The 72089-nt window shown below is 43.9% G+C and overlaps 4 protein-coding genes and 1 long non-coding RNA gene across 5 annotated transcripts; 2 read left to right on the top strand and 3 right to left on the bottom strand.

Annotated features, from left to right (window-relative positions):
- Window positions 1-12158: 12158 nt before the first annotated feature.
- Window positions 12159-14030, bottom strand: LOC127307020 (anthocyanidin 5,3-O-glucosyltransferase). The gene has a single exon (XM_051337716.2). It carries the CDS (start codon window positions 13856-13858, stop codon window positions 12404-12406), a length of 1455 nt encoding a protein of 484 aa, XP_051193676.1. The 5' UTR covers window positions 13859-14030; the 3' UTR covers window positions 12159-12403.
- Window positions 14031-23831: 9801 nt separating this feature from the next.
- Window positions 23832-25916, bottom strand: LOC127310255 (protein FAR1-RELATED SEQUENCE 5-like). Its single transcript, XM_051340939.1, has one exon. The coding sequence runs from the start codon at window positions 25914-25916 to the stop codon at window positions 23832-23834; it is 2085 nt and encodes a 694-aa protein (XP_051196899.1).
- Window positions 25917-28651: 2735 nt separating this feature from the next.
- LOC127307021 (uncharacterized) lies at window positions 28652-37860 on the bottom strand. Its single transcript, XR_011747414.1, has 2 exons — window positions 37530-37860; window positions 28652-29200 (listed from the first exon to the last, which is right to left on the bottom strand). It is a non-coding gene; the product is annotated as an uncharacterized lncRNA (long non-coding RNA).
- A 10299-nt stretch (window positions 37861-48159) lies between these two features.
- Window positions 48160-49146, top strand: LOC127307022 (uncharacterized). Its single transcript, XM_051337718.2, has one exon. It carries the CDS (start codon window positions 48347-48349, stop codon window positions 48857-48859), a length of 513 nt encoding a protein of 170 aa, XP_051193678.1. The 5' UTR covers window positions 48160-48346; the 3' UTR covers window positions 48860-49146.
- Window positions 49147-68898: 19752 nt separating this feature from the next.
- Window positions 68899-69457, top strand: LOC127307023 (ubiquitin-like protein 5). Its single transcript, XM_051337719.2, has one exon. The coding sequence runs from the start codon at window positions 69033-69035 to the stop codon at window positions 69252-69254; it is 222 nt and encodes a 73-aa protein (XP_051193679.1). The 5' UTR covers window positions 68899-69032; the 3' UTR covers window positions 69255-69457.
- The last annotated feature ends 2632 nt before the right edge of the window (window positions 69458-72089 follow it).

Here is a 72089-nt window from a genome sequence, read left to right as displayed (position 1 = left end):
ACATGCTCAGTATCCAATTGTTTAAAATTCATTATGCTACTTCTCAAAGATTTAATTTTAGCAGGGGGATAATATCTACCAATAAAAGCATCCTTGCATTTAGTCCATGAATCAATACTATTCTTAGGCAGAGATAGCAACCAATCTTTAGCTCTTCCTCTTAATGAGAAAGGAAACAACTTTAATTTTATAATGTCACCATCTACATCCTTATACTTTTGCATTTCACATAATTCAACAAAATTATTAAGATGGGCAGCAGCATCATCAGAACTAACACCAGAAAATTGCTCTCGCATAACAAGATTTAGTAAAGCAGGTTTAATTTCAAAGAATTCTGCTGTAGTAGCAGGTGGAGCAATAGGTGTGCGTAAGAAATCATTATTATAAGTGGTTGTGAAGTCACACAACTTAGTATTTTGAGGAGTACCCATTTTAGCAACAGTAAATAAAGCAAACTAGATAAAGTAAATGCAAGTAACTAATTTTTTTTGTTTTTAATATAGCGAACAAGATAGCAAGTAAAGTAAAACTAGCAACTAATTTTTTGTATTTTGATTTAGTGCAGCAAACAAAGTAGTAATTAAAATAAAGCAAGACAAAAACAAAGTAAAGAGATTGGAGGTGGAGACTCCCCTTGCAGCGTGTCTTGATCTCCCCGGCAACGGCGCCCGAAATTTACTTGCTGGCGCAAAGTTGACGTGGGAGTTAGAGATCTTTGTGGTGTAACTTTTCTTCAGGTCCCCGGCAATGGTGCCAGAAATTTAGCCTTACACGCGTACATCACGCGACCGTTGGGAACCCCAAGTGGAAGGTGTGATGCGTACAGCAGTAAGTTTCCCTCAGTTAGAAACCAAGGTTTATCGAACCAGTAGGAGTCAAGAAGCACGTTGAAGATTGATGGCAGCGAGATGTAGTGCGGCGCAACACCAGGGATTCCGACGCCAACGTGGAACCTGCACAACACAACCAAATTACTTTGCCCCAACGTGACAGTGAGGTTGTCAATCTCACCGGCTTGCTGTAACAAAGGATTAGATGTATAGTGTGGATGATGATTGTTTGCAGAAAACAGTAGAACAAGTATTGCAGTAGATTGTATTCGATGTAAAAGAATGGACCGGGATCCACAGTTCACTAGAGGTGTCTCTCCCATAAGATAAATAGCATGTTGGGTGAACAAATTACAGTTGGGCAATTGACAAATAAAGAGGGCATGACCATGCACATACATGATATGATGAGTATTGTGAGATTTAATTGGGCATTACGACAAAGTACATAGACCGCTATCCAGCATGCATCTATGCCTAAAAAGTCCACCTTCAGGTTATCATCCGAACCCCTTCCAGTATTAAGTTGCAAACAACAGACAATTGCATTAAGTATGGTGCGTAATGTAATCAACAACTACATCCTTGGACATAGCATCGATGTTTTATCCCTAGTGGCAACAAGACATCCACAACCTTAGAACTTTCTGTCACTGTCCCAGATTTAATGGAGGCATGAACCCACTATCGAGCATAAATACTCCCTCTTGGAGTTACTAGCAAAAACTTGGCCAGCGCCTCTACTAATAACGGAGAGCATGCAAGATCATAAACAACACATAGGTAATAGATTGATAATCAACATAGCATAGTATTCTCTATCCATCGGATCCCAACAAACACAACATATAGCATTACAGATAGATGATCTTGATCATGTTAGGCAGCTCACAAGACCCGACAATGAAGCACAATTAGGAGAAGACGACCATCTAGCTACTGCTATGGACCCATAGTCCAGGGGTGAACTACTCACTCATCACTCCGGAGGCGACCATGGCGGTGAAGAGTCCTCCGAGAGATGATTCCCCTCTCCGGCAGGGTGCCGGAGGCGATCTCCTGAATCCCCCGAGATGGGATTGGCGGCGGCGGCGTCTCTGGAAGGTTTTCCGTATCGTGGCTCTCGGTACTGGGGGTTTCGCGACGAAGGCTTTAAGTAGGCGGAGGAGATAGGTCAGGGGCCACACGAGGGCTCCACACGACAGGCCGGCGCGGCCATGGCTTGGGCCGCGCCGCCCTGGTGTCTGGCCACCTCGTGGCCCCACTTCGTGACTCCTTCGGTCTTCTGGAAGCTTCGTGGAAAAATAGGCCCCTGGGCGTTGATTTCGTCCAATTCCGACAATATTTCCTTACTAGGATTTCTGAAACCAAAAACAGCAGAAAACAGCAACTGGCTCTTCGGCATCTCATTAATAGGTTAGTGCCGGAAAATGCATAAATATGACATAAAGTATGCATAAAACATGTAGATATCATCAATAATGTGGCATGGAACATAAGAAATTATCGATACGTCGGAGACGTATCAACCGCCACCATGGTCAGATCCACCAAAGCGACCATTACCACGATCCCCCATGATACCCGCGGGTTGAACACGAGGAAGGGAAGAAGAAACCACTTGATCAAAGGATCTAGGATCTCCCATCACTTTCCCTTTTTGCCACGAGCTCTCAGGGATTTGATCTGTATCATTTTGGCTAACCCTAACTTTGTACCAGAGGTGAGAGAAGAGGGGGGGGGGGGCAAATGCGCCTGAACAGGACCGAAAGCGGTATTTAATCGAGTGACCCCCCTAGCCGGAAGGGACCCCTATGTAATGACGGGAATACCCCTCACTCCCGTGTTTGGTCGCCTAGCAACAGCTGAACCAGCAACAACGACATGATGCATCATCCTGTCATTAGGAAACAGAGACGCCGGCGAGAGAGGGGTCACCGAAATTCTTGCTGAAAAGTTAGGGAATTCGAATGGTGCTCCAACTTGAATCATCTCCCCCTCGCGCAGGAAACGTGAATCTATCACCAATTCTAACTCATTCAACAACAAAATCCTCCTCCAATCATGTCTAATAACCAGGATCCCATCATGAAAATAGTTTGAATTTCCTCTATACTTCTGAGCAAAGGTGATTCACCAACTAGTGATTCTAGATTAAGATTGAATTGAAGGAATCGATCCACAAATGAAACCAACATGAGCATCCTTGTTACCTTCCACCCCGGGAGCTTCACGCGATGAGGAGGATTTGAAGTACATCCCCTCCCATAAGCTCCCGCAAGGATCATGTCGACCGCGTGGAGCGAGAAACCTCGCCCTAGGAGGGGGGGGGCAGCATTGTTGCTGCATGCCTTAGCTGATATCTTCTCTCCGGACTTTGCAGCCGCAACACCTCCTCCTGGATGCAAGCGCTCTGAGTTGGGGCCCATTCCGATATCCGTCGTGAACACCGCAGTCATCTGCTCGCCAATCATTTCCCTTTCCTCCGGCGAGGCCAAGCGTGCGCGAAGGATGAGAACCCGGCGGCACCACTTGTTGAGGAGCTGGATCTCCTCTTGCAGAGAATTGATTCTCCGAGATCCCGCATGTCCCTGCGTCGCATGGTGCTCCGCCCGTTGATGACGTTGGGACTCCAAGTGCAGAGTGTTGCGTCACCAAAGTATTTTCTCACAAGGTTGACTCGAGGGTTTATATCGAACTCTCGGGTAACTGGATGGAAGATTATTCTCTTATATCTTCTTCTAACAATCATGAAGGTAAAGATGTCGGTCAAGGGATGATGTGTTAACATATTGCCACATATTGCCACATATTACTTAACCGACAACTTTACTCTCAAGGCGGTGAAGGCTAAAATGAGAGACGATGCTCTGATACTAATTGAAAAGACACAGATGCAGCGTAGGGGGGGTGAATAGGCGGTTAAGAACTTTTTCTAAATGGGCTTAACAAATGCGGAATAAAACTAGTTTTTACTTTGTCAAGCCCAAAACCTATATACTACGGTTCACCTATTTGCACCAACAACTTATGCTAAGCCAAATAAGAAACTAGTGTTTCTCATAGTCTATAGAGTATCTATCATACCGGAGAGTATGTACATGTAGTATGGAGTATATAAGACTATTTTAGTAGTATATATAATACTTTTTAGGCAGTATGTACATTGTTTACGTAGACTTATTTTTTACGTATACATATGCATGTATTTCAGATATATAGTGCAAACAACATGCTCATTTGCATTTTTTTCACCAAACTTGGTTTAGAATATCTTAAATATAGTGTATGAACATACTCAAACCGATAAAGTATCGTACATACTTCTATATGGTAGTATATTACATATGGGTGTAACTACACCCATGGGTAGGAAGTATATATATATATATATATATATATATATATATATATATATATATATATATATATATATATATATATATAACTTCAAGCACGAAGGCTATCACAAAGTAAAGTGCATAAGTAAAGATCTCGGGTATAGAGATAACCGAGGAATGCGGGAGACGATGATTTATCCCGAAGTTCACACTCTTGCGAGTGCTAATCTCCGTTGGAGAGGTGCGGTGGTTTAGTGCTCCCGAACGCCACAAGAGGCCTCACCTTGAGGTGTGGTTGCTCGATGCACACCAACGTCACGAAGGCCTCACCCTAAGATGCGGTAGTCACACCACACACCGAGCGCCACAAAGGCCTCACCTTATTCTCAGTAACCCTCGCCACAAAGGTCTAGGTCACGGTTCCACTAAGGGATTTCCTTCGAGGCGGAAACCGGGCTTTACACAATGCTTGGAGCAGATATCCACAACTTAATTAGAAGCTCCCAAGAAATCACCACAAAGGCCTAATAGCCGTCTGGGATTTCAAGAACCACAGAGTAATAACTTTCTTGCTTTAATTTCTACAAATCACCGTGGAGAACTCAAACCGATGCACCAAATGCAATGGCAAGAACACCACTAAGATGCTCAAGTATTTCTCTCTCAAATTATAAAAAAGCTACAAAAGATATTGGGGGAATAAAAGAGGAAGAATAAATAGGAGAACACAAAGAACTCGAAGATCTAGACCTAGTATGTTCCCCTCACTTAGAGAGGATATTGATTGGTGGAAATGTAGATCTAGATCTCCTCTCTCTTTTTCCTCAAATGCGGGCAACAATCATAGAGGGATTGAGGGATAGAACAATCTTCTCAAGGTCAACAATGGAGAAGAGAGAGAGTAAGAGAAGCAACCATATTTTAAGGAAGAAGGAGCCTATTTATAGCTCCCCACGAAATATGGCCTTTGGGGCTTCCCAGACCGGATTATCCGGCCCCAAGATGAAATATCAGGTCAAATATCCGGGGGTATACTAGGAGCATTTCACGGAAGTCCTTAGGAATTTCCAAATAATCAAAATGAGATAAACTAGATAGATAATGCATGCCGTCATCATCTTATTCAGAAGAAGAACCGCATATTGTAGCTCGTCATAATGAAAAACTAGAAGCAACTTCTTCTTGCTAAGCGGATTGCATCAACTCTTACTCATTATGATATTGATTCTTATTCTTCTTCAACATGTACGCGTCGTGTGAGGAGGAGTGGGAACTGTCGACGTGCTTCCGTGGTTTTCAATGGTTTGAATGACTACAATTAGAAATGGGCATTTCGGCAACTTGTGGGTTAAAAGATCCAAAATGGCTAGTGGGCTGCTTAATTTTCCTGTAAAAAATAGCGCCGCTACAGCGATATGAAAAATAGTGCCGCTATAACGCTACAAAAAATAGTGCGCACCGTGTGATTACTGCCATAGCGAGCCAAATATGCATAGCATGGGTTCACTCTCTAAATACGCTATAACGCCGCTATAACGTTAAAATAGCACGCTATTTTTTTTTATTGATCTAGACACATCATAGCATATCAGTTCACACGTAGTGCGCTTCAACCCAACTCGAATTTTTCAACATTTACATGCATGGGGAGGAAAATAGAACACTTTCACTTACTCAGTTACACATGACTTCATCGATGGATTGCCTACATTATAGTTTTGGTTGATAAACTCACAAAGTATGCCCATTTATACTTCAGGCACACCCGTTTATGAGAGCAGGACGACACCGTCTATGTGAACAATTTATTCTAGCTGCATCGCCTTCCCAAAGTGATGGTTTTGGAACGGGATCCCATATTCACCAGCAAGTTAGAGCATCTCCGCCGGTACTCCCTAAAAAGCGCCGGTATGTATGTCGGCATGCAATTAGCATTGGGGGACCGCGTCCCACACCAATTAGCCTAATAGAAGCGCCGACACCATGCATGCACATGCAAATGAGGACATAAAAAGTAGGAGAGATGAGAATCTTTAGAGTGTTGTGTCACATGCAAGTGGCTCCCAATAGGCTCCCTTCGCGAAGGGATTGCTACGGGCGTGCCGGTTTTTATTGGGGTCTCAAAATGGCCAGCGCTTTATTGGGACCGCCGGTGTGAACACTTTCTCTCTCTAGAACCCCTAAAATGCTATTGGGAGGAGGATCGCTGGAGATGCTCTTAGTGGGAACTGAATTGGCAATGAGTTCATCGCGCCACCCGCAGACCGACGGACAAACTGGAGCGGGTAAACCAATGCCTTGAGACCTATTTGCACTGTTTTGCGCACTCACAGCAATGGAGACATTGGCTTGGTTTGGCGTAATTTTGGTATACCATTCTATGCCATTCAGCCATAAAAACCTCGCCGTCTGAAGCTTTGTATGGGCACGCGCCACGGCATTTCGGCATCATCGACACCAAAGTTTGTTTGTCTTCAGATCTGGCAACATGGCTTGAGAAACATGCACTGATTCAAGGGCTTCTCAAGCAACATCTGCAGCGAGCTCGCCAAATCATGAAAATGCAGGCTGTTACACGTCGAAGCGGCCGCCAGTTATGTGTCGGGGACGGGTCTCCTTAAAGTGCAGCCTTACATTCATAATTCAGCTTGGTCTGCAGCTGTGCTCAGTGAAAGATTCTGCTGAAAGAAGAGGAAAAAGAAGGGCTGATGTCTATGTTGAGCAAGGTGGAGAAAGTGGCCAGGTTGCCACCACTGCTATTGTGGCCGGAACCTGGGTATTCCACAGAAAAAGGCAAGAGCGACACTGGAGGTCTGCGACATGAACAGCTCGAGAGGTTTTGGCCTAATGCTGATCACAACAGAAGACTTGGCAAGGACCCTGGAGGCGAATGATTTGGTCCTGGTGGGTGATGGAGCGTGTTTCCAGGTCCTGGATCGTCAGTAGCCTGGAGAGGGGTTTGGGTCTGAGGGCTCAAAATGCTAGCCTGCTTCTTCTGATGTTGTTTTGAGGTTGTGTGTTTCTCTCTGGTGCCTTGGTATGTTGTGTAAGTTTGACTCTGTAAGATGTGCTGGCTGGTTGTGCCTTGAGAGAGTTTTGGGTGCTATAATGATAAAACTTCTGGATGATGTAGACTGGTTATCTAGTTTCAATATATTGGAACCGGGGGTATGCCCCTATTTCTCTAAAAAAACATTCAGAATTCAGCCACAAGTTGAGATTCCGTTTCTTTGGCCCCTTTCATGTTGAGGCGTGCCTTGGCGGGGTGTCTTACATGTTGATTCGCCAAGCTTACCCACCGGAGAACGAAGCTGAGTTGCGGCTTCCTCTGATAGCCCCTGACGATGACCTGGAAACTCCAGTCGACCAGCCATTGCAAGTTCCCCAGCGGCGATACTACCTGCGTGTATCCTCCGTGCGATCTCAGTGATCGACCTTGTCTGCTTCCTTGGCCACATGTGAAGACGAAGCTCAGCTCCGATCTTCAACTGCTAGCTCAGCTCCGTGCGATCTCAGTGATCGACATGTGCTTCCTTGGGGTCAAGCCAGCGCTGAAGAGGGAGGCAATGTCACTCATGCCCCTAACTGCTTGCAGGCGGACCGGTTGTTCAACCACGACCGAGTCGGTGGTTCCTGAAACTGAACCTGAAGCATCAGCGACTGAACCTGAACAAGACATAGAGCCAGCACTTGGTCGACCGACGCGTCTCCTTTGCCCAAGCCCCAGGCGCTGAATCCAATAATATGGGACCTTAAGTACTCGTAGTTCCAATCCAGGAGATTAGCTTGTCGATGATGATATTTCTGAACTCATTCCCTCTCTTTCTCTGAACCTCAACTGTATCCTCTACTTTTCCCTTCTCTCCCGTATGCTGCCAAATTCGGAACGGAGAAGAGGAAATTTTAAGAGAGATAGAGAAGTAGGTAAGCCTTACACTCTTTTAGTACTGCACCGTGTATCTGGTCTTCAGGTCTTGCACAGTTGCACCTATGGCCTTCACGCGACCTGCCTTGCGCGCTTTCTGCAACACACGCGGAGGCCACACATTTTTTTTGAGGGTTTAAAACGGCTTTATTCATCGAAAGAAATAGTATGAGGTACATGATCAGGGGGGTTCAAAAGCCACAGCGGCGCCCCACAACATCAGAAACAGCATTGCGAGCAAGCATGTGCGCCTCTGTATTATTCTTTCTACCTTCGTGATAAATTTGTACCTCATCGAAAGCCGCTTTCCTTGCCTTGATCTCCTTTATAATTATACCGTACTTTCCCATAGATGAAGCCATCACACTCTGCACCACTTCTAGACAGTCTGAAGCTAGACAAATACGCTGCAGTTGTAGATCATGAGCCAGTGATAAACCTTCAGCACACGCCATCGCCTCCATGATCGTAGGGTCAAAAACCCCGTCAATCACCCTAGTTGAAGCACCAACAAAAACACCCTGCTCGCTTCTACACAAAGCACTCACTGATCCCCTTGTTCCAGTACGCAAGATAGCAGCATCAACATTAATCTTCATAAAGGATGGAGGTGGTCGTATCATTTTGGTTGATGAAGTGCTTCTACTTGCCTCCACCTTACTTTCCACCTTTGCTGGTATCAGCTGAAGATCTTTGAGATAAGACTGAATGAAACCAAAGGTAGTCATAGGACTTTGAAACAATTCTTCATGGAGAGCCTTTCTTCTAGCTGTCCAGATCGCCCACAGGCTCACAACAACAGTTGTGAAATCCTCATGACTCATGGATTCATTCAACATGAAGAGCCATTGCTTTGCATCAGGTATTTCGTTTACTGAGATATGCTCCACAAGACCCTCATCCATGAGTGCCCATACACTTCTAGCCAAAGTGCAACTCAATAAGGAATGACACCAAGAATCAGTGGTTGCATGACAGAGCTGACAACCAACTGTGGTGGACATGTTGCGCTTATGTAGAACATCAACCGTTGGAATAGAGTGGCGTGCCAACCTCCATAGGAAAACTTTAATTTTTGATGGCACTTTCAACTGCCACTGTTTAGTCCATGCCCCTTCTTCTCTCTGAATATTGGAGATACCCGCTTGATGATCCAACCACATCTCTCTCCCCCTTTTTTATCGAGTTGATCATACGATAGGCCGATCTAACAGTAAAACTCCCACTCTTCTCAAAAAACCATGCCCATTCATCATCAAAAGGTATCAAACTCAAAGGAATCGCCTGAACATACTGAATATCCATCGGCAGGAAATGGGCTTGTAACTTTGCTTGATCCCACGAAGCCGAGGTATGATCAATGAGCTCCGAAACTTTTATAGGAGAGTTTGTCTTTCTTACGGAGTAAGGTCTGAGCCATTCCTCACGTGGTATCCAATTATGCTCCCAGATTTTTGTCAGTTGTCCATCACCAATACGCACCAACGCCCTCATGCACAACCCTCCAAACCTGCGATGGGGAGCCTCCAAGAGAAGCTGACAGAAGATCACCTTCAGGAAAGTAGATCGCTTTTAGAACCATTGCACTGAGACTCCCTGGTGTAGTCAGAATTCTCCACGCTTGATGAGCAAGGAGCGAAAGATTAAACAGTTCTATATCCTTAAAACCCATACCTCCACAATTTTTTGGTTGTGTCATAACGTCCCATGAAACCCATGCGGGTTTTCGGGCCCCATCTTTGCTTCCCCACCAAAACTTTCTGATGATAGCATTGATGTGTTCACATAGGCCTCTGGGCAATTTGAAACAAGACATCGAAAAGGTTGGTATTGATTGAACGACAGACTTAATAAGTACCTCCTTCCCTCCGACCGATAGGCCACACATGTGCACGGGAAACCCTACGCGTGCGGGAATGGGCATCCCGCCCGCGCGGCCCTCGCTGGGCCGGCCCAATAGCGCGAGCTAGATCCGATTTTCCAGACGGGTTTGTTTTTAGCTACGTTTGAACGGTTTCTGTGGGTATTTCATGTTTTTTCTTTGTTTGTTTTTTCTCAGTTCTTTCCGGTTTTCAAAATCTGAAGAATTTTAAAACTAAATTTTTTCAATTTAAACGTTTTTCGATCTGAAAAAATTTCAAATCTGAACAAGTTTCAAATTTAAGCAATTTTAAAATTTGAATAATTTTTAGGTGGGAACATTTACTAAATCTATTTGTAAAAAATCTAAAAAAAATTCAAATTTAAACGTTTATTAAAAAATTTCATTTTTAAACAATCCAACTGAATTGCCAGAATCGTTGACTCACTTAAATGGGTCTGGCCCAAATCCATGGACATGCAAGCGGAGTGGAATCCCACACTCTAGGAGGTGCTACATGCATGCCGACCTGTGCTGTCAGGAACCCGCCCCGCACACCCCAGCCGAGTGTGTTGGGCTGCCCCGCACTGCCTTTTCTTTTCTTTTTATTTTCTCTTTCTTAATTTTTTTCTTTTTTTCTTTTTACCATTTCTTATAATCATAAATTTATAAAAATTGGTACAATTTTAATATATTAACACAATTTAAATTTTAGTATTTTTGGTTTTTGATATTTTTAAAATTATAACTTTTAAAAACAAAAAAATTAAATGTGAACATGTTGACATTTGAATTTTTTCTAATCTGAACATTTTTTAATTTAGTTTTTTCGTGAACATTTTTTAAATCTAAATATTTGTTGAACATGAACGTTTTTTGAATCTAAACTTTTTAAAAATTTGCACAATTTTAAATTAAAACATTTTTTAAGAAAAAACAAACAACAAAGAAAAACTGAACACGGGATGATAGAAAGAAAACAACCCGAGAAACCCGAAATAAGAAAACTGAACAAAAAATCGAAAAAGCCTACAGAGAAAAAGACAAAAAGCAAGATAATTGGGTAAAGAAAAGGAGGTGTGCAGGTACCGAGTATGTGGCGACTTGGAAGGCACGTATGAATCGACCGCACTCTTAGAGAGATGAATAGGAGCTCCGCCTGAGCACCGGCCTCTATAGCCTTGGAGAATTTCCACTCGCCCCCTATACGACTTCCGACTATGACGTTTTGCACGTCGTATAGGGGGTTGCAGCGCTTTTTTAGTTACGGGGATGATGGTTTCGAGCCGTACCACTATAGAAACTACGAATTTGATCGATTTGTTTAAAAAATGCAAGAATGTAAACATAGATAACGGAATTCGATCAAACTTCGGTAGTTTTACAAATTTAAACACAACATAAAAAAAACTATAAGGTACTCCCTCCGTTTCTTGATATAAATCATATAGTTTTTGATACCGAAATGGAAGAATACACATTGCGGAAAAATTACACCAAGTTTTAGTGGGATTAGCATTGAAAAGTTGACGTGAGAAAATAGAAGACTTGGCATAAGATAAGGAAACTTAAAAGTAATCTCTAAAAGGATCTTCTAGACAAGTGGTGTAACGCAATACACCCCATATTCTAGAACTTTTCTAAAAAAATATACTCCCTCCCGTGTCTAGTTTTTTGAGGAAAGTCTTCAAAATATAAGGTATATTGCGTTCGACAACCTGCGTGTACATTTTTTTTATAGATTTTCTTGTGTTTCCTTATCATTTGAGAACTCCTCTATTTTATCATGTCAATTGTTCAAGATCAATCCAATCCCACCAAAGCCTTGTGTAGTTTTCTCTCCACGTGTGTTTCCTTAATTTATGTGCAAAAAACTATAGACCTTATATCTAGGAATGGAGGAATTATTAGTATATGACTCACAATCTAGTTATTATTTTCTTGTACAATACATATATTTTTGTGTACATACAAATTTTCTATTGTTTTGGTCAATCTATTCCTTCTTTTATTGTTCTGTTTCATCTAATCACTTTATATGTCTAACTTCATTAGAAACAAAGCAAAACATAGTTGAAGAATGTGCATCTTTGGACGTAGATCGATGCCGGAGAGTTCTCCGTTCCATTATCTACTAGACGCCAGTCATAAGTTCAACTAAATACCATGCTAAGCATGATTACCATGGAAAGCCGTCGTTGTACAATGACCAAAGGAAACCAGTTATTATCACATTGTATAAGTGTAGCCTTGCCACCGATGGATCATCACTATATGATCACCGGCGCAGTGAAACGCACTAATCCCTCTGCTGCTCATGAATCATGATTATTCAAGCAGAGTGTAAGGTAGAAGAGACTGAATTATAGAGCTGAAGCTGAAATATCACTCCAACACCCGCACAATGCCCAGGCCTTGCCCAAACACCCCTCACATAACCATGTCAAGCGAGCATCCAGCCCTCCACGAGGCGTGCCAATGCCACATCCGACTCCCCGCCCTCGCGCAGCGCCTCCTTGGCCTGCCGCATGGCCGCCAGCGTCCGCTCCCGGAGTAGTCTCCCACCGTCGGAGTCCATGATCAACCTCACCTTGGACGCTACTTCGTCGGCTTCGACCACCAGATCATCCTTGTCGTAGCCTTCCACAGCCACGGCGAGACCCATCTCCTCCTCCAGGAACACCCTGTTCATCCGCTGCTCCGCGTATAGCGGCCAGGCAACCATGGGCACGCCTGCCATGACCGACTCTAAAACGGAGTTCCAGCCGCAGTGCGTCACGAACCCACCCACGGCGTCGTGCGCCAGCACGTCGCGCTGCGGCGCCCACGACTTGACGATGAGACCCGTGCCCTTGGTCCGGTCGAGGAAGCCCGGTGGGAGGAGGGCGTCGAGGTCTGGCTCCGGCGTCTTCTCGAACTTCATGGCCGGGTCGTCGCTGGGGGGACTCCGCACAACCCACAAAAACCTCTGGCCACTCGCCTCCAGCCCCATGGCTATCTCCCTGATCTGCCTGGCGCTGAACAGGCCGAGGCTGCCGAAGCAGAGGAACACGACGCTGCCCTTGGGCTGCGAGTCCAGCCAGGCGAGGCATTCTCCGCCGCGCTTCACGCCCACCTCCTCCTGCTTTACCAGCGGCCCGATGCAGTAGACCGGGGGCGTCGGGAGGCCGGGAGGCGTGCAGAGGCCGGCGCCGACCGCGTCGAGGGCGCGCGGCTCGAGCGAGCGGCAGGTGTTGACGATGATGCCCTGGGAGCGGCACAGGTAAAGCGACGCGCTCAGGAACCCTTGGTACGCCGCGTCGTCGCGGTCCATGACCGGCTTGGGTGTGTGGGACGCCGGAAGCGAGGTGATCCCTGGCACGTGGAGGAGCTCCTCGCCCAGGTCTCGGAAGCTGTTCGTGGTCTGAGCGTGCAGGACCGGGAGATGCAGGAAGAAAGCAAGAACCTCGGCGCCAGATGTGTAGAAGAAGTAGGCGGGGATGCGAAGCTCCGCGGCGACATCGAGGGCGACGCCGCAGAACGTGTCCACGACGAGGACGGCAGGGGAGGGAGTGGCGGAGGTGAGGAAGTCACGGAGGTGGGGGTTGGAGGCGCGGGCGACCTCCAAGGTTATCCCCTCTGGGTAGTTGGAGTGAACGGGCGCGAGGTCGACCTGCGGGAAGCAGTGGAATGAGATGGAGGGGTTGGCGGCGGTCACGCCAGCCAGGAAAGGCCCCCTCGCGCCGGTGTCCTCGAACGGCAGCCTCGCGATGACCATGGTGACGGCGAGGCCGCGGGCGGCGAAGAGCTTGCCGAGCTCGATCATGGATACAAGGTGGCCCATGCCGGGCGAAGGGTACAGAACCACATGCTTCTGCTTGGGTGCCGTCCTGGTGGTGGTGGTTGCGTCGCCGTCCATCGCGGCTTCCGGAGCGGCGCCGCTGTGTGCTTGGCAGCGTGGTGGGAACGATCGAGTGGTGGAGATGACGAACGAAACCCAGCAGTTGTAGAGGACTAGAGGTGCGAGCACAACGCAGTGGTATGTGTTGCCACTTTCAGTTTTTGCCAGCCAAGAAAACAGTAATGCCCGGCCCCGGTGTGATGCATGACAATTTTTCGCTCTCAACAGAGTTTGGCACCTTCGTCTTTCCACATCAACGAGGGTCCATGGCATATTCGAGAGGGAGGACGCTTCACGCATGTGCAGTCCTACTGTTATGTTGGCGTGCTGAATTGAATGAGACGAGACATGCTGGTACGTTTGGTTTGTTGCGCAGTATCATGTCTGTCACCAAGACCCTTGATGATATCCTACATGACGTTTGAGATTCGAAAACCCCCTTTTAAAGGCAACTTCACCTACATGAGTGAAGTCAGCAGTGATGTCACCCATGTGGTGACCAATTCTTTCACAAAATTATGAAATAAATCTAAAACATAACTGAAACACGAATATTTTTGTGAAACAAACCAAAGTGACGTCAGCAGTGAGCCAGTGACATCATCAGTTTCACTTTTTGTCACAATGTTTTTCATGTATCACTTTAGTTTCATAAAAGTTTCACTTGTGTTTCAATTATTAGTTTTATAGTATTAGACAAATATCAAAAGGCTCACCAATCTCAAAGCAGGGAGTGGACGGTAGATGTGGCACCGGTAGGTACCATTGCCGGTAAAATCGCTGTGTTCGTTTAAGATCTCTTCTGGATCCATTTGTCTTTTTTAGATCAAAGGGATTTCACCGCTAGATCTTAAATTAATAAAGCTAACAAAATACTTACAAACACATAGCATACTGTTTGTGATACCAACTAAGAGTTATAAATCACCCCAGGTCTTGCGAAAAAACTAACAAGGTTCTGGATCACATCACAACGACTTCCTCTGCTCACAAATATAAGACATTTTAGATATTTCAAAGTGAGCTAGATACACATCATAATGAGTGAATCTACACACACCAAGAATAGACTAGATACATACCAAACTAGACGAATTCACTAAAAAGTAAAACATCTTATATTAGTGAAACAGAGGGAGTAATACATAAACTGGTAAGTAGTAGATACATCAGCAGGAGCAGGGTTGGTGATGATGGTGTAGTCTTGGTAGAGTTTGCGCACCAGCTCCAAGGTCATCTTTGCGATGCCGGCGTCCTTACTTCTGAACAGAGGTCGTCATTGCTGCATAAAAATGATTGATTTGAAAACAATCTTAATAGAAAATTAGTTCCGAATATGCTAGAGCGCCCAGCTCTGAGCAGCAAACATGACCCGAATAAGCGTCAAGCTTTTGGCGAGAACGACGAAATTGTGTTAAGAAATGAGCAAAAGAGCCTGGGTTCCAATTCACACCTTGTATGTCACGGACTCACGGAGCCCACTCCACATGAATTTAGGGACGGCATGTCACACCCCGAGACCGGGCCTGGACGAGACAGCCGCCGCGCGCTTATAAACCGAGAGGGGCTTATACTCGCGCAAGGCTAAAAATGCAGGCAAAAATCAGCACAGTGGATCTCGAGAAGCTCACGAGTACACCATTTTATAGATTTTCTTTACAATTACATAGGAATACAACTAGATTCTCTAATCGCTTCCCACTCGCTGGTCCAGCCTAATCTTCGATCGACGAGGTCTTCCACTAACGATCTCTGCGTCTAACAAAATATAGGGGAGCTGATGAGTACGACAAGTCATACTCAACAAATCGATTATACACAATCATATAAATTATAAATAGAAATGCTTTTCGAAAAACAACAACATGTGGTTAAGGTATTAGGCAATTTAAAACGCATGGTGCCACACATGAAAGTAAGTTTTCCTACCCGGAAATCACAGGGGTGAAATTCACACTTTTACACTCTGCAGAGGGGTACTCCGACATCGACAGCCTCAACTAGCACCGCACAAGCGCTAGAAGAGCAGAGCCCTTTAGCCCACTAGAACCCGGACACCTGAACCTACTGATGTCGATCGCTCCTACGGATCCATCATCGACACGTTCCACAACAGGACCGTCTCCAGCGAAGAACTCAGTCAGTCCCATACCTGAACTGTGACCGGTACAATATGTTTACCTTCGTAACACCAAGTTTTCTCTTATAAAACAATGTATATTCATTGTGATCACTTTCTCTCAATACTCTGCTAATGCCCGATTCATATCGGTGGCTCCAGCGGATCCATCACCATATACCGACATCGGCACATTAGTCCCCAAGTATTTCAATCAAATAATCCCATATCTCTACTAAATAAAATATCATGTATTTTAACAGCAAAATACACTTTACAATAATACATGAGAGGTATAAAACAGCTTGCCTGAACCATCACATCCGAAGATATATATTCTCGAACGGAAACATGGAAACATAATCGGACGGCATACTGTCTACGCACCGACTCTCTCCTCTACGATGGATCGGCTCTACTCTAGACTTTCCCAATTTCTGTTCCGTGCCGGGGCACTGTATTGTCTTCCGGAGTGCTCCCTCTTCGGAGTCGTCGGATCGAAATCGGGCGGTGTTCCCTCTATTCCACTAGTGTCCAAAACGTGGCCCGCATTGATTTCGTCTCCGCCCTGTCTGCACCGTATTCATCTCAATCCCCCACCCCGCACTGAACTCGTGCTTGTCCGCCGCGATTCCTCCGGCGATTCCGTTTCCTTCATCGCGCCCGTCGATCAGAGCCTCGCCGAATGCTGCCGCCGGCGACGAGAGGTACTACCGAAACTTCTCTGTGGTGTGTGTTCGTATTATTCTCGAACTGTGCGGCGTTCGTTGTTTCCCGGAGGCGTGTCGCCGTGTTTTTGGTGAGGCAGAGTTGATTTCTGTGTCGATCTCGCTCGAAATCCGCTCGTCTTAGTCCGGCGACGGTGTGTAGTTGTTGTTGAATATCGTCGGTAGGGTGAGGCGCGTCGAATCGTGGTGTTTTCTCGTTGCTGGAGTTGGTTTGCCGTCGGTGAGTAGCGTGCCGATTTCACGCGATTCGCCTCGTCCTAGTCCGGCAACTGTCTAGAGTAGTCGTTGAAGTTCGTCGGGAAGGTCATGCGCGGCGAATCGCGGCGAATTGGTGGGGATTGGAGGTGGGTCGCCGTTGTTCTCGCCGATTTCACGCGATTCGCCTCATCCTAGTCCGGCGACTGTCTGGAGTAGTCGTTGAAGTTCGTCGGGAAGGTCATGCGCGGCGAATCGCGGCGAATTGATGGGGATTGGAGGTTGGTCGCCGTTGTTCTCGGTGCCTATTCCGCACGATTTGGCTCGTCCTATACCGGCGACTATCTGGAGTAGCCTAGGAGTAGTCGTTTTGGTGTTCAGGCGCTGCGAATCGTGGTAGTTCATCCCTCATTCGAGGATGTGTGTTCTGCTCATAGCATTTTTCTGTGCTGGTTTTTGAGGATATGAATCTGCACGTAGTTTCCCTTTAATGTTACATGTGCTAGATCACATAATCATCATATGCAATGTCTTTTTTCTGATCATAGTTTGTTCCCTTTTGCTCATCCTGTACATAGTGTGTTCTATTTTTGTAGTTTATGTGGTTTTTCTACATCTCAAATATGATGAATCTGTGGGGTTTTTACATCTCAAATACAGACCTGTAGGTTTTTTACATGTGTGATATGTATACCTGTGAGTTTTTTACATATATCATATGAAGACCTGAGGGTTTTTTTACATGTGTGATATGTATACCTGTGAGTTTTTTACATGTACTATATGAAGACCTGTGGGTTTTTTACATGTATCATATGCAGACCTGAGGGTTTTTTTACATGTATCATATGCAGACCTGTGAGTTTTTCACATATATCATAAGCAGACCTGTGGGTTTTTTACATTTATCATATGCAGACATGTGAGTTTTTAACATGTATCATAAGCAGACCTGTGGGTTTTTTACATTTATCATATGCAGACCTGATGGTGCCTCCCACTGTAGTTCTTCCTTTTTGATCATCCTGTACATAGTGTGTTCCTTTTTGATCATCATGTACATAGTGTGTTCTATTTTTTGTAGTTTATGTGGTTTTTCTACATCTCAAATATGCAGACCTGTGGTGTTTTTTACATCTCAAATACAGACCTGTGGGTTTTTTACATGTGTGATATGTATACCTGTGAGTTTTTTACATTTGTGATTTGCAGCGCCTTGTGGATAGGTCGTGAGCTCGTCGATTTCCTTTTTCCTCCCTCATCGAGCCAACTGTGGCTTGGCGTGAGTGGAGCCAAAGGAGGGCAACGGTGCATGCCAGCATTCTATCGTGGAGGGCTGTGGCATAGGGCAAGTATAGACGCACTTGCTTGTTCTCAATTATGCGTGATTTAGGTACCTAGGTCTCATATAGGCAGCACACTTTAGCTAACAGAGGACTTTAGGTAACCATCACGCTAGCTGACTGTCACTAGAGTAATTGCGGACGGCGACTTCTCGCTAACGGCACTAGCAGCAGTACACCTAGCTTAATTACGCCCACATTCAGATTGATTGGTCTCTTACCTCATATCATGCTCTCATATCCTGTCCCAGAAAGGCAACGGGGTGTGTTGCCCAGTTTGCTGGGCCGAAACAAGGACTTGCAACCAAGTTGCAACGCGAAAACACTTGCACTTACCTAGCCACAATTCTGCTACATGCCTCTGTTAGTTGGTTGGACCTGTGGGTTTTTTACATTTGTGATATGTATACCTGTGAGTTTTTAACATATATCATATGAAGACCTGTGGGTTTTTACATGTGTGATATGCATACCTGATGGTGCCTCCCACTGTAGTTCTTCCTTAAATACATCATGTGCAGTTTTTTTACACTTCTAATATGTAGTATTCCCAGTACTTACACCTGCAACACTGCTCACTATATATATAATTCTTTTTTCGCAGGTACTTTTTCTGGGTATCATTGATGTCATATCTGAATTTTTTTTCAAAATGATCCCACCATCATCTTTGGTAAGAACATTTTTCTGAGTGTGATATGATCGCACTATCATATCTGAATTTTAAAAGTTGTAACATCGTGTGTAATGTAATTTTCTTTTTGAGCCCTAATACCTTTTTGTTTTCTTCTTTGTTTTGCAGAGTAAGTCAAAGACTCCGAAGATCAAAAAGAAGAACAGCTATTCAAAATTCAGGAAGTTAAAAGAGAGGCTACAGTTGAAATCAGTTCCTACAGAGGAAGAAGTTTTAAATGAGAAACCATTGCATAGTGTGCCTCCACTGGAAGGTGTGGTGCCACTTGCAACTGTGGCACCACCAAAAGAGGACGGAGATGAAGGTGACACTGCACGGTGTGCCTCTGCTGGAGATGTAAATAATGATGCTGAGAAGAAATCAAAGAAGGAGTTTGCTGAGAAGAAACCCAAGAAGATTTATGCTGAGAAGAAACCCATGAAGCAGTGTGCTGAGAAGAAACCCAAGAAGATGTATGCTGAGAAGAAACCCGAGGAGTGTGCTGAGAAGAAAGAGAAGGTATTATTGATTTCACACATTTTTTTGGTTTGTGTTTTGGTAAACATGATTACAGACATGTTTTAAATTGTTCTTTTTGTTACTGCAGGCCAACTTATTCAACCGGTCTTCACCTATGAAAGTTGTCCGGGTTTGCAAGGCGATGACTAATGATCAGCGGTCTTTGATCACTCGAGCTGATTTTGGCAGTGTCTTAGGCATGAAGTGCTCGAAGCTAATTCCAGAGCTATGCAGATTCTTAATGGAATGTTTTGATCAAGATGAATGTGTGCTTGATTTTGGTGAAAGGGGGAAAATACCCATCACTCTTGATTCAGTTGTCAGAATCATGGATGTGCCAATGGGTAGTCATCCTGTACCGTATCAGGGAAACATTCAAGCAACAAATTTAGTTTTCCAGATGTTGGGTATTCATGATGGCAAGCAACCAACTATAACTTATCTGGAGAAGCAATTAGGTAAAGAATATCCAGCAGACGATGATTACCTTCGGAAGTTCATTATCTATTTGATGTCCTCTGTGTTTGCTCCAACAACTGGAATACTAGTCAGTCCAAAGTGTTATCCTGCTGTTCTCAACACGGAAGCTATTGCAAGTTTGAACTGGGCTGGTTTCATCATTGATACTCTCATCCAGACAGCAAATGCAAAAGGAAGTAAGAATTGGTTCAAAGCTTGCATGCCATACCTCATGGTGGGTTTTTTGAACAACTATGTTTTTTGTAGCATGTACTTTCTAAATTGGAATGCACTCATGCTTTTTGCAGTTATGTCCATCTGTAAATTATGCAAGGAAGCTTTTACTATATAGCATTTAACTTGTCTATTTTTCTGCTATGTAGGTTCTGTATGTAGATTCGCTAGAAACGGATGCATTAGACGTATCAGAAGAAGGACCTCATATATGTATCTGGACAAACAAGATGATCAGGCTTGTTGTTGATCTTGATACAAAGGCGGATGGATCTTTCGGCAATTTACCGGTATAATGAACTATCTCGTAGAACACAAAATATAGTTTACACATCTATTCACTTGGCTATATTTTATTCTTCTGTAATCATAGCTAATGTCTTTTTTCTTTTCTTTTCTTGTTGCACCAGCTCAAGCCTTGTTTCAGGAACAAGCCATCTATATTATGTTATCAACCTTCTGTGGTTGACATGTTCATCAAGCACCATCTACCAGTGAATGTTGATGATAAGGCAAGATTTATTAATTTGAAGTACTTATCATTTAGGATGTAGACTGTCTCAATAATTACATGTAGTGGATACAGAAATAGTTGTGTACACATTTTTTTAACAGTACGGAAGAACTTACATCTCTCCTTTCACTTGTCTTATTTTTTCAGACGTTGGGTCAGTACAGAACTGCTGTTACAAAAATGTGTACTTCTTTCGAAGATGGTGTAGCTGAGTTCATCACATCTCTACCAAGCAGCAAGGGGCAAAACTATTCGGCCGTGCACAACGAAGAAGTAAAATACAGCAGGAAGAAGGAAAATAAGCGCAAGCGCAGGAAAGTACCTAATGTTAAGCAGCCAACTGAAGAAGTGGGGGACCAGGAAGATGATAATTCTGAGGAGTTGAAAGGGAAAAATCCAGATGAAGTAAATGTGGATGCTGGTTGCAAGTTGCCAAAATCCAACAAGAGGAAAACTATGGATGATTACTTGGTTGGAGTGGTAGCTACCAACAAAAAATCGAAGGTTACTTCAACCTTTGATGGAGTGGTAGCTTCAAATAAAACTAGTCTCCAAGATGATCAACCAGATGCTAATTCCAAGGATCAGGATGTAGAAGATGAGAAGGGAACTCAACAAGTTGGTTCCGATGATACCTTGTTGGAAGAAGTCAGTGATGTTAACCACCAAAAACATGAAGTTCCTTTCAAAGCAGAAGTCAGTCATGATTGCGCCCCAAACATGATGTCTCCAGGGAAACTCCATGCTTTGAACCACCTGCAGCTCTATGGTTCAGGTTCCCAATCAAGCACTGATACCCCTCCTGCACATAATGTGGAAGTTAATGATGGAATCACAATTTCAGCTCAGATTCCAAGCAACAACAAGAAGTCAGTATCGTTTTCAGTGGAGGTTAAAGATAATAGCAAAACATCATACTCAGTTCCAATTTCAGAGCAGCAAGTGTCAAGAAAAGTGAACCAAGGTAGCCCATTGGTAAGGAGACCTGTGACAAGGTCAATGTCACCAATGAAAGCAACTACGGCTACATCTGCTACCCCTAGTCCAAGGAGGCTAACAAGGCTTGCGGCTGCAGCAATTAAGGCAAACCAGAACAAGGATGACGATGTTTTAGATCGCGCAACTCCTAATGAAAGAATTGAAGTAACTCCATCTGAACTAATTGACTCTACCATGAACAGAAAGTTGGAGCTTGACTTTACAGCCGCAGACCCTGTTCCTGAAACCGAGATGCAAAGGAAGATTCGTGAGCTCCGGGATGACTGCCCTTCTTTTGATCTTGGTCTTGACAACCCGGGCTCTCAGCAAATTGAAACTGAAGGCCAAGTTCAGCAACCAGATGCTACAATGGAAGAACCTATAATCATTTCCAGCAACGAAGACAGCGGAGACTCACTTGATAAGATTTTTGCAACCATTGAAATGCCCAATACAACACCAGCAACTGTGAAATGCAAGGTGGTACACGAGGTTCATGAATCGCCAAGCAACCCAAGTAGCTGCACACCAGTGCCACAACCAAGAAGAATTGTCAAACCTGGACCTACGCTGCAATCACCTTACGGAAATCTTGTTAACAAGCCTACTGTCCCAAAGTCTGATGCTGAATTATACAACAAGGTATGTTCGTATGGCGGCAGAACCAAGCATCCTCTCAATGAAGAGAGGATAATTGACTACGGAGATTACTACATCCTGTTGCGTGACTTGGCAAACTCTGTCAAACCAGAGGGGTTGATAAGCAATACCACATGTGAGATTGCTTTGCGAGTTCTTGCTTCTGAAATGGTGAATCAGAAGAAATATGTCATGCCACTTTGCATTGCTGTAAGTAAAATAACATGTCCTTCGTCCTTTTATACTGGAATGTTTATTCTTGGAGATGTCTTAACAGTATTTGTCAGCAACTTACTTCTTTTTTCTTTTATGGCATTTTTTGAAATGCAGACAAAACTCAGGAGTGCCACATGTAACTTGGACAGAACTGTCAGGAAAGCATTTCAATGCACGCCATCACATCGCCTAGACCACAAGGACTTTGTAAGTCCACAATCTATCACTAAAAGGCTTTTTTTTTTGTTTTTCATCAATCTAGTTGTCACATGTTTCTCCTTGCAGGTTTACCTAATTCTTATCTTACATTCCTTCATTTTTTGCGCGAATGCAGATAATGTTCTCCGTCCTACAAGATCTGACACCTGAAATTAAAGATGTGATGACTGCGCATTATTATCTAATTGTGCTCAACCTCAAGTCAGGGAGGTTCGAGGTCATGGATTCTATAAGGAATGAAGGGAACAAGGGTCTTATGGCAGATGCTCGCAATATCATAGGAAGCATCAAACATTTTTGGCAGGTCAACTACAGTGAGTCAAAGATTGACATCTCCACATATAAGACTGTCTTCATTCAAACCACAAAACAAGATACAACGTAAATTTTCTGTCTGTCAACCCTATTTTCTTCATCACATTTTTTCTTACATCTCTTTTTTATAAATGTTTTCTCAGCATTTGTTTTTGTTTCTTTTTGCTAGGTACGACTGTGGTTACTTTGTGCTAAAGTTCATTGAATCATGGGATGGAAAAAGGATGCTACCAATCAAAGCATCTGACATGCCAGCATATAGGAAGCTGTTTCTGAAAAAATGGATGGACCGTCAGGAGAACTTGATCAACTGGGAAGAACTACTGTTCAACAGTTGATAGCCAAGGTCTTACCCCTGGTATGGCAATGGATAGCTTTGCCGATTTTACTTCCACAATGTGAAAATTTACTGTGGATGATGCTACTTTTATTTTTTCAATGCCTATATGCAAATCATATCTTTCGTCCTTTGACGACTATTGTGCATTACATACCCACACAATAAGATGTTCTCCTTCTGTAATGATTTTCTACGTATTATACATAAATCTACTTACCAACAAGAACAACAGTTTGGCATAAAATTGATATTGCACTGTCATCATTATGTAGCAACAACCTAAATTGCAGATCAAAGTACATTCAAATCGTAATGTTTCAACACAATGACTGTTTGCATTATAGATTAATGCACCAACTACCAAAACATAAAACATTTTATACATCTAGACCATGTTACGGAAGAAGTCTATTTCTGTTTGCTCCGGTACTGGGGTTATCTTGTTTTTGCATGAAGCTGCAGTGTGCTGATTAGACCCGCAGAGACTGCACTTCACAGGTTTAGAAGCCTTCAAATGCAACCCCGATTGTTTCCTTTTTTTCTGCTGGTCGACCTTGTTTTGAAACATACTCTGGATCTTCAACATGATCAAATTTTGTAGAGCTACCTTGCCCAGAATGACCAACATTGCCTACATCTGGTGCCTCATCTTGAGTTGCATTACCTTTCTTTTTATTTTTCCGCTTTGCAGACTCTGCAGCTTTCATTGCTAACAAGTCTTTCTCCAAAGCTAGCATGTATTTGTCTGCTACTGCCTTCCCTTTATCAGAAGTTGATGCTATTTTAGCGACTCTAGTGTACTCATTACACAGAGTACCATAACGTATAAGCTGCCTCTCTTTGTTAGTTGGCTTCCTTTCTGATGGGACTTTTGGCAATTCCATCTTCTCCTCAACTATTGTATCTTCAAGCATTCTCCACCTTCGCAGTATGTATTTTTCTGGAATATACTCAGTAGCACCCAACTGTATCATAACTCTAAAAATATGGCAACATAGCAAACCATCTCTGTTAAACTTGCAACACTCGCAGTTGTAAGTTTCAGTCTCCATGTTAGCCTCAACCCTATATCTGTTCTTACCATATCCGTAAACATAAGTTTTAATTGGCATAACATCATAATTTTGGCCATCAACATGCTGGACATTGTAGGACGTAACTTTCCGCAGTTCTGCTCGGAAACGCAGGTAGATGGGGTGCGTATACACATCCAAAGCTTGTTGTTCTAATGGATAATCACCCCATAGCCTGAAAATCTTGTCTTCATCCTTAAATTCAACTGAATCCTCTGCAACATCAATTTTCTCTTGCAACTTCAAGTACTGTTCGAAAAAATTGTGTAGGCTGTTGTGTGGGCTAATATATCTTTTCAACACTGCATTGAACCCCTCACTCCTAGCAGTAGTTTGTAGGAAAGGGAAGAAGCGTTCCTTGAAATATGCTGGGACAAATGTGGCTCTAAGATGATATAGATCACTCAGATGAGTGTTGTCAGATACATTGTGTTTCATAATCATCTCTGCCCACCTCATTTCAAACTCTTCAATTGACATGCTGTAGTCTATTACTTCATTCAGTTCCTGCCTTAGGTCCTCATGTTTAGACAAGAAATTACCCAACACAGCCTGTGCATTTTGCATGATGTGCCACCTACAGTTTCTGTGTGTGCAATCTGGAAAACATTGAAGAATTGCAGTTCTCATAGCAGCATCTTGGTCGGTTATGAAATTATCTGGTTGTAGTCCACCCATAGCTTCAAGAAATTCCTCAAACAACCAAACAAAACTTTCCACGTTTTCATTCTTTAGAAAACCACAGCCTAGCTGTATAGTTTGGCCGTACCGGTTGATACCTATGAAAGGAGCAAACGGCATGTTGTACTCATTTGTCATGTAGGTACTGTCAAATGAGAGGCAGTCACTGTAGTTTTTGTAAGCCGCTATTGCAGCACCATCAACCCAGAAGATGCGGTCAACCTTGTCAGCATGGTCTGTATGTAGATTGAAGTAGAAGTCTGGATCTTCCTTCTTCATTTTCGCAAAATGAGCAAGCAAAATTGACATGTCCTTGTGCTTATGTTCTTCATCAATGGTAGCCATGAAGTTGCTCACATCTTTGCTGTCATACGGTACATTAGCTAGCCCGCCATACACTTCTCCCATTATCCTCATAATCCTACCAGCTGACAGGTTTACCTTGTGCAACATCCTAACAAAATCCTTCTCTTCCTTGGGAATCCCTTTATGAGACCTCAAGTACTTTTTCAGGGAGAACTTCTGAACCAATTTGTGATTATGCTCTTCTATGAAGTATGTCACATGCCACTTCTGCCCTTTCCTCTTTACTCTCAACCTAGCCTTGCAATCAGTTTTCTTAGTGATGGTACGGTTCCTCTTCCGAACCGGTGGAGCTTCTAGCTGATTAATGTCCTCATTTTTCCCACTCTTATTACAAACAAACAATTGCTTGTCCTTCTGGCCATCAAGAGTCGAGTTCTTCGATGTACTACATTTGATGGAAAATCCAATCTTATGGGCGTATTTGTTGTAGTGCATCTTTGCCTCCTCCCATGTATCAAATTTCATCCCTGGGAAAGGTGTTTGGATTTCAGTTTGACTGCACGGTGTCGACTGAACTTCTTCATCATCATCACCTGCTGAATCATCACTTGACAGTGTGTGACCGGTTGTAGCTTCCGTGTCAGCAGAAGCACCTATGTTGCTCTGCTATGAATTTACATGCTTGCTATGTTCTGGATTTGAATTGGCTCGTGTTTTGCATTGCTCTGTATTTGCATTTGCTGCGGTATTGCTTTGCTCTGAATTTTTCGATCCTTCTGCTCTGGTTGTTGGTTTACTGCTGCTGCATGGTTGTTCATCCAAATCATCAAGCATTGAATCATCTTCCATGAAAGGTTCATTAAGATCTAGTCCAACAGCAGCACTTCTTCCAGCCATGTCTGAAAATAGAGAATAAGATGTAATTCAACTTACTGGTTCCTTAAACAAACCAAACTAGCAATTGTAAAAACTAGCCAGATGCTACAATACAAATGTAGAAACATTTTACATACATAGTAGTTTGTTTGTTTTTTCAGTGCTTTTGTACTAGTAATAATTTCAGTTATCTACAAAACTAATGTTGCTTTTCAAATCTTCTGATTTTTAATTTCTTATGTATACTTTGAGAATAACATGCCCACTAACAGTAACTTTCCTTTTTTTTGCACAGCTTACATCAACTGATGTTTTTGGATGTCCACCCAACTGATGTCATTCTCCAACAACAACTAGCTGGAAAGAACAAGGCTTAAAATCCTTCTTTTAGGTTCGTCTTTAGGTTATAGACAATGAAGTTCCATGGATTTTGGATGCAATCAGAACCAAATATGTTTCGTATCTACTCTAGTTTTGTTTTTAGCTACCATGTTCTGGTGTTAATGCACATGTATCCATGAAAAATGAGTACAACAGTGACACGTCGATGCCCTACTCGTGACAATGAAGTTGGAGTTCTACATGCATGTGCAATTTACACCAGCTGTGCATGGTTATTTTCCAGTTATGATTCTTTTCTACAAGCCTGTGCAAAATTACATCAATTATTTTGCCAGTTTTATGATTCTTTCTACATGCCTGTGCAAAATAGTATTTCAGTTATTCAGTTCTACATGCACATGTAATCAGACAATGCATCTGCAACTTCTGTAGGGAAAGACCATGTAAGACAGCATTTTTACAGAAACAAATGTTATCATTTATGCATTCACAGGTTCAAATTACTTTTTTGTGTTTGCAAAATCCTGTTTTTTTACATGCTCCAAATCCATACCTGTTGCCCCCATAACAGACAAATATACATCTGTGTTCTCTCATGCTTTTTGTACAAAGCTACTACTCTAGATTTACCAGTTCATGACAGCAAGTTTGTGCTAGTAGATTGAGTTAGATGTACAAAGGTGTACAAAAGCAGCTCTGGGATTGAGAGCTTGAGTAGAAATCCATCAGAGATTAGAATAGCAGGAACTGGTAATAGGATTTTGTACATGTAATAGCAGGAACTGGTAATAGCAGGAACTGGTAGTTGGAGGAGATCTTCAGGAGCTTGAGAAGAGAAGAAAAACTTGCAGATTTGTACTGGTAAGCAGATAGTGTACCTAGATGATGTTTTTTCTCAGATCGTATTGCAGATTTGTCTCCTGGTACGTTTGCTCAACTCCAGATGTATTTTTGTTGGCTGGATTGTGTATCCTGGAGTTTAGTATCCAGCAATGAAGCTGTTTGGCGGCTGGAGGAGGAAGAAGGTCGAAGATAGGGTTTGGGGACAGGGATGTATAAGCAGAGTTGTCTTTGGGCCTGGGCAACGGTGAGATATTGTTGGCTGCAAGCCAGCCAACGGGCAGCTGTACTTTTTTGGAGCGTAGCGTTTTGTCCTGGCCCGCCGGTCCAAATTGGAAAAGCAGACGGGACCACGGGCGGGACCACTTTCTATTTTGGGAAAGAAAACGATTCGGACAGGGGGGCACTCCGGTAGACTATATAGTGCTATAGCACTGCGTAGCAGGGTCCCTAGACTTTGGCAGTATCTTGTCCTAGATCGGCAGCACCTCCCTTTCTATATTTCTCTAGCGCACTCTTTCTCACACTAGCTAAAACTCTATCACTCTCCCTGGCCTTCTTTCACTTGCTCTCCCGATTAAATCTTGTATGTGTGGAGGAGCAGCTATTTATAGGACTTGCGAACCGACGAAGAGCAGCAAAATATCTGAACCTTGCCGCTTCGACGCTGCTAGGGAAACGCTGACCACCCGTCCTTGCAAGTAAGCAAAACGTCCCATTGCAACTTCGTGGATACCATGCAGTGATTCTACGTGGCTACTTTGCTGACTAAGCTGCTAGTTAAAGCCAACACAGCCTCTTATGCGCACAACCACGTATTAGACTAGTCACAATGCATAGTATCATATAGAAGTTCATGGGTATGATAGTACTACATGTTACTATCTCCACAATGCATGGTATCATATACTAGTATCATAGTCTCCATATATTAATTGTTTTGTAGAATCTCAATGCAAATATGTGTACAAGATTTACTTGACATTATTTTTTCTGGTAGTATGTGCTATGATACGGTATCTACCTATGATACTAGTACACTCTCTCTCATCCTTAATTGCACTGCCACATCAGCATTTTGCATGCATGGAATGCATGATACTACCTATGATACTCCCATTGTAGGTAGTCTTAATTGTCATAAATACCTTGTACTACTACTAGTTTTACTTTTTTTTTTGAACAGGGATAGGGGCCACGAACGACCCCCAGTGCTGCATTATCATAATCGGTGGGATACATAGAGGACTACAGAAAAAACGAATATTACTACGTGGCCCTCGGAATATGCAGAGAAGACCTTAGAACAAAAAGTGAAAAAGCAATCGGATCCTGATCTTCTTCCTCCACCAGATCGACTGAGCAGACCACGCCGCCGGCCTTCCTCTCCATCACCGGGGAACCTGCCACTTGGGATGGACAAGAAGTACACTGCCGACTCCGATCCGCTGAAGAAGGGCCTCCATAGGAGGTTGAATAGGTGCCCCATCATCGGCACCGAGGAGAGGCCGCCTTGTTGGCCAAAGATCATGGAGGCGCTGAAAGCCACCATGTGTGTATCTCCAACTAGCAGCAGCGATCCCCACCAACTTCTGGACCAACAGATCCTCACGCCTCCGCCCTTTCTCCCCTCGCCACCCTGGCCGGCCGGAGCGAGCATAAGCATCAATAGCTGTCGAATCCAGAAGAGGTCACAAGCCATGGCCTTATTGAAGGAAACCGTGGCCTTCCCCATCACTCCAAGCTCCAACCTTGATACGTCTCCAACGTATCTATAATTTCTGATGTTCCATGCTTGTTTTATGACAATACCGACATGTTTTGTTCACACTTTATGTCATATTTATGCATTTTCTGGAACTAACCTATTGACGAGATGCCGAAAGGCCAGTTGCTGTTTTCTGCTATTTTTGGTTCCAGAAAGGCTGTTCGGGCAATATTCTCGGAATTGGACGAAATCAACGCCAAACCTCCTATTTTTCCCGGAAGGCTCCAGAACACCGAAGATGAGTCGGAGAGGGGCCAGGGGCCACCACACCATAAGGCGGCGCGGGCCAGACCCTGGCCGCGCCGGCCTAGGGTGAGGCCACCCTGTCAGCCCTCCTGCGCCGCCTCTTCGCCTATAAAACCCCTTTCGACCTAAAAACGCAGTACCAATTGACGAAACTCCAGAAAGACTCCAGGGGCGCCGCCACCGTCGCGAAACTCCAATTCGGGGGACAGAACTCTCTGTTCCGGCACCCTGCCGGGACGGGGAATTGCCCCCGGAGCCATCTCCACCGCCGTCTTCACCGCCATCTTCACCGCCATCGCTGCCTCCATGATGAGGAGGGAGTAATCCACCCCCGAGGCTGAGGGCTCCGCTGTAGCTATGTGGTTCATCTCTCTCCCATGTACCTCAATACAATAATCTCATGAGCTGCCTTACATGATTGAGATTCATATGAGTTTTGTATCACAATTCATCTATGTGCTACTCTAGTGATGTTATTAAAGTAGTCTATTCCTCCTCCATGATGTAATGTTGGCAGTGTGTGCATCATGAAGTACTTGGTTTATGCTATGATTGTGATGTCTTGTAGATTATGAAGTTAACTATTACTATGATGGTATTGATGCGATCTATTCCTCCTTTCATAGTGTGAAGGTTACGGTGTGCATGCTATGTTAGTACTTGGTTTGGTTATGTTGATCTGTCATGCACTCTAAGGTTACTTAAATATGAACATTGAATATTGTGGAGCTTGTTAACTCCGGCATTGAGGGTTCGTGTAATCCTACGCAATGGTGTTCATCATCCAACAAGAGTGTAGAGTATGCATTTATCTATTCTGTTATGTGATCAATGTTGAGAGTGTCCACTAGTGAAAGTATGATCCCTAGGCCTTGTTCCTAAATACTGCTATCGCTGCTTGTGTATCGTTTTATCGCGTTTCTCTTGCTCGCTATATCACCATCCATCACTACGCGCCAGCAAGCACTTTTCTGGCACCGTTGCTACTGCTTATTCATACCACCTGTATTTCACTATCTCTTCGCCGAACTAGTGCACCTATTAGGTGTGTTGGGGACACAAGAGACTTCTTGCTTTGTGGTTGCAGGGTTGCATGAGAGGGATATCTTTGACCTCTTCCTCCCTGAGTTCGATAAACCTTGGATGATCCACTTAAGGGAAAACTGCTGCTGTTCTACAAACCTCTGCTCTTGGAGGCCCAACACTGTCTACAAGAATAGAAGCACCCGTAGACATCAAGCTATTTTCTGGCGCCGTTGCCGGGGAGGAAAGGTAAAAGGCACTCATACTTTGGTTCCAGGTAAAGTACTTTTCTGGCGCCATTGTGTTTGTGCTCGAAGCTATTTCCTTTAGATTCTGCAATTGCATCTTTTTGTTTCTTGTTTTTATTTTCACTAGTTAGGCATAATGGAAAACAACAAAAAAATTGGTGAGCTTTTTAATCTTTTTCCTGATTTAGAATTGTTTGATGCGAAAATTAAAAAACCTATGGAACCTTATTTGCATGCTAGTAGCGATGTTATTAGTATGAATGCAATTACTGCTAATGCTATGGAGAAGTCTAAGTTTGGGGAAGCTAGTTTTTGTGATCTTTTTAGCTTCCCATCTTTAGGGGAGAAAATTTGCTCTGATAATACTTTATCTCCCATATGCAATAACTCTAATGATGCTTGTGATATTTTAAATGCACCTACTGAAAGTATTCCATATAAAATCCCTATGAAAATTATTGAACGTGTTATGGACAACCACTATAAAGGGGATGGAACTGTCCATCCTAGAGATCATTTACTGTTTTTGCACGAATTATGCGGGTTATTCAAGTGTGCAGGTATCTCTATGGATGAAGTGGGGAAGAAGCTATTCTCTGTTTCGCTGTCTGGTAAAGCGGCGCATTGGTATAAATTGTTGGAGAATAGACATTCTCTTGGTTGGGAGGAAATTGCATCTCTCTTTTATTCTAAATATTATCCTCCTCATGAAGAGCATATTGATAGGAATTATATTTATAACTTTTATCCTCGTGATGGAGAGAGTATTTCTCAAGCGTGGGGGAGACTGAAGTCACTAATGCTCAAATGTCCCATTCATGAGCTCCCTTGTAATGTTATTGTTAACAATTTTTATGCGAGGCTTTCAGGACAACACAAGGACTATCTGGACGCGTGTTCGGAGGGATCTTTCACAAGCAAGGAGGTTGAAGCTAGGTGGGATCTTCTTGATCGGATTAAGGAGAACGCTGAAGGATGGGAGAACAATGAAGGTAAAGAGTCAGGTATAAATTATGATTATGAATGCATTGAAGCTTTTATGGATACCGATAAATTTCGAAATATGAGTGCTACTTATGGTCTTGACTCTCAAGTTGCTGCAAATCTTTATAAAGCCTTTGCTTCTCATTTTGAATTGCCTAAAAAGAATTTTGATAAGTATCATGAACCTTTTAAAGAGGCTTGCATGAAGAATGAAATTGTTGTTAATTATTGCAATAAGCATGCTCAAACTCCTAAGAATGCTATTTCCTATAAGCATGTTAATTTTTGTGGAATACATAGACCTTGTGGAATTAATCAAATCAAAGATGAATATGGCATCCATCATATTAATGAAAAAACTAGAAAGTGGCTTAGGGCTCTAGATGATCTTGGTAAAAAAGTTTGTGCCCTCTATCCTTTTATTTGTGAAGTTTGCCATGAAGTGGGTCATTTTAATTTTCAATGCTCCTCCAATGATAATTTGAACCCAATGAGTGCTGCAAATTTGTATTGTGATGATGAAATTACTCCTAATCAGCATGATGAACTTACTTTATTTTTGGGGTATGAAGAACTGTCGAGAAAAATCTCTTTGTTACATATGAGTGATCTTGATATTGATGATGTCCTGCATGGGTGTTTTTCTTATTGCATTGATAATAGTCATATAAATACTTACATACAAAATATTTTAGAAGATGACACCTTGCCAAAATATGATAGGACCGCTATGTGTTTTGAACTAATTAATGGAAAGGAGGAATCCTCCCAAGTTTCTTCTATTGTTTCTAAAAGTAAATCAGGTTATGCGGACAAGCCACCCTTCAAGCCTTTTCCTCCTAAAGAAGGGAACGAGGAGAAGGAAGAGAAGAAGAAGAAGAAGAAGAAGAAGAAGGGAACGAAGAAGAAGAAGAAGAAGAAGAAGAAGAAGGAGAATAAAAAGAAAGAGGTAACGGCGTATCCCCGCGTGAATGAGATAACGCTAGGTAACCGTAAGTATGTTGCTCCTAATGATTATTGTGATAATGAATCTGAATACGATGATCTTCCTATGCCCTTTACATACATTAGCAATCATGATTTGAATGAGCACACTACTTTTGATATTGCAAATCTACGAAACTAATTCTGAAAATGATGATGATAATAATTGCCATAGTGTCAGTGCTATCCATGCTTCCTCCCATAATGATATAGAAAGCTCTAAGCTTGGGGAAGAGGTGTTTGAAAATCCTTTTGCTACTGGTCATTATGTTCTTGATACATCTCCTTCTAATAACAATGATGGTATGGACACAGATAAACCGACTGTGAAAGATAACTATTATATTTCTTATGATGACACTGTGCCTCCGATCTCTGATGATTATTATAAAGAATGCTATGATATAGGTTCTAACTATCCTTATGAAACTTGTCGTAGTCATGATTGGATTACCAAAAACAGTTCCCTTAATATGCAACTTGTTTACCATGTTCAAATTCTTGATAATAATCTTGCTCCAATTACTATTAATGAGAATAACTCTTCTTATGCCAAATTTAATGATACTTCTATGCATATGAACCATGATAAGAATGTTTAAGTGATGGGTATATTGTGGATTTCATCAATGATGCTACTGAAAGTTATTATGAGAGAGGGAAATATGGTCGTATGCATCTTAATAATATTAAGTTTCCCCTCTTTATGTTGAGAATCTTGAAGTTACTCGTGTTTTATCCTCTTATGCTTGTCACTTTGTTCTTCATGAATTCATTTGTGTACAAGATTCCTCTTCATAGGAAGCATGTTAGACTTAAATGTGTTTTGGATTTGCTTCTTGATGCTCTCTTTTTGCTCCAAATACTATTTCCTGCGAGTGCAACATTAAAACTGCTGAGCCCATCTTAATGGCTATAAAGAAAGAACTTCTTGGGAGATAACCCATGTGTTATTTTGCTACAGTATTTTGTTTTTATTTTGTGTCTTGGAAGTTGTTTACTACTGTAGCAACATCTCCTTATCTTAGTTTAGTGTTTTGTTGTGCCAAGTAAAGTCGTTGATAGTAAGGTTCATACTAGATTTGGATTACTGCGCAGAAACAGATTTCTTTGCTGTCACGAATCTGGGAAAAATTCTCTGTAGGTAACTCAGAAAATTATGCCAATTTACGTGAGTGATCCTCAGATATGTACGCAACTTTCATTCAATTTGAGAATTTTCATTTGAGCAAGTCTGGTGCCTCAATAAAATTCGTCTTTACGGACTGTTCTGTTTTGACAGATTCTGCCTTTATTTCGCATTGCTTCTTTTTGCTATGTGGGATGGATTTCTTTGTTCCATTAACTTCCAGTAGCTTTGGGCAATGTCCAGAAGTGTTAAGAATGATTGTGTCACCTCTGAACATGTGAGTTTTTGATTATGCACTAACCCTCTAATGAGTTGTTTTGAGTTTGGTGTGAAGGAAGTTTTCAAGGGTCAAGAGAGGAGGATGATACAATGTGATCAAGAAGAGTAAAAAGTCTAAGCTTGGGGATGCCCCGGTGGTTCATCCCTGCACATTTCAAGAAGACTCAAGCATCTAAGCTTGGGGATGCCCAAGGCATCCCCTCCTTCATCGACAACATTATCAGGTTCCTCCCCTGAAACTATATTTTTATTCCATCACATCTTATGTACTTTACTTGGAGCGTCTATTTGTTTTTGTTTTTGTTTTTGTTTGAATAAATGATTGTGTGGGAGAGAGACATGCTCCGCTGGTTCATATGAACACATGTGTTCTTAGCTTTTAATGTTCATAGCGAAGGTTGAAACTGCTTCGTTAATTGTTATATGGCTGGAAACGGAAAATGCTACATGTAGTAATTGGTATGATGTCTTGAATAACTTGATACTTGGCAATTGTTGTGCTCTTGTTTAAGCTCTTGCATCATATACTTTGCACCTATTAGTGAAGAAATACATAGAGCTTGTTAAAATTTGGATTGCATGAGTGGTTTCTCTAGAGTCTAGATATTTTCTAGTGAGGTGTTTGAACAACAAGGAAGACGATGTATAGTCTTATAATGCTTGTAATATGTCTTTTATGTGAGTTTTGATGTACTAGTTCGTACTTGTGTTTGTTTCAAATAGCCTTGCTAGCCTAAACCCTGTATCGAGAGGGAATACTTCTCATGCATCCAAAATACTTGAGCCAACCACTATGCCATTTGTGTCCACCATACCTACCTACTACATGGTATTTCTACGCCATTCCAAAGTATATTGCTTGAGTGCTACCTTTAAACAATTCAAAATTTATTACCTCCGATTTGTGTCAATGTTTTATAGCTCATGAGGAAGTATGTGGTGTTTATCTTTCAATCTTGTTGGGCAACTTTCACCAATGGACTAGTAGCTTCATCCGCTTATCCAATAATTTTGCAAAAAGAGCTGGCAATGGGATTCCCAGTCCCAAATTAATTAATAAAAATAGACACTCCTCCATGGTATGTGATTGTTGGACGGCACCCGAAGGATTCGGTTAGCCATGGCTTGTGTAAGCAAAGGTTGGGAGGAGTGTCATCATAATAAAACTAAAATAAAAAGGCACTCCTTCATGGTATGAGATTGTTGGCAGGCACCCGAGGATTCGGTTAGCCATGGTTTGTGAAAGAAAGGTTGGAAGGAGTGCCACCCAAAAATAAAATAAAATGGAAGCCGCTCTTTGAAGGTTTGTCTGGCAAGGGGGTTAGAGTACCCGCTACCATTCGTTGACAACAACATACACCTCTCAAAACTTTATTTTTATGCTCTCTTCATGTTTTCAAAATAAAAGCTCTAGCACAAATATAGCAATCGATGCTTTCCTCTTTGAAGGACCATTCTTTTACTTTTATTGTTGAGTCAGTTCACCTATTTCTCTCCATCTCAAGAAGCAAACACTTGTGTGAACTGTGCATTGATTCCTACATATTTGCATATTGCATTTGTTATATTGCTTTGCATTGACAATTGTCCATGAGATATACATGTTACAAGTTGAAAGCAACCGCTGAAACTTAATCTTCCATTGTGTTGCTTCAATACCTTTACTAAGAATTTATTGCTTTATGAGTAACTCTTATGCAAGACTTATTGATGCTTGTCTTGAAAGTACTATTCATGAAAAGTCTTTGCTATATGATTCAATTGTTTATTCATTGCATTTACATTGTTTCGAATCGCTGCATTCATCTCATATGCTTTACAATAGTATGATTAAGATTATGGTAGCATGTCACCTCAGAAATTACCTTTTATCGTTTACCTACTCGAGGACGAGTAGGAACTAAGCTTGGGGATGCTGATACGTCTCCAACGTATCTATAATTTCTGATGTTCCATGCTTGTTTTATGACAATACCGACATGTTTTGTTCACACTTTATGTCATATTTATGCATTTTCTGGAACTAACCTATTGACGAGATGCCGAAAGGCCAGTTGCTATTTTCTGCTGTTTTTGGTTCCAGAAAGGCTGTTCGGGCAATATTCTCGGAATTGGACGAAATCAACGCCAAACCTCCTATTTTCCCGGAAGGCTCCAGAACACCGAAAAAGAGTCGGAGAGGGGCCAGGGGGCCACCACACCATAAGGCGGCGCGGGCCAGACCCTAGCCGCGCCGGCCTAGGGTGAGGCCACCCTGTCAGCCCTCCTGCGCCGCCTCTTCGCCTATAAAACCCCTTTCGACCTAAAAACGCAGTACCAATTGACGAAACTCCAGAAAGACTCACGGGGGGACGCCACCGTCGCGAAACTCCAATTCGGGGGGACAGAACTCTCTGCATTCGGCACCCTGCCGGACGGGGAATTGCCCCCGGAGCCATCTCCACCGCCGTCTTCACCGCCATCTTCACCGCCATCGCTGCCTCCATGATGAGGAGGGAGTAATCCACCCCCGAGGCTGAGGGCTCCGCTGTAGCTATGTGGTTCATCTCTCTCCCATGTACCTCAATACAATAATCTCATGAGCTGCCTTACATGATTGAGATTCATATGAGTTTTGTATCACAATTTATCTATGTGCTACTCTAGTGATGTTATTAAAGTAGTCTATTCCTCCTCCATGATGTAATGTTGGCAGTGTGTGCATCATGAAGTACTTGGTTTAAGCTATGATTGTGATCTCTTGTAGATTATGAAGTTAACTATTACTATGATGGTATTGATGCGATCTATTCCTCCTTTCATAGTGTGAAGGTTACGGTGTGCATGCTATGTTAGTACTTGGTTTGGTTATGTTGATCTGTCATGCACTCTAAGGTTACTTAAATATGAACATTGAATATTGTGGAGCTTGTTAACTCCGGCATTGAGGGTTCGTGTAATCCTACGCAATGGTGTTCATCATCCAACAAGAGTGTAGAGTATGCATTTATCTATTCTGTTATGTGATCAATGTTGAGAGTGTCCACTAGTGAAAGTATGATCCCTAGGCCTTGTTCCTAAATACTGCTATCGCTGCTTGTTTACTGTTTTACTGCGTTTCTACTGCCTGCTATATCACCATCCATCACTACGCGCCAGCAAGCACTTTTCTGGCACCGTTGCTACTGCTTATTCATACCACCTGTATTTCACTATCTCTTCGCCGAACTAGTGCACCTATTAGGTGTGTTGGGGACACAAGAGACTTCTTGCTTTGTGGTTGCAGGGTTGCATGAGAGGGATATCTTTGACCTCTTCCTCCCTGAGTTCGATAAACCTTGGGTGATCCACTTAAGGGAAAACTGCTGCTGTTCTACAAACCTCTGCTCTTGGAGGCCCAACACTGTCTATAAGAATAGAAGCACCCGTAGACATCAAACCTCTGGAGCTTCAGCGCGGCAAGGAAGAACCCTATGCAGCACCAGATCCGGCCGAGACCCAGCGCTCCGTTCCCACCTACCGGCATCAAGCCAAACACCAGCATGAAGCTGAAACGCCTACTGCTACTCTGAACGATACGAGTTTCCCTTCCATCTCTTCTCCAAGCGGCAGCGCTGCCGGAGTCGATCCGGAGGAGAACTCGAGAACGGGAGTCGACTCTCAACTGTAGCAAAGAGAGAGAATGTTTTTGGTTACGTACAATGTTTGGGGAGTGGAGTACGCTACACATCCTCAGATCGAGGCCCACTACTAGTTTTACTTAGCTTGTACTTCTACACTAGCTAGAGCAACGACAGTGCAAACTCAGATGTATGCATGCAAAACCAACATGATTGTTAATTAGCTCTCTCTCACATCGTATATATACATGCAACTAAGTATGTAGAAACTCCCCACCTAAGTGCATATACTTAAATGGATACCTATGTATATTACTTTAACACATGAAGTTAGCAATTAAACAAAATATATCAGCAAAATAAACTACTTAAAAGCATATCATTGTTTAACTCAAAATTAATTACTAACATAAAAAACTCGGGTTATCACATACTCCCCACCTTATAAGAATTTCGTCCCCGAAATTCACAACCAAAATCTAAACTGATTTGCTTGCACAAGCTTAACATGAAGCAAGGTGAGCTTTGAGATTAAGTACAAAATATAAGCAATCAATTTGACAGCATGCAACCAAAACAAAATGTCAGAACAACTACCAAGGATGCACCTATATACTTTCCTACTCCATATCATTAAACCTATAATAAAACTAGATTTATCAAGGCAATTTAGAAATCAAACAACAATATTTATTTGTGCGGAACAAGATTTATTTCAAACGGTTACTAGTCGCGAGATTTACGATCTACCCATTTTCCCCGTTTCCTAAACCTAGAGCTCTGAAAATGGCCTACTGACCGCACCTTATTCTGAGGAAGAGGTTCAGAAGGAAATGTTCCAAATGGAATGCAACAAAGCACCGGGTCCAGATGGTTTTCCAGCGGAGTTTTATCAAACTTTCTGGGATACTATTAAATCGGATCTTCTAGATTTGTTCAGTGCGTTGCACATATGACAACTAGAATTATTTTGTCTAAATTTTGGTGAAGTAATTTTGTTACCGAAAATTAATGAGGCAGAAAGGATTCAACAATATAGACATATTTGCCTTTTAAACGTAAGTTTCAAAATTTTCACGAAAGTGGCCACCATTAGACTTAATACGGTTGCAGATCATGTTGTTCAGCCTTCACAAACCGCCTTCATGCAAGGAAGGAATATCCTGGATGGAGTGGCGGTTTTGCATGAGACGGTACATAAGATGCATACTAAGAAATTACATGGGGTTATTTTAAAGATTTTGAAAAGGTGTATGATAAGGTCAAGTGGTCTTTCCTACAGCAGACTCTTAGGATGAAAGGTTTTTCTCCAGAGTGGCGTGCTCTAATAAATGATTTTGTGTATGGAGGAAGTGTGGCAATCCGGGTTAATGATGACACCGGCCACTATTTCCAAACACGAAAGGGGTTACGCCAAGGGGATCCGTTATCACCAATGTTGTTTAACATTGTAGCGGATATGCTGGCTATACTCATAGAGCGGACCAAGTCTGATGGTCCGATTGAAGGTGTGATACGACATCTGGTTGATGGTGGTTTATCTATCGTCCAATATGCCGATGATACAATTCTATTTATGGATCACGATCTCGAAAAAGCTCGCAATCTGAAATTAATTTTGGCGGCTTTCGAGCAGTTGTCGGGATTTAAAATAAATTTCCATAAAAGTGAATTATTCTATTTCGGTGATGCCCAAAACGATACGACTCTGTATGCAGAGTTGTTTGGTTGTGGGCAAGGCTAATTTCCTATTCGCTATTTGGGTATTTCAATTCATTATCGGAGACTCACAATCGCTGAATGGAAAATAGTGGAAGAAAGATTACAAAAAACGCCTTAGTAGTTGGAAGGGTAAATTGTTGTCCCTAGGGGGAAGATTGGTACTCATTAATTCGGTACTAACAAATATGGTACTGTATATGTTATCATTCTTTCTAGTACCAAAAAGAATTCTGCATAAACTCGATTACTATCGATCTAGATTCTTTTGGCAAGGGGACAACGAGAAAAAGAAATATCGACTGGTTAAATGGAGTATAGTTTGTAGTCCCAAAGATCAAGGAGGGCTTGGAGTTCATGACCTGGAGGTCAAGAATTCAGCACTGCTAGGTAAATGGTTGTTTAAGATTCTTACCGAGGATGGGATTTGGCAAAGTATTCTTCGGAGAAAATATATCGGCTCAAAGACGTTATCCCAAGTGGTTTGGAAACCTGGGGATTCACACTTCTAGGCTGGTCTCATGGCGATAAAAATGTCATTTTTCGCCAAGGTACTTTCTCGATCAAGAATGGAGCACAGATACGGTTCTGGGAAGACATTTGGTTAGACAATGCACCCTTAAGTAAACAGTATCCTGCCTTGTATAGTATTGTTCGTCGCAAAGGTGATACCATTGCCACGGTAATGGTTACCTCACCTTCGAATGTGACGTTCAGACGGGTCTTGCTTGGGCAAAGGTTATTGGCATGGAATTCCCTATTCACAGGCTAGGAGATATACAACTATCGCCTGAACCGGACGAATTTAGATGGAATCTTCATGTAGATGGAACTTTCTCAGTAAAATCATTGTACAATGCGATCCTTCATTCTGACATACCAGTAGATAATAATAAGAAAATTTGGAATATGAAAATACCTTTAAAAATAAAAAAAATTGGATGGTATCTTCGTCGAGGAGTTATCCTCACCAAAGACAATCTTGTTAAGTGGAATTGGCATAGAAGTACACGGTGTGTTTTCTGTCATCATGATGAAACTATTAAACATATGTTCTTCCAGTGCCAATTTGCGAGATCTATATGGTCAGTCATTCAAGTAGCGTCTAGACTGTATTCTCCGACTAGTGTAGCCAAAGTCTTTGGCAATCGGCTTCATGATATCGATTCAAGGTTTAAGTTGCTTCTTAGGGTGGGGGCGCTAGCAGTTATCTGGGCGCTTTGGTTAAGTAGAAATGACAAGATTTTCAATGATAAAAATTGCTCCATTTTGCAGGTCATCTACAGATGTACATGTATTCTCCGTTTGTGGTTATCTCTTCAGCGACTTGGAAACCGGGACCTGTTTACGAATGTCTGTATACGATTGAAAGCTACGACGAGGGATATTTTTTCCCTACATGGGTGGCAGCATAGTCTACGGATTGAAGCCCCACCCAATCCTTAGGCTTCATATAATTCATCGTTTCGATATGTATTTCGCCTTGTTTTATTTTTTCCGACCGTTGGCTTGAGACATATAAACGGTTGTGTGCATCCTGGTTATGCAGAGACTGAATGTAATTGCTTGTTCTAAGTAATAAAGCATCCTTTATCGAAAAAAGCTTGAGCAGCCCATGCAAGAGAAAGCTGGGGCCGAGCCGAATGCTTGAACGTGGGGTATCACTGCTTGGAGGCCAACCTTCACGAAGGACTCCTCACGCGAGCGAACGACGCTCGCCTCGATACGTGTCAGCTGGGGAAGAGCCCCGCGCGAGTAGAGCGACCCAACCGATCCAAACCAGCCACGCGTAGTACTCCACCCAGTTGAGCGCTGTACTCCGCGCGAAGCGACGCAAGCCGGCAAATACGTATGAATACCTACCAGCCTACGAGTACGCACAGATGAACGTATTGAAGGTCTCACACGTTTGTACGTCCAGGCTTTCCTTCAATTGATGTACTTACGTGAAGCATGCAGCGGGGGTTTCCTTCAAGTTAATGTACTTACGTATGAAGCATGCAGCGTGTCTTGCTTTTGTAGATGCAAGTACGTCCAGCTGTTGCATACGAGTAAGTACTGATACAAAAGCATAGGTATATTAGCGCACACGAATAAGTACAGTTACTGAGTAAAGAGAAAAACTGCATTAAATACACAAAAAACAAAAGTACTTATAAGTTGAAACGCGATTACAATTAGGTAGACACCATGAGTACAACCATAGTAGTATAGGAAGAACGAAAAAATTATCACGAAACCTATTAACATAGGATCTAGTTTTGAAGATCTCGACGAGAGGTCTCAAAAGTGGAAACGGTTCGTAATTTGGACTTAGGGTTCTCAAGATATTTTATTTTGAAAAAATGAATCTAGGAATAAAAGAGAAAAGCTGGCGCAACTCAGCCTCGCCCTCTCTTCTCTCTCCTCCCTAATCCCCACTTTGCTTCCCCTTGTGACATGTGGCGAGCAGGGAGACCACTTCCCAGGGATTTTCTAGCACCACAGCGCGCCACTTGTCACGTGCGGAGCGAGTTGTATTCTTTTTGCGAAGGTCGGCCTTTTTTTAACGATTTCGTTGAACGTGAGGATGAATACCCGATGATGTGGCTTCACCTGGTGCAAGGAAAATCTTGAGATATAAAAGATTATAGACAGAATAGAGAAAAAAAGTTCATTATTTCAGCCTAGCTGACGTACTAATGAGACGGCCCACCCGCAACCGCCTTCAGGCGATGCTGGCTCCAGCACGCTGCTGACCGGGAGATAGGTGCGGCGTCCCTGTTAGGGGGGCTGCTTTACACCGATCTAGTCGGTGGAAGGTGAGGTGCCGCACACCCCCTTGGCGTTTTGGGCCTGGCCCATAATCTTGGTTCTGATCATTTGCTTTCGCCAAGAATCGCTTCTGAAAATTTCGTTTAAAATTTTCTGTCTACAGATTTTAAAAATCGTTTGAAATTATTTGTTCAAAATTCAAAATTATTCCGAAATTTAGAAATTCGTTCAAGATTAAAATTTGTTCAAATTTCGAAATTCGTTCAAATTTCAAAAACCGTTCGAATTTTTTTTGTTCAAAATTCAAAATTCTTCTGAAATTTGGAAATTCGTTCAAGACTAAAAATTTATTCAAATTCGAAATTCGTTCAAATTTTAAAAATCGTTCAAAACTTAAAATTTGTTCAAATTTCAAAATTCGTTCAAGATTAAAAATTTGTTCAAATTTCGAAATTCGTTCAAAAAATTTCAAAACTTGAACATTTTTCAAATTTTATAATTTCCGAAAATTATTTTTAAACATAAAATAAAATGTGAGAAAAAAAGAAATAGTGAAAAAGAAAACAGGAAAGAAAAAACAGAAAACAGAAAAAAAAGGAAAAAAAAAAGAAAGAAACAGGAAAAAACGCCTAACCGGGCCGGCCCACACCGCGCGTGGGGATGTGCGGTGCCGACCTGGTCGGCATATAGGAATTCCGCCCGTTAGGCGGTGTATATGTTTTTCAGTGGAGAGCAGGAGACGCTTATGCGTTCCAATTGACCCAATCGGGATGGGCCGAATGATATGCCAATATTTCTGGGCTGTACAGCGAATGTGTGACGATCATGGTAACCACGTCGCTCTTCTTCCGTTCTTCTCCACGTTTCCCTCCGCCTCCGCTTCTAGAGCAGCTAGCAGCCGATGAACGGATAAGAAGCAGTCTAGAATCTCGCACGGCCTGCCGACATGCACGTGCGTCGAAGCACGCACGAAGAGCCTTCGAGCAAGCCCCGACCGGAGGAGGTGATAATGGCCATCGCAAACTCGCACATGACCACCAGTGCGCAGCCCTCGTCGATCTTTAGCCTGCAAATGCCACATAGTATTCACTTTGGCCAACGCAAATGAGAGGCCCAGTATCCTCTACGTCTCTTTGCTCGCATTGGCAAATGCAGTGGCCGCCGCTCCGCCAGCATGGCATTGCCATTGTTGAATATAAATACACTGCCTAGTCTCTTTCCATCAGTTCGGACTTATGAAAAATTTGGCTATTGCAGCAATCTTTCATGGTATCAGAGCTTGTTTAGCTCGCCAGTGATGTGATCAGTTGCCCCTGTATCCGTGTACCAGTTTGTGTCAACACCATATGAGGCATGATTAGCACCCTTCTCACGATCATCTTTGTTCTTCTTGTCATCTGAGTAGCGCCACCAACACTTGCTAGCAGGATGGCCATGTTTAGTGCATATCTGACAGTCGGTATCCACATAGGGAGTGGGTGTGCGATCAAAGCGACGACCGCCACCATCATAGCGACGACGATCACCATCATCAGACCGGCGGCGGTCACCTCCACCATCATCACGGCGTCTGTCACGCCGATCGTCACGGCGATCACCTTGGCGCTCATCACGACGCCAGTAGCCACGGTCGTCATCCCTGTCACGGTAACCACCACCTCCACCACCACGGTAAGGAGTAGAATCAGGAGTCCGGCCACGAGGGGGTGGAGTGCGACCACGGTGCTGCTGCTGCTCACGGCCACGGCGAGCAAGATTTGCCGAATAGACAAATTCTTCGTTTTCTTCAACACCATTGCGCATGTCATAGGAACTGAGCTGCTCATAAAAATCATCAAGTGTAGTACCAGGATTTGCATTAACAGAAGTAATCAGGGCATTATATTCACTCTTGTCAAGACCATGCAGCAAATAACCAAGCATCTCATCATCTTCAACTGGCTTACCAAGCGCTGATAGTTCTGAAGCAAAACCTTTCATCTTGGTGTAATATGCATCTGCTGTCATGGAGAGCTTCTTTGTGTCATTCAGTTTCTCCCGGAGATGCTGGGCTTTGGTTCTTGAGGCTGTCCTGAACATGGCATTGATGGCAGACCACGCCTCAGCAGTAGAGCTCACATCAAGAAGGTGTGACAGGATATCAGGTGACAAGGTGTTGAGAAGAAACCGAAGGACCTGCTGATCACGAGCAAGCCACCCAATATAGGCCGGGTTTTCAACTGTAATTTTCTTCTTTTCTGCATCTTCAACCTCAACGGTCTTGGCCGGGGCTACATCAGTACCTTCGAGCAGCGCCATCACATTGGCACCGCGGAACGCTGGAAAGACTAGCGCCTTCCATAGGAGGAAATTCCCCCGTGTGAGCTGCTGGGCAGGTGGAGCACCAAGGGCAGCAGCAAGGCCAGAACTCGAGTTTGACGATGAACCCATGGTGGAATTGATCTAGGGTTTTTGTTGTATGATGGCGACGACGGCTGGGCAAGCAGCGGTGGCAGCGATCGGATTTGTAGAAGTGACGGCGGCGACGGCTGAACAATCAGCGGTGGCAGCGATCAGATTTTGTAGACGACACGGCAGTTCCAGAGGATCTGGCGATGTCCTGTATGTATGACGGCAGCGACGGCTGGACAGAGCAGCGTGGCGGCAGTCGATCTTGTTGTTGAAGGGCGACGGCGGCAGGTGACCTGCGGCGGTGGCCAAAGTTTTTTTCGCGGCGGCGGCGGCGGCTGAAGATCAGCAGCGACGGCGGCGGCAGCTAGATTGTCGGGGAAGAGCTTCGCTCTGAGAGTGCACATAATTGTCATGACCATATTGTGCCTATTGTCTCTGTTACTAATGTGCAACAGGTAGATGAAACTACAGAAGAAAACTGTGCTGAAAACAGTGAAGAAATAGCTACAGAAAATGATGCTGAAATTCCTTCAGAAACGGACGAAACGGACACTGAAAGCGAAGAGGATTCGGCTGAACATTCCTCTGCTGCTGCTGATCCCGATTCACTGCGATCCGAGGAGGATTCCCCGGTCAGGCCACCTGCCGCGTCTCAGCGCCGCGGGCCCGCCACATGCAGCGAATCTCCAGCTGCAGACGCATGTGGCGAACACACGCCTTGCGGGGACCATCAGCATGCGCCCAACACCTCGCCTCCACATGCCGCAGCAGGACAAGGCAGCCAGCGCCAGTCCCCGTCTGTCCCCCTGTCGCCATCTCTGTCTTCTGGAGGATCGTCTGCGGCTGCTGCTCATGAGGGCGGAAATGCAACAAGCCCTGAAATTTCTGAACACTCAAATTTTGATAGCTCCTCAAGTTCGGATAATTCTGGTTCTCCTAATTCTGGTGCTGTTCCACCACCACCGTCACCTCCTGGAGTTCGCACTCGACTTCAGAAAGGTATACGCCATCCAAAGCAATATACTGACGGTACAATTCGATATGGTATGCTTTCCTCTACAGGTGAACCACATAATCTTACGGAAGCCATGAGTGATTCAAATTAGCGTCAAGATATGGAGGAGGAATATAATGCTCTCATTGAGAACAAGACTTGGCATCTTGTTCCCCCGAGCAAAAATAAAAATTTGATTGATTGCAAATGGGTCTATCGTATAAAGAAGAAGGCAGATGGCTCTATTGATAGGTACAAGGCTCGACTAGTTGCGAAATGTTTTAAGCAAAGGTATGGTATTGACTATGAAGATACTTTCAGCCCTGTTGTTAAAATTGCCACTATCAGGATTGTTTTGTCTCTCTCTGTCTCTCGTGGTTGGAGTTTAAGGCAGCTAGATGTCAAGAACGCGTTCTTACATGGTGTTCTGGAAGAGGAGGTTTACATGAAGCAACCCCCTGGTTTTGAAAATTCTCACGCTCCGCATTATGTTTGCAAGCTTGATAAAGCTTTGTATGGATTGAAGCAGGCCCCTCGAGCCTGGTATTCTAGACTTAGTTGCAAGTTGTGTGAGTTTGGATTCAAACCATCAAAGGCTGACACCTCTCTGTTTCTTCTCAACAAGTCAGGTATCACTATGTTTGTTCTGATTTATGTTGATGACATCATAGTTACTGGTTCCTCTGATCATGCTATCACTGCTCTTCTTCAAGACTTGAAAACAAACTTTGCTATTAAAGATTTGGGTGACTTACATTATTTTCTTGGAATTGAGGTGAAGAAGATCCACAATGGTTTACTTCTTACACAGGAGAAATATGCTACAGATTTACTTGACAAAGTTGGAATGCATGACTGCAAGCCTGCTCCTACTCCTTTGTCTTTATCTGAACAGTTGTCTTTGACAGATGGTACACCTCTTGGCTCTGAGGATAGTACTCAGTACAGGAGTATTGTTGGAGCTCTTCAGTATTTAACATTGACACGTCCTGACTTAGCTTTTTCAGTAAACAAGATATGTCAGTTCTTACATGCTCCAACTACAGAATATTGGACAGCTGCAAAACGTATTCTCAGATATGTCAAAGATACATTACAGCTTGGTATTACTTTTAGAAGGTCCTCATCAACCTTTTTAAGTGCTTTTACAGATGCAGATTGGGCTGGCTGTCTGGATGATAGACGCTCCACAGGTGATTTTGCTATATTTGTTGGACCAAATTTGGTTTCTTGGAGTGCTAGAAAGCAGGCCACAGTTTCAAGATCTAGTACTGAGGCAGAATATAAAGCATTAGCAAATGCTACAGCTGAACTAATTTGGGTTGAAGCTCTTCTCACTGAACTTGGAGTTAAACTAAAGGAAAAGCCAAGACTTTGGTGTGATAATCTAGGTGCAACCTATCTATCCGACATGGTATCAGAGCCAAGTGGTCTCAAGTTCAAGACTCTGCTCACACAGTTTTAAAAACAAAAGAAAAAAGATTATACGACCCACCGAACCCACGCTAAGGACTAAAATAGCCTACACGTGAGGAGGAGTGTTGAATATAAATACACTGCCTAATCTCTTTCCATCAGTTCGGACTTATGGAAAACTTGGCTAGTGCATCAATCTTTCAGCCATATCCGTATAGCTCCAGACTGATGCAGGCAAAGGGACTGTCCGTGCTAATCATCGTGCGCCCTGCCACGGACACACGCCGTAATCGCCCATGTGGCCACGCGGGCCCGTCCCACTCCGTCGGCGACACGTATGCCCGCGTCCTCGTGGCGGCTCTCGTCGCATGCATGCAGAACGGGGCCATGGTCAGCAAACAGATAACGATCCGGCGCACGTACGTGCGCGCGCGCCGTTGATTGACAGCCCGATACACGTGGTCCATGGATGCATCAATTATAGTCGACAATTGCTAGCTACCGAGCTTTAATCTTGTCGCGGAGAAAAGCTGGTGCCGATCTTCATCGTGTGATCTAGACGCATGTACGTCCACGTACATCTCGCACCAGTCCTGCTGTGTCTGTGTGTATTGCTACCACAGCGGATGTTACCGACACGTATGGAAGAGTTGCAGTCCGGATAAGCCATCCTACCACGCGCGGGTGACTAGACACAACTCCCATGCATGCTTGTTTTTCTTGCCTGCAAAGTAAACAAATCCTATTAATAGCATCATCAGCACCAAGATTAATTAGAGAACAAATTGCATGGAAACTCTTCTCTTAATTCCGGTCGCGCTACGGATAAGACTTTGCTGATCATCTCTCAAATCGGTGAGCTTCTTATCCACAAACAAAATCACTAGGCCCACCACATTAGCAGCCGCCAATGGCAACGCGCCAGCGTCACGCGAAAATCGTACTGCTATAAATCCACCACAAACCACACAAACACGTACACTACGTGGCGGTCAGACGCCGCGAAGCACCGCGGGGGACCCATATGGCAGCGGCGCGAGAGTGGATATTGTGTTTCGTCCACGTAGCCATCCGACGCGTCGGGGGTAAAACCGTCACTCCGTAAACGGCCCTATCCGCTTCCCCCCGCTTTCCGCTCTCGTCCTTCCGGCGAGTATAAATCCCGGCCGAACCGCCGGCGCACGCCTCCCTCCGCCTACCTTCTCTTCCATCTTCTCTTCTCTTCTCCCCCGCAGCGGTTTCGATCGATTCGGAGGTCCTGATCATCGCGCCTTCTCTCCCTCGATCGCCGCATTCCTTGCACGATCTCTGCCTCTGCGCGCGTCACCATTCTTCTCATCTCACGACGTCTGCCGTTAGACCAATGGCGAGGAACACGCGCTCGGCGGCGACGGAGCGCTTCTACAACCACTTCGCGCCGACTTCGACGCGCGGACTCCCGATCTACCACCAGGCGCCGGCAGCCGGTCCCGACGAGTTCGACGAGTCGGACGTCTGGGGATCGTTCAGCCCGGCGGAGGAGGAGCCGGCCGAGGCGCCCCGGGCACGCAGCACGGTCCCGGCCGCTCGGCCCGGGCGGAAGACGAAGCCGGCGATGGCGGGCAGGGGCGCCGCGCACGGCTCGCTGCCCGTGGCCATCCCGGACTGGTCCAAGATCCTCGGGGGCGAGTACCAGGCGCACCAGGCGCCCGGGGAGTGGGAGCTGGACGACGCGGACGACGAGGACGTCGGCGTTGACGGCGCCAACCTCGTGCCGCCGCATGAGCTGGCGTGGCGGCGCAGGGCCGCCTCCCTCTCGGTCAACGACGGGATGGGGGTCGGCAGGATGCTCAAGGTCCGCGACGCGGTGTGGAAGAAGACGGGCTTCCAGGCCTGACCCCCGGCCTCACGTACTCGGGCATCGGGACGGCGTCGTCGCTACTGCTAGCTAGTTCCGTTTTTGACAGATCGATCAGGGTTAAGTTTGCTAGCTACGACCTACGAACAGCAAGTAATATTTGGTCTTTTTGACAGAGCCTTTTTAACTGTCCCTTTGGCCTGGGGAGAAAGAGAGAGAGGAGCGGATACTGATTCACTGAATGATGATCATTTGTTCTTAGCCTGTTCATCGCTGCTGTGAGCTGTGTGCAGTATTTTTCCAAGAGAACACGCAACTTTTTCTGATTTTTGTTGTTGTGCTGCTCGCAAGGGATCAAATCAGCTGCTAAGCTATATCCATTGTGCTTATAACGGCGAAATGATTTGTCGTGAAGACGACGACGATCAATGGGTGACTTCTTCTTCGAGTGCCTTGTCCTTATCTGCATGCGCGTCAGCACGGGCAGGCACCATCAGTGATTGCTATTTTTCACCAACCACAAAGGCGAATATGCCAAGAGCTGTGCCGCGCCTACTGATTTGACGAAACAACTGTCAGTAGCAGCAAAGCAATACGCGCGCTGGCCAAAAAGTCACGCCAATAATGCCCTGCCACCGAAATTTCTCATCGGTGTACGTTCTTGGCGTGTACAAGTGTATAACACTAAGGCTGGTGCCAATGCATCACCCCACTCTCACCCGTCACGTCAGCTTTTATCCTCACTATCACCCCACTCTCACCTCACTCTCACCCCACGGTGCCAGTGCACGGGCTATAGTGCCAGCTCTCACTTCTCTCTCCTCCCTACCGCCTCCCTACCGCCCCCACTAGCACCGCTATCGCCTCCCTCTCGCCTCCAACGCGGGCTATAGGCGGGCGGTACCGCCCCCTACCGCCGGGCGGTGGAACCACCGCCTGCCGCTACCGTCTCGCCCGCCTACCGCCCCGCTACCGCCTTGCTGCGGGCGGTATCGCCCATGCTATAGCCTGCGTTGGCACCAGCCTAAGACGAATGATTTGTCACTCCCCACTCCCCAGTCACAAGTAGACCACCGTTTGTATTTTCAACATTAGAGCATCTCAACTTCCCCCAAGCACCCCAAAAATCTTTGAGTCGTCGGACCAATATTTTTGCCCAGTTGCCCCTTCATATCCTGTATTTTTTGGCCGAAGTAGGCTAATGTCCCGACTTGCGCTATGAGGCCACACCTAACCCAAGAGGGGGCTAGTAGGGATGCCGGATGGAGCTGAAAAGCTTTTGGGCCAGCATTGTCGCTAGCAAGAGAGGAAAAACTCCATCATTTTGCCCCTTTCCCCGCCCACCCTCACCAGATCGTTGTTGGCACCATCGCTCTCCGCTCCACCATTTCCTGCCGTTGGAAAGGCTGAACCGCCACTGCTACCCTACCTCGATGTCCACCATGCCCCGATCCATTGTACAGATGCGTCTACCCTGACAACAGTTTTGCATCTCCTTCGTGGTTGTCTTGCCGGCGAGGTGTTCGACGATTTTCTTGGGCATCGATTCGGACGACGAGGAGATGGTCGCCACTCTGCTGGAGGAAGAGGTCGATGTTGTTGCCATTGCAGCTGTCGTTGAGCATATGAAGATCATCTCTTGTCTCCTAGGCATGTACGCCCGGGGTTTGAAGCTGCGGCGTGGAGGTTCGATGCCAGGGTGGCACAAGAGCAAGCTAAGGCAAAGGCTGGAGGGTTATTGCATGTTGTACGCCGACTATTTCGCCGATGAGCCATTGCACGACGATGTGGTATTTCAGCGCCGTTTCAGGATGAATCGAAAGCTGTTTATGGAGATTGTGCTGACCGGTAGGGAATTCGACACCAACTTCATTTGCAATCAAGATTGTGTTGGCACAATTGGTTTTTCTCGATCTAGAAATGCACAACTGCTTTGAGGATGCTTGCCTATGGAGCTCCAGGTGATATACGGGTTGACTACATGTGCATGGCCGAGTACGCTACCATTGAGTGCATGTATCGATGCTGTAGAGAAGTGGTGGCAGTGTTTGGAGAACTATACTTGAGATCCCCATCTGCATAAGAAACTGCCCGGATCATGGCATAGAACACGTTGACATGGTTGACATGGTTTCCTGGGATTCTTGGAAGCATCGATTGCATGCATTGGGCATGGAAGAAAACTGTCCATTTCCTTGGTAAGGAATGTACAGAGGTCACGAAGGAGCTTGCAGTGTGGTACTTGAGGCAATCTCATATCATGATATGTGGATTAGGCATGCTTTCTTCGGTATGAGTGGATCTAACAATGACATCAACATGTTGCAATGCTCGAATGTGTTTGCCAACCTTGTTGAAGGCCATTCTCCTCCGGTGAACTATGTGACCAATGGCCACGAGTACACCAACGGATGCTACCTGACGGATGACATCGATCCAAGATGATCAACATTTGTGAACACAATCCCAAGCCCTACCGCAGGAAAAGAGCTTGGTTTTCTCAGTGCAAGAAGGCTTGCAGAATGATATCGAGCGATCATTTGGTGTGCTCCAAGCTCGATTTGCTAGTCTGGTTCCCCGCTCTTACCTTGTCGAAAGATCAGATGTGGGAGATGATTACTTCATGCGTGATCATACAATACATGATCACTGGGAGTGAGCGAGAGCATCTAATGCATGCCAATGAACTGTATTACCGACATGGTCCTCTTGTGAATGTTGATCACTAGGTGTCGGTTGCATTTTTTCCTTCCTCGCCACGCGTCAGGATATCCGAGACTCGATGACTCATCACCAACTGCAAGATGATCTTGTGGATCATTTCTGGATGCATGAAGGAGGGGCCTAGTTTTTGCGTTTCAAAATTTGTGCAATTGTTTATGAGCTTGCTTTGTTGAACTTGTTAATTTTTTTATTTGAAAGTATGATTTATATTTTATTTATGTAACACTATACAATTACAAAACTATGAAGCCAGGATAAGATGTTATCACTATCGCCTCTGAAATGACTTTACCAATGGCACCCCTTCCATATTAGTTGTCGTATATTCGAAAATATCTACCTACTCTCTCCGTCTACAAAAGAATGTCTTAACACTATTGATACGTGCATTTTACAACATCAATATAGATACTTATATGATTAGTTTTGATTGATATTTTCCATGATCAACCATTATTTATGACTTTTTAGTTGATTTATGAGACTTTCTTACAAAATCCCTTTCATTGGTATTTAATTTCAAGGAGGCAGAAAAATGTTCTTTTTCGTATTTTGCTGTTTCAGGGACATTCTAGATGTCTAAAAAACGTGATCAGTTTTTCATTAAGAGGAAGTGTTGGAGATATGCCCAAGAGGCAATAATAAAATGGTTATTATAATATATCTTTGTGTTTATGATAATGTTTACATACCATGCTATAAATGTATTAACCGAAACATTGATACATGTGTGTTATGTGAACAACAAGGAGTACCTAGTAAGCCTCTTGTATAACTAGCTTGTTGATTAATAGATGATCATGGTTTCATGATCATGAACATTGGATGTTATTAATAACAAGGTTATGTCATTATATGAATGATGTAATGGACACACCCAATTAAGCGTAGCATAAGATCACGTCATTAAGTTATTTGCTATAAGCTTTTCAATACATAGTTACCTAGTCCTTTCGACCATGAGATCATGTAAATCACTTATACCGGAAAGGTACTTTGATTACATCAAACGCCACTGCGTAAATGGGTGGTTATAAAGGTGGGATTAAGTATCCGGAAAGTATGAGTTGAGGCATATGGATCAACAAAGGATTTGTCCATCCCGATGACGGATAGATATACTCTGGGCCCTCTCGGTGGAATGTCGTCTAAATAGCTTGCAAGCATATGAATGGTTCATAAGAGACCACATACCACGGTACGAGTAAAGAGTACTTGTCAGGAGACGAGGTTGAACAAGGTATAGAGATACCGATGATCAAACCTCGGACAAGTAAAATATCGCGTGACAAAGGGAATTGGTATCGTATGTGAATGGTTCATTCGATCACTAAGTCATCGTTGAATATGTGGGAGCCATTATGGATCTCCAGATCCCGCTATTGGTTATTGGTCGGAGAGAGGTCTCAACCATGTCTACATAGTTCACGAACCGTAGGGTGACACACTTAAGGTTTGATGTCGTTTAAGTAGATATGGAATAAGGAATGGAGTTCGAAGTTTTGTTCGGAGTCTCGGATGGGATCCAGGACATCACGAGGAGGTCCGGAATGGTCCGGAGAATAAGATTCATATATAGGAAGTCATATTCCAAGTTTGGAAATGATCCGGTGCATTTATGGCAGGTTCTAGAAACTTCTAGAAAAGTCCGGAAGAAATCAAAATGGAAAGTGGAGTCCCCTAAAAGGTGGAGTCCCAGGTGGACTCCACCATAGGTGGCCGGCCACCCCACCCAAAGGAAAGGTGGGAGTCCCACCTTGGGTAGGACTCCCTCCTTGAGTAGGTTTCCCACCTATGGGAGGTTTTGTTGTTGGGGTCTTATTCGAAGACTTGGACTACAACTCTTGGGGATTTCCACCTATATAATGAGGAGAAGCGGGAGGGGGCAGCCACTCTTGGCCGCACCACCTAGGGCTGCCCGTGGCCGGCGCCCTAGCCACCCCCTCTCCCCAAACCCTAGCCACTCCTCTTCCACATAATACTCCCGCAGCGCATAGGCGAAGCCCTGCCGGAGTTCTCCACCACCACCGCCACCACGCCGTCGTGCTGCCGGGATTCCGAGGAGGATCTACTACTTCCGCTGCCCGCTGAAACGGGGAGAAGGACGTCGTCATCAACACCGAATGTGTGACCGAGTACGGAGGTGCTGCCCGATTGTGGCACCGTCAAGATCTTCTACGCGCTTTTGAAAGCGGCAAGTGATCGTCTACCGCAGCAACGAGAGCCTCCTCTTGTAGGCTTTGGAAATCTTCAAGGGTTAGTCTCGTTCATCCCCTCGTTGCTCCCGTCTTCTAGATTGCATCTTGGCTTGGATTGCGTTCTCGCGGTAGGAAATTTTTTGTTTTCTATGCTACGAATCCATACAGTGGTATTAGAGCCGTGTCTATGCATAGATGGTTGCACGAGTAGAACACAATTGTTTTGTGGGCGTTGATGCTTTGTTGTCTTTAGTTCGAGTACTTTGCATCTTTGTGGCATGGTGGGATGAAGCGGCTCGGGCTAACTTTACATGACCGCGTTCATGAGACTTGCTCCACGTTCGACATGCAACTTGTATTGCATAAGTGGCTTTGCGGGTGTCTGTCTCTCCCACCATAGTGAAGATTCAATTTACTCTTTCTATTGACAACACTAGTATCACCGTTGTGGTTCATGTTCGTAGGTAGATTGGATCTTACTCGAAAACCCTAAACCACGTAAAATATGCAAACCAAATTAGAGACATCTAACTTGTTTTTGCAGGGTTTGGTGATGTGATATGGCCATGATGTGATGATGAATATGTATGAGATGATCATTATTGTATTGTGGCAACCGGCAGGAGCCTTATGGTTGTCTTTAAATTTCATGTTGAGTAGTATTTCAAAGTAGTTGTAATAGTTGCTACATGAGGTGAACAACCATGAAGATGGCGCCATGGACCTTGACGCTACGCCGACGATGATGGAGATCATGCCCGTTGATGATGGAGATCATGTCCGTGCTTTGGAGATGAAGATCGAAGGGCAAAGACTAAAGGGCCATATCATATCACATATGAATTGCATGTGATGTTAATCCTTTATGAATCTTATTTTGCTTAGAACGCGACGGTAGCATTATAAGATGATCCCTCACATTAATATCAAGATAATAAATTGTTCTCCCCTCGTATGCACCGTTGCACAGTTCGTCGTTTCGAAGCATCTCGTGATGATCGGATGTGATAGACTCAACGTTCACATACAACGGGTGTAAGCCATGTTGCACACGCGAAATACTTGGTTTTGCTTGACGAGCCTAGCATGTACAGACATGGCCTCGGGACAACGGAAACCGAAAGGTTGAACACGAGTCATATGGATGATATGATCAACATGTTGATGTTCACCATTGAAGCTACATCATCTCACGTGATGATCGGTTTTGGTGTAGTGGATGTGGATCGTGTACCACTTAACAACTATGAGGGATGTTGTATTAAGTGGGAGTTCATTAGTAATTAGATTAAAACATGAACTAATTATCATAAACATAGTCTGAGTAGTATTTTGAATTAATTTTGTAGTATTGGCATCCGTTTTCTACCATGCGCTAGTCTTATAATTGAGATAGAAATACTGTTAAAAATCTGACAAGAAACTTTACGAACTGGTACCGTATTGTTAAAAAATCAAGAAATGATTAATTCCTATTGCAAACTTTTAGTAAATCTCTCATTGTTGATTCAAAGAGCTATGTTTTCAATTAGTACCTAAAGTTATCTTGTCTCCATGAAACTTGAAGTTCAAATCTGTTTGAAAAAGTAAGGAGCTGAAAAATTTAGTTTTCAGAAATAATCAAGGTATAAGATATATGTGATATCTAAGACCTTATTGCAAGATGATAGAATATATTTTGGTGAGACTACATAAACTCATAAGTTTTATGGGAATGTACGAAGGTTGAAGACGCAAAGCGTCCCAATCCTCCAACTATTGGGGCACTAACTATATTCGCATATCCATGAAGTGATCTTCCTTAGTATGCACCGTTGCTAAGACTCGTCGTTTCGAAGCATCTCGTGATGATCGGGTGTTATAGATTCTACGAGTGCATGCAACGGGTGCAAGTCAGATTTGCACATGCGAATACTGAGGTTAAACTTTACGAGCCTAGTATGTACAGACATGGTCTCGAAAAGTCGTCATGATATGATGGATAAAATTATGAGTGAAATTGTTCATCATATTAAAAGGTTACTAATAGTGAAATCCGGAACACTTGTCATATGATGATCAACTTCAAAGTAAGAACCTCAAGGTTATTGGTATTTGACCAACAAACCTAGAAGTTATTGATGTTGAAGTGTTTTTCTGAATAATGAGGAAAGCTAAAAGAGAAACTACAAAAGATTATTGGCAGAAAGAAAGAAAAGACTAGAAAGTCTAGCTCAGGTGTATATAAATGATATACATGTTATGGATGTATTCCTTGTTTGGTCACATAATGAAGTTCTTGGGTATTTGTACCAGATTGGTTGGTATGAGATGTCATACAATACAACGCAATACAAGAATACGATGGCCTAAGTGACTAATAAGGAATATGGTAATAATGCACGTCTCGAATATAATAAAGTGTTATCATGTTTGTCATTGGCATTCTACCTAGCCCTTAGAATTTATAATAAAGAACTTAATAATTGTTATTTTGCTCTGGTCAAATAAAAACAATGAGTTGTTCAAATTATGACATTACTCCATGTACGATGGATAAGTTATTATAAATCTTAATGGTGAAACACACACACATAATACTTACGCTAAAATGCCATAAAGGCAAATGATTTGAATTCCACTTATTTGTGGAACCGCCATTTAGGTCATGTTAGAAAGGAACGCATGAAATTATCTTTGTTATCAAGATTATGATAGCATGTCGCTTCAGAAATTATGATCAAGATTATGATAGCATGTCGCTTCAGAAATTATCTTTGTTATCGTTTACCTACTCGAGGGCGAGTAGGAACCAAGCTTGGGGATGCTTGATACGTCCCAAACGTATCTATAATTTCTTATGTTCCATGCTACTTTTATGATGATACTCACATGTTTTATATACATTATATGTAATTATTATGAATTTTCCGGCACTAACCTATTGACGAGATGCCGAAGAGTCAGTTGCTGTTTTCTGCTGTTTTTGGTTTCAGAAATCCTAGTAAGGAAATATTCTCGGAATTGGACGAAATCAACGCCTAGGGGCCTATTTTTCCACGAAGCTTCCAGAAGACCGGAGGGGAGACGAAGTGGGGCCACGGGGCGCCGCCACACTAGGGTGGCGCGGCCTAGAGGGGGCCCGCGCGGCCCTAGCGTGTGGGGCCCCCGTGACTCTCCCGACTCCGCCCTTCCGCCTACTTAAAGCCTCCATCGCGAAACCCCCAGTACCGAGAGCCACGATATGGAAAACCTTCCAGAGACGCAGCCGCCGCCAATTCCATCTCGGGGGATTCAGGAGATCTCCTCCGGCACCCTGCCGGAGAGGGGAATCATCTCCCGGAGGACTCTTCATCGCCATGATCGCCTCCGGATTGATGTGTGAGTAGTTCACCCCTGGACCATGGGTCCATAGCACTAGATGGTCGTCTTCTCCTAATTGTGCTATCATGCTCGATCTTGTGAGCTGCCTATCATGATCAAGATCGTTTCTTTGTAATCCTACATGTTGTGTTTGTTGCGATCCGATGGATATTGAATACTATGTCAAGTTGATTATCAATCTATCATATATGTTGTTTATGTTCTTGCATGCTCTCCGTTGCTAGTAGAGACTCTGGCCAAGTTGATACTTGTGACTCCAAGAGGGAGTATTTATGCTCGATAGTGGGTTCATGCCTCCATTAAACCTGGGACAGTGACAGAAAGTTCTAAGGTTGTGGATGTGCTGTTGCCACTAGGGATAAAACAACGATGCTTTGTCTAAGGATATTTGTGTTGATTACATTACGCACCATACTTAATGCAATTGTCTGTTGCTTGCAACTTAATACCGGAAGGGGTTCGGATGATAACCTGAAAGTGGACTTTTTAGGCATAGATGCATGCTGGATGGCGGTCTATGTACTTTGTCATAATGCCCTGATTAAATCTCATAGTACTCATCATGATATATGTATGTGCATTGTTGTGCCTTCTTTATTTGTCAATTGCCCAACTGTAATTTGTTCACCCAACATGCTATTTATCTTATGGGAGAGACACCGCTAGTGAACTGTGGACCCCGGTCTATTCTTTACATCTGAAATACAATCTACTGCAATACTTGTTCTTTACTGTTCTTCGCAAACAATCATCTTCCACACAATACGGTTAATCCTTTGTTCACAGCAAGCCGGTGAGATTGACAACCTCACTGTTACGTTGGGGCAAAGTACTTTGGTTGTGTTGTGCAGGTTCCACGTTGGCGCCGGAATCCCTGGTGTTGCGCCGCACTACACTTCGCCGCCATCAACCTTCAACGTGCTTCTTGGCTCCTCCTGGTTCGATAAACCTTGGTTTCTTTCTGAGGGAAAACTTGCTACTGTCTGCATCACACCTTCCTCTTGGGGTTCCCAACGGACGTGTGTTAATTGCACGCATCAAGCGCTGAGACATATTTGTAATACTTTATGTAGATGACATATCATTGATTATAAATAATGTAATTATTGATTAAAAAGGTTTCATTGAGAATTAAACTTCAATGAAAGGATATGAACTGAAACATATTTAGTGTCAAGATCTATGAAGATGGATTGAAACACATTAAAAAGTTTAAGTTAAAAAGTACATAGAATGAATATTGAAGTAGTTCAATATAAATAAAGTGTTCTTTTCATGTGAAGGTTTTACAAGACTTGAGTGTGTCTGACACTCAATGAGTAAAAACACATGAGTGATTTTAGATCACGAATAATATGTACAATATCAGATGTCCTGTGCTCTAAATGGTTAGGAGCATATACCAGAATGATTCATGTGATGATCATTGAAAAACAGTGAGAATATTCTTGAGTACTTAAGAAGAACCAAGGATATATATATAGTTTTGTATGGAGAAATGACAAACAAATCGCTGTAAGATGTTGCACCGATATTTGTTTTGTCACATATAAAAATAAAATTTCAATCTCAAATTAGACTAAGTGTTGTTTAAAAGGTAGCACAATGAGCTAGAAGTTGTCTATGCTAGATTTAGAAGAGTTCTAAATATTGTGACGGATTCTACAAACGAAGGCAGAGTATGTCATTGTTTTGACAATGACTAAGGATGTTAAGTCAAGAGGTTCTTTGAGAACTTGGTGTAGTTCCGATAGTGTCAGAACTTTGAAGCTATATTGTGTATGACAATATTAGTGACATATTTCAGACCGCGGAATTAAGGTTCCACCAGAAGACCAAACATATTTGATGCCGACTCATTTAGAAAATGAGTGATGCGTTGAGACGCAAATGAATTGCAAAATACATACGTTTCTGAGCATGTCAGATCCGTTGACTAATACTTCTCCCGTGAGCAAAACATGATAAAGCACCGGAAGGCCAAGGTGTTATATCTTTACATATGTAAACTAGATTATTGACTCTAGTGCAAGTGGGAGACTGTTGGAGATATGCCCAAGAGGCAATAATAAAATGGTTATTATAATATATCTTTGTGTTTATGATAATGTTTACATACCATGCTATAATTGTATTAACCGAAACATTGATACATGTGTGTTATGTGAACAACAAGGAGTCCCTAGTAAGCCTCTTGTATAACTAGCTTGTTGATTAATAGATGATCATGGTTTCGTGATCATGAACATTGGATGTTATTAATAACAAGGTTATGTCATTATATGAATGATGTAATGGACACACCCAATTAAGCGTAGCATAAGATCACATCATTAAGTTATTTGCTATAAGCTTTTCGATACATAGTTACCTAGTCCTTTCGACCATGAGATCATGTAAATCACTTATACCGGAAAGGTAATTTGGTTACATCAAACGCCACTGCGTAAATGGGTGGTTATAAAGGTGGGATTAAGTATCCGGAAAGTATGAGTTGAGGCATATGGATCAACAGTGGGATTTGTTCATCCCGATGACGGATAGATATACTCTGGGCCCTCTCGGTGGAATGTCGTCTAAATAGCTTGCAAGCATATGAATGGTTCATAAGAGACCACATACCACGGTATGAGTAAAGAGTACTTGTCAGGAGACGAGGTTGAACAAGGTATAGAGATACCGATGATCAAACCTCGGACAAGTAAAATATCGCTTGACAAAGGGAATTGGTATCGTATGTGAATGGTTCATTCGATCACTAAGTCATCGTTGAATATGTGGGAGCCATTATGGATCTCCAGATCCCGCTATTGGTTATTGGTCGGAGAGAGGTCTCAACCATGTCTACATAGTTCGCGAACCGTAGGGTGAGACACTTAAGGTTTGATGTCGTTTAAGTAGATATGGAATAAGGAATGGAGTTCGAAGTTTTGTTCGGAGTCTCGGATGGGATCTAGGACATCACGAGGAGGTCCGGAATGGTCCGGAGAATAAGATTCATATATAGGAAGTCATATTCCAAGTTTGGAAATGATCCAGTGCATTTATGGCAGGTTCTAGAAAGTTCTAGAAAAGTCCGGGAGAAATCAACATGGAAAGTGGAGTCCCGGAGGGACTCCACCTTGCATGGCCAGCCAAACCCTAAAGGGTGGAGTCCCAGGTGGACTCCACCATAGGTGGCCGGCCACCCCACCCAAAGGAAAGGTGGGAGTCCCACCTTGGGTAGGACTCCCTCCTTGAGTAGGTTTCCCACCTATGGGAGCTTTTGTTGTTGGGGTCTTATTCGAAGACTTGGACTACAACTCTTGGGGATTTCCACCTATATAATGAGGAGAAGAGGGAGGGGGCAGCCACTCTTGGCCGCACCACCTAGGGCTGCCCGTGGCCGGCGCCCTAGCCACCCCCTCTCCCCAAACCCTAGCCTCTCCTCCTCCACATAATACTCCCGCAGCGCATAGGCGAAGCCCTGCCGGAGTTCTCCACCACCACCGCCACCACGCCGTCGTGCTGCCGGGATTCCGAGGAGGATCTACTACTTCCGCTGCCCGCTGGAACGGGGAGAAGGACGTCGTCATCAACACCGAACGTGTGACCGAGTACGGAGGTGCTGCCCGATTGTGGCACCGTCAAGATCTTCTACGCGCTTTTGAAAGCGGCAAGTGATCGTCTACCGCAACAACGAGAGCCTCCTCTTGTAGGCTTTGGAAATCTTCAAGGGTTAGTCTCGTTCATCCCCTCGTTGCTCCCGTCTTCTAGATTGCATCTTGGCTTGGATTGCGTTCTCGCAGTAGGAATTTTTTTGTTTTCTATGCTACGAATCCATACAGGAAGACCGTAGGCCAAATAAGTACGAGAGGGGAGCTGCGAGGGCCAAATGAGCCCAGGTGGCATGCCCCCTCTACTGGGCGCGCCACCTAGGTCCATTTGCACCTCGGGCACCGTCTTGACCCCTCCTTTTGACATTACCTCCATCACGCTAGAAAACCTACATCATAATTTTTCTGAGATTTACAGAAGTGTCGGCAGAGGCGGAAGTCCTCTCCTACTCCTGGAGAGGGCAAATCCTGCAACACCGGAGCCTCCGGTTTGGGGGAAATCGACGGCATCGTCACCACCACTCCTCCTTGGCGTAGGGGGAGGCCTCTTCATCAACATCTCTACCAGCACCATCATCATCACCATCTCCATCTCCGAGATTCACTTCATCCACCCTCATAGTTTGCGATTGATTGAACCCTGGATATCGTTTAAGTGCTCTTTTTGCATGATTGTGATTGACAACTTGTCTTTATTTGTTTGAGAGATTATACTTTCAGATTGTGGTGTAATCCATATGCCTCTGATCCATACCATGTTTGTAACTTGTGAGTAGATCCCCATTTTCCTAAGGGCATGGGATGAATTGGCTATAATTTTCATATAATATGCAGTGAGTATTTGGTTAAGTTTTTATCATTTATGTGGTTCTATAATGGTTTTTTACGATCACCGACTACATATTACTTCAGCTATATGGGTTCATAGGGCTGCAATTTTATGTAATGATACAAATCATTTTCCAATACTTTGAGTTGCATTAGAGGGTTTAAGTCGGGGACAGTTGGGGACCAATGAACTAACTGCTATGGTGGGACATTTATGTCTTAATGATTCATATACTTGCTCATAAAAATGGCTCTAGGATCCATTATAAGGTGTGTATTTGCATATATCTATGGCTGCACCTAGTTTAGGCTCCGCCTTTGACATGATATTCACCATATTGTGTAAAAATCTAAATGCTAAGTAAATCCATGATGCTCTTGGAAATGCTTGTTACATATAAGTTCACACACACACTTCAGCTTGTCTTCTTGCTGCACAGAGAATTGGGCTTTCTCTCATTGAGACCATTTACTTATTGCTATTTATTTTTACACTTTATTTTTATTATAAACTACACACCCAAAACATCAAATCACTTTATCTTACACTTTACTTGTCAAACTTACTAACTAATACCTTCAGTTTCTTGTGGGTTCGACAATCTTTCTTATTAGAAAATTACTACAATTAATCTCCAACACTTGAGAACCATCAACTGTCAAAAAAACATGCATGTATACGTATTAATTTAACAAAGTTGAGACATCATTTTACGAACGGAGGGAGTAAAAAATGTCTAGATACATTTCAAATCAGGTCATTTTAGTATTTTCTCCCCACTTCCGATAAACTGGCTTAGCATTTTGGAATCCTTCGCCTATTCTGAACCCAAGGACTCGGATTTGAACAAAACAGAGCTAAACCTAACCTAGCCACTCAGTTAGCAAGGCGCTAAGGCAATTTACCTTTCTACGTGGCGAGTTAATTTACTAGTCGCGCTGGCCAATAATTGATCGACTATGCATGATAGATAACCAATCAATTATCGTACTTGCTAGCTGACTGTGATTTACGGATAAGATCGTCAAGGCCCCGCATCCATCGTGCATATGTTAGCACGGAGTATGCGTCTTGCATCTGTGGCCGAGTCACGCCTCCAATTTGTGTCGACTGAACGACGAGACGTCCCACGGGCCACGGCACTGAAAAGAACTGCAACACATATATCTGCAGCTCGATCGGTACTGCATCCTCGTTTCATTGCACAACTTTACAGCAGCTTTTTTTTAACCAAGGTACGTACATCGGACATATTTCTTAAAACTTCAAATATATATCAAAAAGTAAAGCAAGATTCATGCACATATATGTACTACTACTTGAAGTTTAACTTAAAATTCTAATAATGCCATTTTTACACAAAGTCACTAATTGTCATAATGTACCGAACATATATAGGATAAGTTTCAACTTGATATATACATTTGTGATTTTTCCGTAACTTTGTTTCCTTTTTTTAGTAACTTCGAAAAACATGTTTTTGGTAAGGTTCTAAAAAAAATGTGTACAATAAAACCCAAGTTCATTCAGAGTTTTGACGCAGCTTCAGTGACTTCATTTAACCAATTCTGACGGTGACTTCCCCCAAGATGACCCATTAATACTTGATCGGACGAACAAGAGGGACTGGAGGCAAAAGTACAACACTTGGCCATCTTTGAATTTAAAATGCTTCTTATTCTCAAACTGTGTGCTTAAATAGGCTCAATTTTCCTAGAATGGATCATACAACATAAAAAAGTTAGTGGAATATTTTCAAATTTTCTAAAAATGTTCAAATTTTCAGTTTAAAATTTTGGATAGAAACTTAAAATGCTTCTTATTAACGAATTGTTTGCTCAAACCACTGTTCAAAAAAAAAGCCAATTCAGCGATTAATTGGCCAATTAATCGCTACTCGATGGATCACTGATTAGCTGATTAACTCTAATCACCAACCGACCGATTTGACATCGATAAGAGATTTCCTCAACATTGGCTCAAACTTACCCACAATGGATAATACACACTATTTTTTTAGTTTTTCTAGAAATTTTGAATTTTGAGTTCTAAATTCAGACATTAACTTAAAATGCTACTTCTTCACAAATCGTATGCTCAAATAGGCTGAAACTTTCCCGTAATGGATAATACAATGTATACGATTTATTGGTACATTTTCAATTTTTTGGGAAGTTTGAATTTTGAACCATTTCTAGCCTTTGGAACACTTTAATAGGATTTCAGCAACATTTTTGCATTATTTTCAGTTTCTTTCTTACAAAAGCTCCAAATAACAATAGGCATCATGTGACTATAGCAAGACAAAGCCATATGCATATTGCCAATCGTTGACAACTCGCAGGTAAAACCAAGAAAAAGCATAGTATAGTCTCACAACATTCCAAGCACTTAACATTTGAAGTCGATTGCATGTCATTCAGATTTTATTGCTACAAGTGGCACTGAACAAAAGACTAAAATTAGCACCCCAAAATACACTTAGGCCTCACCACTTGTAGACGTTGGCCTCAAAATACTATAGTAAGCTCCAAAAGTACCATGCGGCCAACATCTAGACACTATAACAAATTTCCATCATAAACATTACCACAATCACAAGTAGGAGTCAAAATGGTGGATGTTCTTACTGTTTTTTGAAAGATACGGGAAGAAGGCAGGGGCGAGAGGAGGAAGAAGAGGCCAGGTGCCGCGCGATTCCCATCCAGGGACATGTCGGCTAAAAGATGGCCGAAAGGCATTTCGGTGTGCGGATGGACAAAAGGTGCCCTGCCATGGCCGACCGGCCTATCAGCCGACAGGCGGGATAATGGACGCGACTTGGTTGGCTAACGGTTGGCCACAAAGAGTGGTTGGTGTCCTGTTAGCCAAAAGGGCCCTATCGTCCAACAGATGGCAAAGGCCATATTATTTTTTGGAAAATCTATGATTTGCGTAATATTTTTGGATTTAAATATAAAAAAAATATTTTTAGCAATTATTGGGCCATATTTGGGAGCGACGGATGAGGAAGGAGCTTCAGGCAGGATGCCTCTCGCGTCGAACGACAAATATGTGCTCCCGAATTCGATGTCGTTGTACGGTCTAGACACAATAAAAATTAGCTCTAGCGGTTAGGCCACAATGAAACTTCAGGACTTGATCCTTAATTACTTTATAAGACAACTTTTACTATGGTTGGGGAATTTACGAGCCATTCAAGCTTGTTAATCTAACGGTGGAAAAAAAAGGTAGCACTGAAAAGTACTGAAAATCAAGTACTGAAAAGTAGAGGAATTATTTCTTTATTTTAATTCAATAGAGGGTAGTTTGGTAATTTGCGTTCTTCCCGCGTCGCCGCTCTATCCCATCGCGCCATGGATGTGGCCGCCGACTGTCGCCGCCCTGTTGCCCGCGTCCTCTTCTCCCCTCCCACTGCCACCCCCTCCCCGCCGGCATAATGCTTCGCCGCCCGTCCGCGCTCGCTGACCAAAATCATCCCTAATCCCTGCAAAAAAATCCCCTTTCCATTTCCAGCCGCCCTCTCCGGCACCGCGCTGGCCGGCTGCCGCGCCGTGCGACGCCTTGATTCTTCGCCCAGTATGACGTGCTCCACTAGCGCCTAACCGTCCGCTAGATGCTCGGCTTATGCGGCATGCTGCGGCTCCCCACCCTCGCCTCCAACTCGGCCAAGCTCGCGGCCACCAAGGCCTTGATGCTGAGATCGTCCTAGGAGCGTGCGCGACACCATCGTGGGCAACGCGTTCGTGCGCGGCGTGTCTGGTGGCGAGAGGAACCGCGTGATTATCGGACACGAGCTGCTGGGGACCGAACCTGTTTGGTCCTCGACGAGACCACCTCCGACTCCGCCGCATCCCGCCTCGTCTCCACGCTGTCGGCGATGTCACGCAAGGGACGCACGGTGTTGCTGTCTGTGCAGCTGCCGTCCAGCCGCGTGTACCGGATGTTCGACTTCGTACTGCTGCTCGCCGAGGGGAGCCACCTCGCCGCTGGCGTGAGCTCCGATTGAGCGCTCCAGGCCGGACCTGCGGTGGTCCAACAGGCGGCTGCGCGGCTTCGTGCAGCACGGCAAGCTTGACGTCAACTGTAGAGGTCGGTGTCTCCAGCTGCCGTGTCTCAACGAAGATCAAGGTTGCTGCTCAAGCTTCCATCAACATTATGTTCTTAACCTTCTCTTCCAAGCCCGACACTCCTCTCTGCCATCTCACCAGTGAGCATTACCTCAGTACCTGACCTGTTTAGAGTGTCTATCATGGCACATTGAGTGGATCCCCTTACTGTCCAGTCCACTGCTCACAATTGGTGCTCTCGAACTTGCACATTCAGTACCTGTTTCGATGCACTCATTTGAACATGAATTTATAAAAGGAATTCTCAAAATTGTAAATACTATGCAGCATCAAGTCCTCCTTAATAGTTTACCCTGGCTAACAGGCTTTTCGATCTTTAGCGCTAGTTGTAGCAGCAACAGAGTAGTCGCCTGTTCTAGATCAAATCAATGCCTTTTTTGTTTCCAGAGGATGTGCTCGTACAGAGTTTTAGTTTTCGTCAGTCAGCTGTCTAGTATCTGTTAGCAACAGTTATAATTAGGTGTGTAGTTTAGGAAAAAAACTGTGCTCAAAATTACTGATGAGCTACGTACCATATCACAAAAAGTCAAAGCAACTTCAGATACTATGATTAGTTGCTATGGAATACATTCGCTGCACATTCTGTAATCTGTAGTTTCACTAATACACTGCAATTCAGTGACTTCATTTTATTGCCCTCCGCAAAATATCATACTGGTTCGCATCTGTTGTTTATATCGTCTCTCTGAAATTCATCGACTTTATAGTTGCTTATAATATACCACTCTTTGTATTTGCATAATTGTTCAGATCTGTTTTTCCTTTGCTTGATGTCTAGGTAGTATTCAGTAGTAGGTTCAAAGGCATGTGCAGGTTCTCCATTAATTTGTGTTGCACTTATTAAAGCTCAAACAGTTACGAATTCTATCTGCTAATGAAGCTCAGTCCAGGAGCACATTAGTTGCATTTTGTTCAATGGTTTTTAAATACGCTCTGAGTTCTTATCTTTTGTCATCGCTCGGGCCTCGATGAAGGGGAATTTTTAGTATGATCGGGATGCTATTGTGCACACCTCGATGGTTTCCATTGATCAATATATATACACATCATTACAACTTGTGTTACAAGAAAGGATTAGGTCGGTTGTATCTCAACCGGTGATCTAGATGAATCTCAACTCCTACAGGTATCTAACAGGTACAAGTTTAACAAGTATAAATCGATGACAAAGACACGTTACTGTCTAAGGACCTATCAAGAACAAACAGCTTTAGGGAAAATGAAGTGCACATATCTGCACATCCATCCGACAAGTTCACCGGTTGAACCATCCTTCATTCATCCTACTACTGCATCATCGACCAATGACATCTCTGCAAGCAAGCAAATGTGACTCCTCTAAATACGACAAGAAGCCTTCTTTAATTATCCAAGACAGTATCTCGTGTTCTTCCAAGTTTTAGGAAGCCCCTTAAGCCTTTGTTGTGTCACTATTTGGACAAGTTCAGACATTGGTGGCCTGAATTCTAGCTCATGCTGCAAAGAAAATTTCAGATAAGCCACACACAGCCCATCTTTCTGTAATGGTGATCTCAGATAAAAGATCAAACCGTGTTACCTGAAAAGAGGCTAATAACATCAGCAAAACAGAAACACTTAGATATACTACCCTGTCTCTTATGCTGAAACTTATAGACCTGAAGTTGTTGTTTACTAGTTCCTTGCTCTATGATTCAAAGCACTCTGGTTCAGTTAGTAGATCACATATATAAGCTATGAGATGAGAGATTCCTCTATATACACGTGCTGAAAACTCATCTGGTGCCACAGTACTTACCAACACTGTTGGTCTGCTACCACAGAATAGCTATATTCACTTTCTAAAGAATAAAACTGAATATGAAGTGACACTAATAATACACCTGGTCGTAGCTCACTTAAAGATGTTTATCCCGTACCTTTCTCTCCTTTAATGGATATATTTCAGAACTACACCTGACATTCACTATCCATCTTGATCATCTAAAGAGGATTTTTCTAAAAAAATCTGAAGAGGATTATAAGAATCTAAAGCAGTTTCCGCAGTTGTATATGCTTCAGGTGATAAGAACAAATGCTGTGCAGAAATTGTTGCATAAACACCTCATTATGATATAACTGAATTCACAGGGTTCAGTTCTTTGACTTTTGCCATATTCTCTGATAAGAAACATCAAGCAATCACATTTTAGAGAAGGGTCTGCTGCTACTCTTTATCGAATAGTTTGCCCTATGTTAGCGAGGACAAGAAACTCGATTGGTTTGGTCGGCTAGTAATCAGCCTTTACTTGTGATATTTCCTGTACTTTGATATGATTAAATTCCAGGTAGTTCAGGCCGTTCTAAGTTCTATTTCCTAACATCAGGACCTAGACCATTGCATACATAGCACAAAGAAATTGTTAACCCGGTAGTCAAGAAACAAGGTCATGCTGATTTTACCTTGGCTGTGTTTGAGGTGCTCTGCACTGCGAAGGTGGAGATCACCACCGCAGAGGTGGTGGTGGACTGCAGGGAGGATGCCGGCGCAGGGGTCGGAGTGGGAGATTCTAGGGGGTGCTGATGCAATGCACCTGGAGAAAGGTGCTAGCTACTGGGTGAGGTGAGGCGACGTCCCGGAGGACGGGGGCGAGCAGGCGAGGCTGGCGACTTGCTAGGCGAGGCGGGCGCGGTGTACGAATGGAGTGTTGGGGAGGAGATCTGATTCCGCTGCGCGTCCGGCGAGCGGATGCGGCGGCAGTGTGGCAGGGGCAGAGGATTGCGGCGGCGCGGGACTCAGATCGTGGAATCAGTTAGTGCTCTCACGAGCGACCGATCGTGCATGTGGGTTAGGCTCAGGAAATTACCACAATACCCATGCTTAGTTAATTTAAAACTTATTATAATTATTTGGCAGATCGGACGGACAAAATAAATTAGACCAATAGGACTCGGTAGTACTTGGAAGTACTCTCCAATCACCATAACATAACTCACTTTATAATACTCCATCCGTCACATTAAATTGTTTTAACTTTATTTAAATTTAAATATATCTAGACAATAGATATGTCTAAATTTTAATAAAATTAAGATAAATTTTATGAGACGAGGAAGTAATAAAGAAATGAAAAGCCGTCATTGTTGAACGATGCGAACAAGGGTTTGAACTCAAACAAACACGGTTTGACTGTGACTGGATGTCCCACCGACTCCAAAACCGAACCGACCTATCACTGCCGGCCCTTGGTAAAATAAATCTATCCCCTGCAGACTGCAGTGTCCTCGCACGGCACGCCATATGAACAAAATCTCTTCTCTGCTGCTGCTTGTTCTGATCGCCCACGAGAGCTCCCGCCTAGCTCGCTGCTGCTTGTTGCGTTTGTCGGAGGTTGGAATTAGCCGTCGGCGAAGATGATCGAGGTGGTGCTGAACGACCGGCTGGGGAAGAAGGTGCGCGTCAAGTGCAACGAGGACGACACGATCGGCGACCTCAAGAAGCTGGTGGCAGCGCAGACGGGGACGCGCGCCGACAAGATCCGCATCCAGAAGTGGTACAACGTCTACAAGGACCACATCACCCTCGCCGACTACGAGATCCACGACGGCATGGGCCTCGAGCTCTACTACAACTAGCGATCGATCGAGAGTAACTTGTGTGTGTGTATCTACTCGATCTCCGCCTAGTCTTTCTTTTTGCCGATTGAATTCTCTTATTATGATGCAGCAGGGTGATTTTGCTGTATATATGTGACTTAAAGTGTGATACTATCTCGTTCTGTTACGATCTGAAAGGTATTATGGAGTGAATTTATGTTGATGTATCGATATCCTGATCAGACTCGTGTTCTCAAATATCCCGACTTGTTTTTCCTTCTTGACTTGGCCTTTTATGTTCGTTGTTGTTCTGTCTGAAACTCTGGTCAGTAGGCTGAGCAAGCATTTAGGATGTGCGTATGCGGAGTAATGAAAATTGTTATTCTTAAAACGAAAGTCAGGATTGTATGTTTTCTTTTCCGCATTTTGCTAAACCTTTTCTTAAATAATAGTTTGAGACAAAATTTGCCTCCTTTCCTTGTGTAAACGGGGAGGAGCTCCGCAAAATAAGGCGGTGATCTCTCCAGTCTGACGATGCACCCAAAATTCTGCCCTGTTAGCCCAGCGAAGGGAACTAGAACTACTATAGCTTAGGGCCGAGATGCAAAGAAAACAAGAGGTGTCAGAGCAAGGTTGTGAAGTTACACGTAGTTCTACGGATGCCTTGAGTTCGTCCAGTAGCTACTGTCATCGCTGAGGCCCGAGGTACGAGAATATTGGATTGTGGGCAGCCTGAAAGTGCCAAACTGGCGATTAACATTTTTCAACAGTGGCGCTTAATTACTTAATCAAACAATTACACTCGGTCTATGTATAACTAGAATGCACACAGTTGTTCAGAGTCTAAAAATCTTAAAGTAAAAACTGTTAGAGTATATCTCTGTATATTATAGTTTCCCCATATGTTAGGGGGCTTCCTGCATATTTGCACCTGTACATGTACTATATATTGTGGCCTTTAGCCCCCTGATAATACAACACGCATATTGTCTAACATGGTATCAGAGCAGAAATCGATTCTCTAAATTTCCCGGCCGTTCTCTCCATCGCCCGTCCACTTCTCTTCTCTGATCGGAGATCGATCTCCGTCCACCGCCCTCGTCCGGATCGCACGCGGCGCCTTCTCCGCCTGATCCGATCTTCTGGCCTGCTCTGCGCCCAGCCCACCAGTCTGCTCCGGGCGCCTGCTCCGCCTGATTCCCTCCTCGCTGATGGCGCTGGCCTGGTTAGCCTGGCAATTGATACCTTTTGGCTTCTCTTGTGGTTGTTAGATTGTGGCAATTGATTCCCTGCTCTGCTGATTGCGCTCGGCCGCCTTCCGATCCCTGCTGCCTCCGATCTCCCTGCTTAGATTGTGGCTCTCCTGCAGTTGACTTCCGTTTGAAGCAAAAAAAAAAAAAAAAAAAAAGAGAAAAAAAAAGAAAAAAAAGAGCTATGTCTTCCGCTGATCCCGCCTCTTCTTTGGGCCCACCTTCGGTACTTGGTATTTGTCCGCTGCCTCCGTGCATGACTGCTAGCTATTCTTCATCACTGTTTGCGGCCTCTTCACGCGGCTCTGCCCGCGCTTCACCGACTCCGTCTACGTCGGCTCGCCGCTCTATACCGACTTTCGCGGCCTCTTCCCGCGGCTCTGGCCGTGCTTCGCCGATTTTGTCTCCCTCGGCCTGCCGCTCTACATCGACTTTTGCGGCCTCTTCACGCGGCTCTGCCCGCACTTCGCCGACTTCCTCTATGTCGGCCTGCCGCTCTACATCGACTTTCGCGGCCTCTTCACGCGGCTCTGCCCGCGCTTCGCCGACTTCCTCTATGTCGGCCTACCGCTCTACATCGACTTTCGCGGCCTCTTCACGCGGCTATGCTTGCGCTTCGCCGACTTCGTCTATGTCGGCCTGCCGCTCTACATCGACTTTCGCGGCCCCTTCACGTGGTTATGATCGCGCTTTGTCGACTCTTTGTTCATCGGCGTGTTGCTCTTCGTCGCCCCCTTTGGTGGCCTCTGTGCGTGTGGGTGATAGCTCCTCGTTGGCACCTGATTGTACGTCGACCTCTCCAGTCGCGCCCCTCTCTGCGCATGAGATAGCGCAGCTTCACCGCCTGCTTGATGCTTGGGATTCCAGTTTACGTCAGCAGCCTCGCGGTCCGCGTCTCCGCCCTCGTCCTCATTGCACCTACTGTGGCAAGGTTGGCCACACTTCCTCCACCTGCTGGACGCGGGATCCCAGTTTACGTCAGCAGTTTCAGGATCGTCAGCAGGCTGGCTCTTCAGATCTTCTCGCAGCTTGCACTCTCTCGATCGGGACATTCTCGTGGGTCTTTGTGGTCTGCTTCGCTACTGCTGCACTCTTCCTCGCCGGGCGCTGCTGGTTCTGTGGCTGGCTCTTCTGGCACTGCGCGACCACCACTTTCTACACAGTCAGGTACGTCCCCGTGGTATCTGGATTCTGGAGCTTCTTTTCATATGACCTCTGAGTCTTCTATTCTGTCTGCTCTTCGGTCTCTTATTTCTCCTGTCCGTGTTGTCACGGCTGATGGTACCTCTATTCCTGTTTCTAGTAGAGGCACCATTTCTACTCCCTCTTTCTCTGTCCCTGATGTTTCTCATGTTCCTCGCCTTCAGATAAACCTTTTCTCTGCTAGCCAGCTCACCGATTCTGGTTGTCGTGTCATTCTTGACGCTGAGTCTTGTGCGGTTCAGGATCGTCGCACAAAGGCCCTGGTTGGAGCTGGCCCTCGTAGCCGTAAGTCTCCGGGGCTTTGGGAGTTAGACTGGCTTCGTATTCCTTCCGCTGCCACTCCATCTGTCAGTTCTCCTCCGGTTGTCGCCTCTGTCACCGGCTCTTTTCAGCAGTGGCATCATCGTCTTGGTCACCTTTG

Source organism: Lolium perenne, chromosome 6, assembly GCF_019359855.2.
Source record: "Lolium perenne isolate Kyuss_39 chromosome 6, Kyuss_2.0, whole genome shotgun sequence".
Classification (NCBI taxonomy): Eukaryota; Viridiplantae; Streptophyta; class Magnoliopsida; order Poales; family Poaceae; genus Lolium; species Lolium perenne.
This window is presented reverse-complemented; position numbering and strand designations above follow the sequence as displayed.

Excerpts from the sequence above, each read along its gene's own strand:
- LOC127307020 (XM_051337716.2), bottom strand. The coding sequence starts at position 13,858 with ATGGACGGCGACGCAACCACCACCACCAGGACGGCACCCAAGCAGAAG.
- LOC127307022 (XM_051337718.2), top strand. The coding sequence starts at position 48,347 with ATGGCGAGGAACACGCGCTCGGCGGCGACGGAGCGCTTCTACAACCAC.
- LOC127307023 (XM_051337719.2), top strand. The coding sequence starts at position 69,033 with ATGATCGAGGTGGTGCTGAACGACCGGCTGGGGAAGAAGGTGCGCGTC.
- LOC127310255 (XM_051340939.1), bottom strand. The coding sequence starts at position 25,916 with ATGAAATTTGATACATGGGAGGAGGCAAAGATGCACTACAACAAATAC.